Genomic DNA, 72089 nt, shown 5'->3' with positions numbered 1-72089 from the left:
GGACAGGTCCACCAGTTGGTCGGAAGTGAGGGTGGTGTCTCTGCAGGCCAGCTCCCGACGGAAGTCCCCGCACAGAATGCGTGGTAGAGGCGCTCGCCTGCTGCTCTGCCCTCGGGCGGGTGGTCGAAAACTGCCATTTCTCCTCAAATGGTCCAATGCCGCTTCTTCCTCGCTCCACATAGCGTTTGCCCACTCCAGGAGTTTCCCGGTGAGGCACGAGACGAGGGTGGACACCCTTTTACGGTCCGATGGAGCTGGTTGGACCGTGGCCAGATAGAGGTTTAGTTGGAGGAGGAAACCCTGGCAGTTGGCAGCACTCCCGTCGTACTCCTGTGGCATGGAGAGACGGATCCCACTGGGTTCAGGGGGGAAAGGGGCGCTCAGGATAGACTCCGGTTGTGCTGGTGGTGGCACTGGAAGAACTCCCTGTCTCTCCAAGCGGTCCATTGTCTGGACAACGCGATCCATGGTGGCACCCAGATGGTAAATCATTACCGCAGGCTCCTGGACGCGTTCCTCCACCTCCGTGGCCGGGGTACCTTCTCCCGATGACTCCATGGGTGGTCGGAGATTCTGTAAGGGGTGCGTGTTGGTGGCAGGGAAGTCAGGCGCAGGAGAACGAACTTGGTATAAATGGAGTTGTTTAATAAATGCTGACCAATCTCCAAAACAACCAAAATGTACAAAATAACAAAGTGGGTACAAAACCCGTCGCACACCAACACTAAATAGCACATCACATACAAACAAAACATTTCCGACAAGGACATGAGGGGAAACACACAAGATGTAATTGATGGGATTGGAACCAGGTGTGAAGGAAGACAAGACAAAACCAATGGAAAATGAAAAATGGATCAGTGATGGCTAGAAGGTCGGTGACGTCGACCGCTGAACACCGCCTGAACAAGGAGAGGGACCGACTTCGGTAGAAGTCGTGACAATGGGAGGTCTTTGTTTACCGATGATGGGGCACTGTGGAAGAGAGGGAGTAATATTCCAGATATAGCCGGAAGAGTTCAAGAAGCGATATGACAAGTTGATCAGTGGTGCCTCAGGTGGGTCTTCAAGTTCACCATTGAGAAAGCACAATGAAGACTTTATAGAAGGAAGTTTGGGGAGGAAATATACCTGAAGCTGTATAGGGCATTTAGGTTCCTGGGGGTCTGGTTTGACACTTCAATGACGTGGATGGAGCATATTAACAGAGTAGTTGTCAAAGGAAATAAAATATTGAATGTGATGCATTGTCTGTCAGGAATGGAGTTGGGGCTGGATAGAATGGCGTTGAAAATGCGATATATAGCACTGAATACAATTTGGGGTGGAAAGGTAGGTGTTGTTATGGTGAGAGAGATGGGATTGTTTGAGAAGAAGTTCAGCCCCTCTGAGGTGCTTCCTGCTATCCCACCTTGGTTGATCCCTCAGCCAATGCTAGACCTAGGGTTGCTTGAGAGGGTAAAGGTTGGTGAGTAAGGAGTAGATCCAGTAAATATTGTAAGTGAACACTTTAGAACACAGTACTATGCTTTCTTGAATATACTGTATTCGCTGATGGCTCTAAGGACCCTAAAACAGGGAGGATAGGTGCTTCTTTTAGTGTTCCCGGGTTTAAGGTTGCAGTGACAAAAAGGATAATTTATCTCAAATCAATCAAAATCAAATCAAATTCTATTTGTCACAGGCGCCGAATACAACAGGTGTAGACCTGACAGTGAAATGCTTACTTACAAGCCCTTATTAACTAACAATGCAGTTTTAAGAAGAAAAAGATATAGAGAAATATAACCATTTGCCGTGCGGTAGCAGAGAGAACAGTCTATGACTAGGGTGGCTGGAGTCCTTGACAATTTTTTGGGCCTTCCTCTGACACCGCCTGGTATAGAGGTCCTAGATGGCAGGAAGCTTGGACCCAGTGATGTACTGGGCCATACGCACTACCCTCTGTAGTACCTTGATGGTGCCGCTGTAGTATTTTTGAGGATCTGGGAACCCATGCCAAATATTTTCAGACTCCTGTGGGGGAATAAGCGGTGTCGTGCCCTCTTCACAACTGTCTTTGGACCATGATAGTTTGTTGGGGATATGAACACCAACATGAAGCTCTCAACCTGCTACACTACAGCCCAGTCGATGAGAATGGGGGCGTGCTCGGTCCTCCTTTTTTCTGTAGTCCACAATCATCTCCTTTGTCTTGACCACGTTGAGGGAGGGGCTGTTATCCTGGCACCACACTACTAGGTCTTTGACCTCCACCACATAGGCCGTCTCATCGTTGTCAGTGATCAGGCCTACCACTGTTGTGTCGTTTGCAAACTTAATGATGGTGTTGGAGTCGTGCTTGGCCATGCAGTCATGGGTGAACAGAGAGAACAGGAGGGACTGAGCTTGGACCCCTGTGTTGAATATCAGTGTGGCAGGTGTGATGTTACATACCCTTACCACCTTGGGGCGGCATGTCAGGAAGTTCAGGATCCAGTTGCAGAGGGAGGAATTTAGTCCCAGGGTCCTTAGGTTAGTGATGAGCGTTGATGGCAATATGGTGTTGAATGCTGAGCTGTTGTCAATGAATAGCATTCTCACGTAGGTGTTCCTTTTGTCCAGGTGGGAAAGGGCAGTGTGGAGTGCAATAGAGATTGCATCATCTGTGGATCTGTTGGGGCGGTATGCAAATTGGTGTGGGTCTAGGATTTCTGGGATTATGGTGTTGATGTGAGCCATGACCAGCCTTTCAAAGCACTTCATGGCTACAGACTTGAGTGCTACGAGTCGGTAGTAATTTAGGCAGGTTACCTTGGTGTTCTTGGGCACAGAGACTATGGTGGGCTGCTTGAAACATGTTGGCATTACGGATTTGGTCAGGAACAGGTTGAAAATGTCAGTGAAGACACTTGCCAGTTGGTCAGCGCATGCTCGGAGTACACGTCCTGGTAATCCGTCTGGCCCTGCAACCTGTTTAAAGGTCTTAATTACATTGGCTACGGAGAGTGTGATCACACAGTCGTCCAGAACAGCTGGTGCTCTCATGTATGCTTTAGTGTTGCTTGCCTCGAAGTGAGCATAGAAGATATTTAGCTCGTCTGGTAAGCTCGTGTCACTGGGCAGCAGGCGGCTGTGCTTCCCTTTGTAGTCCGTAATAGTTTGCAACCCTGCCACATCCTACGAGCAGTACAATTCAATCTTAGTCCTGTTTTGATGCTTTGCCTGTTTAATGGTTTGTCAGAGGGGATAGCAGGATTTCTTATAAGCGTCCAGGTTAGAGCTGCCGCTCCTTGAAAGCGGCAGCTCTACCCTTTAGTTCAGTGTGGATGTTACCTGTAATCCATGGCTTCTGGTTTTGGTATGTACGTACAGTCACTGTGGGGACGACGTCATTGATGCACTTATTGATGAAACCAGTGACTGATGTGATGTACTCTTCAATGCCATCGGAAGAATCCCAGAACTTATTCAAGGCTGTGCTGGCAAAACAGTCCTGTAGCTTAGCACCTGCGTCCTCTGACCACTTCCTTATTGAGTGAATCACTGGTACTTCCTGCTTTAGTTTTTGGTTGTAAGCAGGAAAAGAGGATAGAGTTATGGTCAGATTTTCCAAATGGAGGGCAAGGGAGAGCTTTGTACGTGTCTCTGTGTGTGGAGTAAAGGTGGTCTAGATTTTTTTCCCTCTGGTTGCACATTGAACATGCTGGTAGAAATGATGTAAAATGGATTTAAGTTTCCCTGCGTCCAAGTCCCCAGCCACTAGGAGTGCCGCCTCTGGATGAGCATTTTCCTGTTTGCTTATGGCCCTATACAGCTCGTTGAGTGCCGTCTTAGTGCCAGCATCGGTTTGTGGTGGTAAATAGACAGCCACGGAAAATATAGATAAAAACTCTCTTGGTAAATAGTGTATACACAATGGAGTTGCTGGCCATACTCTTGGCTGCAGAGTGGGTGGAGGATGTGAGGACACAGCAATATGCTACTGTTATTTTTCACTGTCTATTTACTGTTGTTTTTTATTTCTTTACTTATCTTTTGTTCACCTAATACCTATTTTTTTAAACTTAAATTGCACTGTTGGTTAGGGCCTGTAAGTAAGCATTTCACAGTAAGGTCTACACCTGTTGTATTCAGTGCACGTGACAAATACACTTTGATTTGATTTGACAGACAGGCGGGGGAAGAAGTGAGGCCAGACAGGGTAGTCATCTTTTCTGACTTCTGTGCAGCACTGATGAGCTTAAATTAATTTATGTCACAGAGCAGACAAGATGTCTTGTATGAGATTTTGCAGTGCCTGTTTAGATTGAAACACATGGGGGGTATTTGTGAGGTTCCTCTGGGTGTCAGCTCATGTGGGAGTAGAAGGGAATGAGGAGGTGGATGTTCTCAAACATCCTAATGTTGACATGGAAATGCCAATAAGAAAAGCAGAAGCCAAGGGACTAATAAGAACAGTAGTCAAAAACAAATGGAACAGGGAGGGAAAGGGAAGACACCTGTGTAAGATCCAGGAGAATGTGGGGGCAGGGAGGTCCTCAGGTCGAGAGATAACTTTTTAAAAGATTTGTTCCATGTTTATTTCACTTTTGTATATTATCAACTTCACTTGCTTTGGCAATGTTAACGTATGTTTCCCATGCCAAAAAAGCCCCTTGAATTGAATTAATGACAAATAAAACTCAAATATACCTTGGTTAGATAAGTATTCACCCACCTCAATACATGTCAATACATGGCAGAAACACCTTTGGCAGTGATTGCAGCTGTGTGTCTTCCTGGGTAAGTCTCATAAGAGCAGATTTATGTCAAAACTGTAATTTGGCCACTCAGGAACATTCACTGTTTCCTGGTAAGTAACTCCAGTTTAGATTTGGCTTCGTGTTACAGGTTATAGTCCTGCTGAAAGGTGAATTCCTCTCCCAGAGTCTGGTGTGAAGCATTACTTAAGCAAGTTTTTGTCAAGAGAATTATGTTCTCAGTGTTCATAAACCCAATTGAATTGATTACTCAGTCTGATACCCAGAATTTGTAGGAAACTGGTTGGAATGAATCAGATGGAGGCCCAGCTACAATTGTCAGGAATGTTTATTTAGAGAGCCCTGCCTATCATTTCCGGTTTATTGGTCTATATACCTCACATTTCGTCATAAATGTCCCTCCTCCTCTCAGATACAATGGCAACATAGTTCACAAGTCTTCTCCTACTCATAAGGTGTGCCACCTGTTAAACAATCTACTACAAGCCCAAGGTCTCTCCCCTCCCTGGGTGGGGACAGAATGTCCTGTAAGGAACACAGTGTTCCATCCTGTCTGACAATAGCTCCATTTTGTTTCTCACTTACACCCTGCTTACATACTAAAAAGGAACAGAAAGTCCTTGTTCTAATTTTTGACGAAAACTACACACATTAGATTGAGTTTTATGATTATAATACGTTTCATACAATCATACAGTGACAGGGTAGTATTCTGTTAGTTTTAGTTCTACATGAAATGTATACTGAATGTAATAATTATTCATAAAATCATTAACTGTTTTCTTCTAGGATTTTGCCTGTGCTAGCATCATCACATTTTTTTTTCATCCTGAAAAACTACCCAGTCTTTGCTGATGTAAAGCATACCCATACCATGCTTTTACATATCTACACTGCTTGCCGTTTGGGGTTTTAGGCTGGGTTTCTGTATAGAACTTGGTGACATCTGCTGATGTAAAAAGGGCTTTATAAATGTGATTGATGATGCAGCCACCACCATGCTTGAAAATAAGGAGGCAGTTACTCAGTAATGTGTTGTGTTTGCCTCAAACATAAAGCTTTGCATTTAGGCCAAAAAGTGTATTCCCTTGCCGTGCTTTTTCTCTCTCCCAATATTAGTTTAGTGCCTTGTTGCAAAGATATGCATGTTTTTGAAGACCTTTATTCTGTATATTTGTATTCTTCTTTTCACTGACATCTGTCGTGGAAATTCTAACCTAGTGGGAGAGACAGTAATTTCAAGCAATTCATCATTATTTAATTATTGCAATAATGAAGCTGGTCAGCAGCACACTCTGAGGTGGGTAGGTGAGAGCTCGACAATACAGAGAACGCAAGGGGATTATATAGAAACCTCAAAACTGCTTAGTCATGGTTGATTCCGGCCTTCCCTGGTGCATCTGAGCTCCGCAATCCCTTTGTGTCAACCTTGTGGTAGAATGCACCGGGTGTTGATCACCCCACCTTGGATTAGTGTCACAGGAAGAGGATGCTTTAGAACAATAACGATTCTGTTTCTGCTCCTTGAGCTATCTTTGGTTGCCAGATGTGTCCTTGGCTGTACGCTCAGAATGGCTGTGGGGAGTGAAAGTGGGAGAGAGGAACCAACCCTGAGGCAGGGGAAGTGGTGAAACTCTTGTAGTTACACCCCTCCATATGTGCACAGCAATATGCCTTATTTATTCCTTTAAACCTCTTACAGCTACCCCCCTACTTTTTTCAATGTCCACCTGAAGACATACCCAAATTTAACTGCCTGTAGCTCAGGCCCAGAACCAAGGATATGCATATTCTTGGTTTCATTTGAAAGAAAACACTCTGAAGTTTGTGTAAATGTAGGAGAATAGAACACAATAGATCTGGTTTAGATAATACAATGAAAAAAACATACATTTTTTTATTTTTTATTGTTGTATCATCTTTAAAATGAACAAGACAAAACAAACATTCAGATAGGATGATGGGGACAATTTCAGTGAAAAACATAAGAGGGCAACAGTACTTGTGCAAAGTTTCAGAATGATAACTTCCAAAATGAGTGTGCTACATGACATTTATCATGAAGTCACCCAGGTGTCCCACACAAGTAGCCCAAATTGAAGTTATACATTTTGAATGGAATAACTATATACAAAATACCAAAATGGTATTCTAACACCCCCACCCCCCCAAACTTGTGAACATTTACAAAATAACACTTTCAATATTTGGAAGAACCTCAGTCCTCTACACAATATTGTGCTGCTGATGACAGGTGTCATAGCAGTCTCTTTCTGCTGTAAAAACAGAGGGTCACCAAGCATGTGGTGCAGGTGATGGGGGACTTCATTTTGCAAAGAACACAGCGACGCCTCCATGCTGTGCCCTTTTGGCCCTGAGGCACATCCATGCCTGCAGAAATACATTTGGGCAGATGAACACCACTTGTGGCAGGAGCAGAAGGGACAGAGGTAGAGGGGACAGAACGTGGTGGAGTGGTGCTGTAGCCAGCAAGCTCCTTGATGAGCAGCTCTCTGAAGGCTAGCTGTAAGATGGGGGGGGGGGGGGGCTTTCCACAGCTCTTAGCCATTTCCTTGTGTAGGATGAATGCATTCACCACAGCAATGTCGATGAAATGATAGGTCTTGTACCATTCATCGTCTTGGAGAACATTGTAATAGCCTATCAGCGCATCTGACAGATCCACACCTCCCATGCTCTTGTTGTAGTCCTTTATTGCAGTTGGAATGGGGACATGTTTTGCGGTCCATGCCCCAGTAGAGCTGAGACAACGGGTGTCCGGCTGGATGGACACCTTGGCACTGGGGGCTCCCATTCGGAGTCAGTGTCACTGTGAAAGAAAATGTTCAGTTAGAATAGTTTCATATATGAGCCCTGTATCAACAGGTATAATAAACAGATATATAGAGTACAGGGAACATAAGGTTGAATATATTATTATAGACCTGCTAGATCTGTCTCATTTACATTATGACAGACCAGCTAGATCTACTGACTATTTGATATTATGACATTTCAGCTAGATCTACTGTCTCTATTCCGAAAAAGTATTTAGTCAGCCACCAATTGTGCAAGTTCTCCCACTTAAATGAGAGGCCTATGATGAAAATAGGTACTTGACAGACAAAATGAGAAACAAAATCCTGAAAATCACATTGTAGGATTTAATGAATGTATTTGCAAATTATGGTGGAAAATAAGTATTTGGTCACCTACAAACAAGCAAGATTTCTGGCTCTCACAGACCTGTAACTTCTTCTTTAAGAGGCTCCTCTGTCCTCCACTCGTTACCTGTATTAATGGCACCTGTTTGAACTTGTTATCAGTATAAAAGACACCTGTCCACAACCTCAAACAGTCACACTCCAAACTCCACTATGGCCAAGACCAAAGAGCTGTCAAAGGACACCAGAAACAAAATTGTAGACCTGCACCAGGCTGGGAAGACTGAATCTGCAATAGGTAAGCAGCTTGGTTTGAAGAAATCAACTGTGGGAGCAATTATTAGGAAATGGAAGACATACAAGACCACTGATAATCTCCCTCGATCTGTGGCTCCACGCAAGATCTCACCACGTGGGGTCAAAATGATCACAAGAACGGTGAGCAAAAATCCCAGAACCACACGGGGGGACCTAGTGAATGACCTGCAGAGAGCTGGGACCAAAGTAACAAAGCCTACCATCAGTAACACACTACGCCGCCAGGGACTCAAATCCTGCAGTGCCAGACGTTACCCCCTGCTTAAGCCAGTACATGTCCAGGCAAGTCTGAAGTTTGCTAGAGAGCATTTGGATGATCCAGAAGAAGATTGGGAGAATGTCATATGGTCAGATGAAACCAAAATATAACTTTTTGGTAAAAACTCAACTCTTTGTGTTTGGAGGACAAGGAATGCTGAGTTGCATCCAAAGAACACTGTACCTACTGTGAAGCATGGGGGTGGAAACATCATGCTTTGGGACTGTTTTTCTTCAAAGGGACCAGAATGACCGATCCATGTAAAGGAAAGAATGGGGCCATGTATCGTGAGATTTTGAGTGAAAACCTCCTTCCATCAGCAAGGGCATTGAAGATGAAATGTGGCTGGGTCTTTCAGCATGACAATGATCCCAAACACACCACCCGGGCAACGAAGGAGTGGCTTCGTAAGAAGCATTTCAAGGTCCTGGAGTGGCCTAGCCAGTCTCCAGATCTCAACCCCATAGAAAATCTTTGGAGGGAGTTGAAAGTCCGTGTTGCACATCAACAGCCCCAAAACATCACTGCTCTAGAGGAGATCTGCATGGAGGAATGGGCCAAAATACCAGCAACAGTGTGTGAAAACCTTGTGAAGACTTACAGAAAACATTTGACCTCTGTCATTGCCAACAAAGGGTATATAACAAAGTATTGAGATAAACTTTTGTTATTGACCAAATACTTATTTTCCACCATAATTTGCAAATAAATTCATTAAAAATCCTACTATGTGATTTTTCTGGATTTTTTTCTCATTTTGTCTGTCATAGTTGAAGTGTACCTATGATGAAAATTACAGGCCTCTCTCATCTTTTTAAGTGGGAGAACTTGCACAATTGGTGGCTGACTAAATACTTTTTTGCCCCTCTGTATATGTTATAATAACACTTTCAACAATACTGAATGAACAATTACATTTTTATTTTAACTTAATATAATACATCAATAAAATCTATTTAGTCAAAAATAAATAATGAAACATGCTCAATTTGGTTTAAATAATGCAAAAACACAGTGTTGGAGAAGAAAGTAAAAGTGCAATATGTGCCATGTAAAAAATAAAGTGTGAATGAATGCTTACGAGGCTGCTGCTGCCTACCACCGCTCAGTCAGACTGCTCTATCAAATATCAAATCATATACTTAATTATAATAAACACAGAAATACGAGCCTTTGGTCATTAATATGGTAAAATACGGAAACTATCATTTAGAAAACAAAACTTTTATTCTTTCTGTGAAATCCGGGACCGTTCCATATTTTATCGAAAGGGTGGCAACCCGAAGTCTAAATATTGCTGTTACATTAAACAACCTTCAATGTTATGTCATAATTACGTAAAATTCTGGCAAATTAGTTCGCAACGAGCCAGGTGGCCCAAACTGTTGCATATACCCTGACTCTGCTTGCACTGAATGCAAGAGAAATTACACAATTTCCCGTGTTAATATTGCCTGCTAACATTAATTTATTTGAACTAAATATACAGGTTTAAAAATATATACTTCTGTGTATTGATTTTAAGAAAGGCATTGATGTTTTTTGTTAGGTACATTTTGTGCAAAGATTGTGCTTTTTTTCGGCAATGCGCTTTTGTTAAATCGTCACCTGTTTGACGAAGTTGAAGTAGGCTGTGATTCGATGGTAATTTAACAGGCACCACATTGATTATATGCAACGCAGGACAAGCAAGATAAACTAGTAATATCATCAACCATGTGTAGTAACTAGTGATTATGTGAAAATGGATTGTTTTTTATAAGATAAGTTTAATGCTTACCTTGGCTCCTTGCTGCACTCGCGTAACAGGTGGTCAGCTTGCCACGCAGTTTCCTTGTGGATTGCAATGTAATCGGCCATAATCAATTGTTATGAAAACTTTAAATCTGTCCTAATTAATTGGGCCGTGTCGATTAATCGGTCGACCTCTAATCATGACTCTTGGTCCATCTGACTGAGACAGGTATAACCATGCATGGTGTAACTCAAGCCATATATTATTTTCAATATATGGATGTGATCCCCATTGTTTTTCCACATATAACCTTTCTTTTTACAGGTCCACTCAAAAGCATGTGGAATGAAAAGACATTGTCATCTCACAGCTTCTTCCGATTTCATTGCTTTTCTCAGGTAGCTAGTTATCATATTCCATCTTCTTATCATGTGTTCATTTGTATACGAACATTTAGTAAAGCATCATTTAGAATGCTGGTTTTACAACAACCGTCACTATGAAGCACAAAAGTATCACAGTATCTTTGGTGATCAAATACAAGATAATTTAAGTTTCTCCCTAATCTATGGCTGTATTGTCTGTCTCCTTCCTTAGTCATTATTGAGGTTCAGTTTCCTATTCCACCTATGGGAGTGGCAGCTCCGGGCAGTGACATCACCCTTAGATGCTCTTTCTCTTCTCTTTCTCTTCGTCTAAAAACCTGAACCTCAACCACCTGATTGTCAACTGGCAGCGTGGAGAAATCAATGGTGGTCCACAGCTATTACCATGGAAGAGATCAGCTGGACAGAGTGTTGTTTACAAAGGACGCACTCATCTGTTTGAAGACCAGCTCGCTGTGGGAAATGTCTCACTTAGACTGAGTGGTGTGCAGCCGAGTGACCAGGGCAAAAACACTTGTGATGTGACAGATGAACAGGCTAGCACCCTGGAAAAGCTACTACTTTTAGTGAGATGTTAGAGAGTGTATTTTTGTCTGTTCAGGTTTTTTCAGGAATCTTTTGTCATTGGGGGATTAAGGGACATAAAAGTATTAAGCAATCTGCACAAAAGTATTAAGCTATCAGCCTAAAGGCCTTTGCACACCTGGCCCCCTTCAAGAATCCACAGCTCAGCTGTCTGTACAGTCATCCTGTGACAGCTTCATCATCACCCTCACCTCCTCCCAGGGTTTCCCCCAGCCTGATGTGTGGTGGACGGACTCCATTGGAGGAGACATCTCCAATTAGAGCCACGGCCGTATCGGTCTGGACAGCAGGGGGCGCTATGAGGTCCACAGCTCCATGGAGGTCAGGCCAAACAGTACACTCACCATCATTGCTGAAATGAGACTGGAGGATCTCAATCAAAGCTTCACCCGCTCGATCACCCTCCACCCATTCCCAGGTAAAGGTGCGACCTACCAACAGGTTTAAGGGTAGAGCAATGTGACCAAGCATGGATCACTGATTTAGTGATGAAATATTAAACCATTTCATAATCACTAATGGCTAAACCCTGACAAGAGGTTACTCTTACAAAAATTCTGCAATGTATGAATTCTAGACAAAATTTGTAGTCAAACACCCATCCTAAATATGGATTTGACATTTCACTTTGAGGGCAAATGAGTCATATGAGCATTGTATATAGATGTACTGCATGCAAGAATAACACCATTGCAGAGTGCAACTTTCCATGACAGTAACTGTTTACAATGCCCTCAATGAAAGGTTCAGTGACCAGGCAGCACTACTAGAGGAACAGGTCTTTGGGATGTGAAGCTGAAAGCCTGTCTCTTTCTCTCTTCTCCTCCTCTTCAACAGAATGCTGTGAGCTGCCTCTTGCAACTGGCGGCAGACCGGTTTTTGGTATTATTAGGGATAGTTAGCAGCATTAGCAATGCCACTATTATTAGGGATAGTTAGCAGCATTAGCAATGCCACTCATATTGTACTTCAGATGCCTGAAACACACCAACACCAGCTGGTCCCATATGATTATACAACAGGACAAGATGAGACTCATGAAACAGAGACTTGATACATCATGAACAAAAATGAGTTATAAAAGTCTAAGCTTACAGGACTGTTTCAATGTCACAAATATAGGTGTGTGTGTTGCTGCCTTCTGAAATATTTCCACTCCCTATTGGTAATGTATTATAGAGTACTGCTAGCAGTAGACTTTGCTACACTCTGCAGCCCTATGTAATCCAGACTACTTTGTTTTTTGGGGGATGCGAAGGGTGGCTACTTTGAAGAATCTCAAATAAAAATATATTTTGATTTAATTAACTTTTTTTGGTTACGGCATGATTTCATAAACTGTTATTTCATAGTTTTGATGTCTTCACTATTATGCTACAATGTAGAAAATAGTACAAATAAAGAAAAACCTTTGAATGAGTCGGTGTCCAAACTTTTGACTGGTACTGTACATTTTGTCCAATGTCATTGTCAAAGGTGGCCTGGTAACAACAACTGGGAAAAGTACTATCCACCTTACAGTTGGGCTGGTTGTAAAGTTGATGCTACATGACATTGTGGATGTAACTGCAACTTCTGGGGCATATTACAGAAATATTTCACTTTATTACATGGTACTTGGTGTCACTCTGTGAGACAGTTCATTACATTACCAATTTACTGTTGCTGCAACGCAGGCATTTTGAAAAGCAACTGTTCAACCAGCATATCAGCCAATAGTTGTTACAAGCTGTTGCAACAAGACATGTTTGAGTAACCTTTAGCCACCCACAGAAGGTACATATACAAATACAACATACTTACTCCTTCATCACCACCTTAAGTATATTTGTTTTATAAAGCCGTATGTTGACCCAACAGGAAAAGGTTACCAATAGGAACTTTTAATTTTATGGGAGGAATTTGCATTGTAACTTAGATAAAGAATGCAACCCTGGTGATAGCAGTTCAAAAGGATACCCTCTGACACATCACCCTCAGAGCTAGACTGTGAACCCAGACACCAGCCTCCACACCACCACTACCTGCCTTCGTTCCATCTAAGCCGGTTCGTGGAATACCCCTGTCCCTCCCAGAGCACTTTGACGGCACATTATCGACCTGTACCTCGCTCGCTACGCCGATGCTATCTCCGGGAGAGACAGGGTTGCCACGTCATCTCGGCACTGACCAGATGGGCCCTGAACCGTGCTGCCACAGTTTGGGAGATGGGCGGACCCGAAGTCGAGTACTATGAGCACTTCACCCTCCTCTTCCACTTGGAGTTCGATCATCCTGTGGAGGGCCGAGAAGGGGGTGAGCGCCTACTACGAGTACACCAGGGATCTAGGACTGTCCTGGAGTTCCGGACCATCACGGTCAGAGACGACAGTAGGGAGTGAACATTACCCCATAGTATATACAATAGGCCGGAGGGAGGAGGAAGTGTCTAAGGATGGAGTAGGCAGGTGGGTGAGCACCTGGAAGGGCAAAGTGGGATCAGTTTCAGGAGCTGAGTGAGCAGGTGATGGCTCAGGTGGATATGAGAGGAGATGTGGATAGTTTGAATAACTGGGTGAGAACAGCATTAGTGGGGGCAGCTACTGTTGCTAATCCTAAGAGTTCAGGGAGTAAGAAAGCAGTCCCATGCTGGACGGAGGAGTGTGGAGCGTTGGTGAGGAGTAGGAAGGAAGCAGTAGAGGTACCAATCCGGAATCCAGGGAAGAACCCAATGAGACCAACAAGCTATCGGCCAGCAGCTTTAACATATGTACAGATGAAGTCGGAAGTTTACACCTTAGCCTAATAGGTTTAAACTCAGTTTTCACAATTCCTGACATTTAATCCTAGTAAAATTCCCTGCTTTAGGTCAGTTAGGATCACCACTTTATTTTAAGAATGTTAAATGTCAGAATAATAGTAGAGAATTATTTATTTCAGCTTTTATTTCTTTCATCACATTCACAGTGGGTCAGAAGTTTACATACACTCAATAAGTATTTGGTAGTGTTGTCTTTAAATTGTTTAACTTGGGTCAAATGTTTTGAGTAACCTTCCACAAGCTTCCCACAATAAGTTGTGTGAATTTTGTCCCATTCCTCCTGACAGAGCTGGTGTAACTGAGTCAGGTTTGTAGGCCTCCTTGCTCACACACGCTTTTTCAGTTCTGCCCACAAATCTTCTATAGGATTGAGGTCAGGGCTTGTGATGGCCACTCCAATACCTTGACTTTGTTGTCCTTATGCCATTTTGCCACAACTTTGGAGGTATGCTTGGGGTCATTGTCCATTTGGAAGACCCATTTTGCGACCAAGAATTTAACTTCCTGACTGATGTCTTGATGTTGCTTCAATATCATTTTCCACCCTCGTGTTGCCATCTATTTTGTGAAGTGCACCAGTCCCTCCTGCAGCAAAGAACCCACACAACATGATGCTGCCATCCCCGTGCTTCACGGTTGGGATGGTGTTCTTCGGCTTGCAAGCCTCTCCCTTTTTCCATTATGGCCAAACAGTTCTATTTTTGTTTCATCAGACCAGAGGACATTTCTCCAAAAAGTATGATCTTTGTTTCGATGTGCAGTTGCAAACCACAGTCTGGGTTTTTTATGGCGGTTTTAGAGCAGTGGCTTCTTCCTTGCTGTGTTGCCATTCAGGCTATGTCGATATAAGACTTGTTTTACTGTGGATATAGATACTGTACTTTGATACTGTACTTTCACAAGGTACTTTGCTGTTGTTCTGCGATTGATTTGCACTTTTCGCACCAAAGCACGTTTCACTCTAGGAGACAGAATGCGTCTCCTTCCTGAGCGGTATGATGGCTGCGGGGTCCCATGGTGTTTATACCTGCATACTATTGTTTGTACAGATGAACGTGGTACCTTGAGGCATTTGGAAATTGCTCCAAAGGATGAACCAGACTTGTGGAGGTCTACAATTTATTTTCTGAGTTCTTGACGGATTTTTTTTCATTTTCACATGATGTCAAGCAAAGAGGCGCTGAGTTTGATGGTAGACCTTGAAATACATCCACAGGTACACCTCCAATTGACTCAAATGATGTCAATTAGCCTATCAGAAGCGTCTAAAGCCATGACATAATTTTCTGGAATTTTCCAAGATGTATAAAGGCACAATCAACTTAGTGTATGTAAACGTAAACAATTGTTGGAAAAATGACTTGTGTCATGCACAAAGTAGATGTCCTAACCGACTTGCCAAAACTATAGTTTGTTAATTAACAAGTGTCACGTTTGTCGTAATGATTAGACCAAGGCGCAGCGTGAATAGAGTTCCACATATTTTAATAAAACTGAAACTCACCAAAACAAAAACAATAAAGCACAAACAAAATGTGAAGCTACTGGTTTGCACTCAGGCAACTACATGTAGACAAGATCCCACAAACACAAATGAGGAAATGGCTACCTAAATATGATCCCCAATCAGAGACAACGATAAACAGCTGTCTCTGATTGGGAACCATATCAAGCCAAAATAGATATACAAAAAACCTAGATGACCCACCCTAGTCACTATCTCGCCCCAACCAACAGAGAATAAACAGCTTACTATGGTCAGGGAGTGACAACAAGAAATTTGTAAATTAGTTTTAATGACTCCAATCTAAGTGTATGTAAACTTCTGACTTCAACTGTACGTAAGATTATGGAACGTATTATTACAGAGAAGCTACATTTATTCCTGGAGAGCAGGATGCTAGTATCGGCACATCAGAGTGGGTTCAGGAAAGGTAGGGGAACTATGGACCAGTGCTCTGCTTAGAAGCAGAGGTCAGGAAGGCTCAGGTGAACAAGGAGACTGTTGTTGCTGTCTTTTTGATGTGGAGAAGGCGTATGATATAATGCGGAAGGAGAAGTTGTTAATCAAGATTGATATTATGGGGATAGGAGGAAAAACGTACAACTGGATAAAGGATTTCCTGTTTGGAAGGTCTATCCAGGTGAGGGTGGGGAAGTCTCATCAGGCAGCTACCTAGTGGATAACGGAACACCACAGGGGGCGTGATTAGTCCTCTGTTGTTCTCAATCATGATCAATGATGTTTGCTCTCCAGTACAGCCGGATATGCAGGAATTTGGGGTGGATGTCAGGAAACGTATTACAGATCATCTGGCTGTATATACGGCAGAGCTGATGGCCATACTGTTGGCCTTTAAGTGGGTGAAGGAAGTCAAGCCAGACACAGTAGTTATTTGCTCTGATTCATGTGCAGTGTTAATGAGTCTACAGTCATTTAGCTCACTTAGCAGACGACGCCTGCTGTTTGAAGTGTTACAAACCCATGGCAGGATTAGACAGATGGGTATACAGATAAGATTTACTTGGGTCCCCTTAGTAGTGGGGATGTTGATGTTGTTGTTTTTCTCAAAATTCAGCTAATCACAAGTCTTAAGACCCCCTTTGTGGGGTTTCTTGTAGTTAGTTAGCCAATCTCTTTGTAACATTATTAAATTTCACCCACAACGCAAACTAATACTTTATCAATGAAATTAAGTTATCATGAAATTGATGTCTGCCTGATACAAGTAGTCATGTTTAACTCAAAGCATATAAACTCAGCAAAAAAATAAACATCCTCTCACTGTCATATTAGTTTATTTTCAGCAAACTTAACATGTGTAAATATTTGTATGAACATAATAAGATTCAACAACTGAGACATAAACTGAACAAGATCCACAGACATGTGACTAACAGAAATTGAATAATGTGTCCCTGAACAAAGGGGGTGTCAAAAGTAACAGTCCGTATCTGGTGTTGCCACCAGCTGCATTAAGAACTGCAGTGCATCTCCTCCTCATGAACTGCACCAGATTTGCCAGTTCTTGCTGTGAGATGTTACCCCACTCTTCCACCAAGGCACCTGCAAGTTCCCCGACATTTCTGTGGGGAATTATTTATTTATTTAACCTTTATTTAACCAGGTAGGCAAGTTGAGAACAAGTTCTCATTTACAACTGTGACCTGGCCAAGATAAACAAAGCAGTTCGACACATACAATAACACAGTTACACATGGAGTAAAACAAACATACAATAAGTCAAGTCAATAATACAGTAGAAACAAGTCTGTAGACGATGTGAGCAAATGAGGTGAGATAAGGGAGGTAAAGGCAAAAAAAAGGTCATGGTGACAAAGTAAATATAATATAGCAAATAAAACCCTGGAATGGTAGATTTGCAGTGGAAGAATGTGCAAAGTAGAAATACAAATAATGGGGTGCAAAGGAGCAAAAGAAAGAAAGAAAGAAATTAAATTAAATACAGTAGGGAATGAGGTAGTTGTTTGGGATAAATTATAGATGGGCTATGTACAGGTGCAGTAATCTGTGAGCTGCTCTGACAGCTGGTGCTTAAAGCCAGTGAGGGAGATAAGTGTTTCCAGTTTCAGAGATTTTTGTAGTTCATTCCAGTCATTGGCAGCAGAGAACTGGAAGGAGAGGCGGCCAAAGAAAGAATTGGTTTTGGGGGTGACCAGAGAGATATACCTGCTGGAGCGCGTGCTACAGGTGGGTGATGCTATGGTGACCAGCCAAGATAAAGCATAGCAGTGTGAACAGACAACACAGAGTTACACAGGGAGTAAACAATTAACAAGTCAATAACACAGTAGAAAAAAGAGAGTCTATATATACATTGTGTGCAAAAGGCATGAGGAGGTAGGCGAATAATTACAATTTTGCAGATTAACACTGGAGTGATAAATGATCAGATGGTCATGTACAGGTAGAGATATTGGTGTGCAAAATAGCAGAAAAGTAAATAAATATAAACAGTATGGGGATGAGGTAGGTAAAATTGGGTGGGCTATTTACCGATAGACTATGTACAGCTGCAGCGATCGGTTAGCTGCTCAGATAGCAGATGTTTGAAGTTGGTGAGGGAGATAAAAGTCTCCAACTTCAGCGATTTTTGCAATTCGTTCCAGTCACAGGCAGCAGAGAACTGGAACGAAAGGCGGCCAAATGAGGTGTTGGCTTTAGGGATGATCAGTGACCAGTGAACTGAGATAAGGCGGAGCTTTACCTAGCATGGACTTGTAGATGACCTGGAGCCAGTGGGTCTGGCGACGAATATGTAGCGAGGGCCAGCCGACTAGAGCGTACAGGTTGCAGTGGTGGGTGGTATAAGGTGCTTTAGTAACAAAACGGATGGCACTGTGATAAACTGCATCCAGTTTGCTGAGTAGAGTATTGGAAGCTATTTTGTAGATGACATCGCCGAAGTCGAGGATCGGTAGGATAGTCAGTTTTACTAGGGTAAGTTTGGCGGCGTGAGTGAAGGAGGCTTTGTTGCGGAATAGAAAGCCGACTCTAGATTTGATTTTAAGATTGGAGATGTTTGATATGAGTCTGGAAGGAGAGTTTACAGTCTAGCCAGACACCTAGGTACTTATAGATGTCCACATATTCTAGGTCGGAATCATCCAGGGTGGTGATGCTAGCGAACGGTTGAAAAGCATGCATTTGGTTTTACTAGCGTTTAAGAGCAGTTGGAGGCCACGGAAGGAGTGTTGTATGGCATTGAAGCTTGTTTGGATGTTAGATAGCACAGTGTCCAAGGAAGGGCCAGAAGTATACAGAATGGTGTGGTCTGCGTAGAGGTGGATCAGGGAATCGTCCGCAGCAAGAGCAACATCATTGATATATACAGAGAAAAGAGTCGGCCCGAGAATTGAACCCTGTGGCACCCCCATAGAGACTGACAGAGGACCGGACAGCATGCCCTCCGATTTGACACACTGAACTCTGTCTGCAAAGTAGTTGGTGAACCAGGCAAGGCAGTCATCAGAAAAACCGAGGCTACTGAGTCTGCAGATAAGAATATGACAGAGTCGAAAGCCTTGGCAAGGTCGATGAAGACGGCTGCACAGTACTGTCTTTTATCGATGGCGGTTATGATACCGTTTAGTACCTTGAGCGTGGCTGAGGTGCACCCGTGACCGGCTCGGAAACCAGATTGGACAGCGGAGAAGGTAAGGTGGGATTCGAGATGGTCAGTGACCTGTTTGTTGACTTGGCTTTCGAAGACCTTAGATAGACAGGGCAGGATGGATATAGGTCTGTAACAGTTTGGGTCCAGGGTGTCTCCCCCTTTGAAGAGGGGGATGACTGCGGCAGCTTTCCAATCCTTGGGGATCTCAGACGATATGAAAGATAGGTTGAACAGGCTGGTAATAGGGGTTGCGACAATGGCGGCGGATAGTTTCAGAAATAGAGGGACCAGATTGTCAAGCCCAGCTGATTTGTACGGGTCCAGGTTTTGCAGCTCTTTCAGAACGTCTGCTATCTGGATTTGGGTAAAGGAGAACCTGGAGAGGCTTGGGCGAGTAGCTGCGGGGGGGGGGGGCGGAGCTGTTGGCCGAGGTTGGGGTAGCCAGGAGGAAGGCATGGCCAGCCGTTGAGAAATGCTTGTTGAAGTTTTCGATAATCATGGATTTATCGGTGGTGACCGTGTTACCTAGCCTCAGTGCAGTGGGCAGCTGGGAGGAGGTGCCAGGATACCCGGGCCAGGTCGATTAGAAAGGCCTGCTCACAGAAGTGTTTTAGGGACTGTTTGACAGAGATGAGGGGTGGTCATTTGACTGCGGATCCGTAGCGGATACAGGCAATGAGGCAGTGATCGCTGAGATCCTGGTTGAAGACAGCGGAGGTGTATTTGGAGGGCTAGTTGGTCAGGATGACGTCTATGAGGGTGCCTTTGTTTACAGATTTAGGGTTGTACCTGGTGGGTTCCTTGATGATTTGTGTGAGATTGAGGGCATCTAGCTTAGATTGTAGGACTGCCGCGGTGTTAAGCATATCCCAGTTTAGGTCACCTAACAGAACAAACTCTGAAGCTAGATGGGGGGCGATCAATTCACAAATGGTGTCCAGGGCACAGCTGGGAGCTGGGGGGGGGTCGGTAGCAGGCGGCAACAGTGAGAGACTCATTTCTGGGGAGAGTAATTTTTAAAATTAGTAGTTCGAACTGTTTGGGTATGGACCTGGAAAGTATGACATTACTTTGCAGGCTATCTCTGCAGTAGACTGCAACTCCTCCCCCTTTGGCAGTTCTATCTTGACGGAAAATGTTATAGTTGGGTATGGAAATCTCTGAATTTTTGGTGGCCTTCCTGAGCCAGGATTCAGACACAGCAAGGACATCCGGGTTAGCAGAGTGTGATAAAGCAGTGAGTAAAACAAAATTAGGGAGGAGGCTTCTGATGTTGACATGCATGAAACCAAGGCTTTTTCGATCACAGAAGTCAACAAATGAGGGTGCCTGGGGACATGCAGGGCCTGGGTTTACCTCCACATCACCCGCGGAACAGAGGAGGAGTAGTATGAGGGTGCGGCTAAAGCCTATCAAAACTGGTCGCCTAGAGCGTTGGAGACAAAGAATAAAAGGAGCAGATTTCTGGGCATGGTAGAATATATTCGGGGCATAATGCGCAGACAGGGGTATGGTGGGGTGCGGGTACAGCGGAGGTAAGCCCAGGCACTGGGTGATGATAAGAGAGGTTGTATCTCTGGACATGCTGGTTGTAATGGGTGAGGTCACCGCATGTGTGGGAGGTGGGACAAAGGAGGTATCAGGGGTATGAAGAGTGGAACTTGGGGCTCCATTGTAAACTAAAACAATGATAACCAACCTGAACAACAGTATACAAGGCATATTGACATTTGAGAGAGACATACAGCAAGGCATACAGTAATCACAGGTGTTGATTGGGAGAGCTAGCTAAAACAGTAGGTGAGACAACAACAGCTAATCAGCTAGCACAACAACAGGAGGTAAAATGGCGTTGACTAGGCAGAGAGGGTCGGATTAACTACACACAGATTCTGAGTGAGGCTGGAGCCGACAGATAAAACATAAGCAAACAGAATGGAGTACCGTGATTAATGGACAGTCCAGCAGGCATCAGCTATGTAGCCAAGTGATCACAGTGTCCAGGGGGCAGCGGTGGATGGGACAGCGAAGCTAGACTGGCGAGTATTATCCAGGCTAAAATTTAAAAATAAAAATAAAAACTGGCTGGCTGGCTGTGCAGAAGGTAAAAGCCGCTAGCAGTGGCTAACAATGACTAAATAGCTTGTAGCTAGTTAGCTGGTTAGCTTCTGGAGGTTCTTGAATGTGTTCTAAAAATGTAAAATAATTGCGATTCCGTATCACATTGGGTGAGGCAGGTTACCAGAAGGTATAATCGAATTAAAAATTGAAAAGAGATTGACAGTAAATATGGGTCCATTGAGTGGTTGGGCTGGCTGGGGATGCGGCGATTCAGACAGTTAGCAGGCCTGTGCTAACAAGCTAACAGTTAGTAGGCCAGGGCTAAACAGGCTATCAGTTAGCAGACCGGGGCTAAACAAGCTAGCAGTTAGCAGGCCGAATTAGCAAGCAAGCAGATAGCAAGGGCTAGAAAGTTAGCTTTTGGGGGACGTCGTGATGGGGGTTAAGTCTGTTTATGCCTCTTCATGCGGTGACATTGATAGACCGGTCGTGGGTCCAGATATTGTAGCCCAGGAGTATGCTTCGGTGGTAGCACAGGAGCTCTGGCCGGGCTAGCTTCAAGCTAAGTGGATAGAAACGCTAGCCAGGAGTAGTCATCCGGGGTTGCGGTTAGCTAGTTAGCTAGTTGTGAAGATCCAGATGAAAATGTTCAGTTTGCGGTGGGAATAAAAAAATAATAGGTCCGTTATGCTCTGGTTAGAGTCGCGTTGTTCGAACTGGCGAGAGCTTTCCGAGCTAAAGGTTAGCTGATGACTGCTAGCAATGGTTTGCTGACTGATAGCTGGTAGTTAGCTGGCTAGCTTCAGTTGAGGGGTTCCAGATCCGAAGTAAATATAAATACTTTAGGGAAAAAAAGCAGATCCACGCTACATTGGGTGAGGCACGTTGCAGGAGAGTATTTAGATGTTGAGGTTTAGCAAAATGTTTTAAAAGATATGCGAAGAAAAATATGTAAAAAAAAACGATTTATACAAGGGACGACACGACGTCTGACGGCTACGCCGTCTTGGATCCAAAAAGAGTGAAGGATGCTTTGTTGTGAATAGGAAGCCAATTCTAGACTTAACTTTGGATTGGAGATGTTTGATGTGGGTCTGGAAGGAGAGTTTACAGTCTAACCAGACACCTAGGTATTTGTAGTTGTCCACATATTCTAAGTCAGAGCCGTCCAGAGTAGTGATGTTGGACATGCGTGCAGGTCCAGGCAGCGATCGGTTGAAGAGCATGCATTTAGTTTTACTTGTATTTAAGAGCAATTGGAGGCCACAGAAGGAGAGTTGTATGCTATTGAAGCTTGCCTGGAGGGTTGTTAAAACCTCTTATGGCTGCATCCCTTGTTCTCAATTTCCACCTGAAGACATACCCTAATCTAACTGCCTGTAGCTCAGCCCCAGAGGCAAGGTTATGCATATTCTTGGTATCATTTGAATGGAAACATTCTGAAGTTTGTGGAAATGTTCATTGAATGTAGGAAAATATAACACAGTACATCTGGTGGAAGAAAAGAGAAACAAAGCATAAGTTTTCAGTTTTTTATTGTTGTAGCATCATCTTTCACATGTACTAGAATAGCCACACAGTCAGATAGGATGCTGGAGATAATTTTGATGGATGACACAAGGGGGCACCTGTAGGTGTGCAAAGTTTCAGACTGATAACTTCAAGAATGGGTGAGCTGCATTACATTTAGCATGAAGTCACCCAGGTGTCCCACACAAGTTGCCCAAATGTACCCGCGTGGCCGAATTGGTGAAATGACCTATAACAATATAGAATTAGAATATTTTTCGGCGTTTTCGTGACTGTAATTTCCGGGCAATTTCTCAGCCAAACGTGAAGAACAAACGGAGCTATTTCGCCTACAAAAATAATATTTTGGGAAAAAAGGAACATTGGCTATCTAACTGGGAGTCTCGTGGGTGAAAATATCCGAAGCTCATCAAAGGTAAACGATTTAATTTGATTGCTTTTCTGATTTCCTTGACCAAGTTAACCTGCTGCCAGCTGGACAAAATGCTATGCTAGGCTATCGATAAACTTACACAAATGCTTGCCTAGCTTTGGCTGTAAAGCATATTTAGAAAATCTGAGATGACAGGGTGATTAACAAAAGGCTAAGCTGTGTCTCAATATATTTCACTTGTGATTTTCATGAATAGGAATATTTTCTAGGAATATTTATGTCCGTTGCGTTATGCTAATTAGTGTCAGTCGATGATTATGCTCCGGGATGGGGAGTCACTAGAGGTTAACTCAGCGTCCAAAGAAGGGCCAGAAGTATACAGAATGGTGTTCTGCGTAGAGATGGATCATAGACTCACCAGCAGCAAGAGCAACATCATTGATGTATACAGAGAAGAGAGTCGGTCCAATAATTGAATCCTGTGGCACCCCCATAGAGACTGCCAGAGGTCCGGACAACAGACCCTCCAATTTGACACACTGAACTCTAGCAGAGAAGTAGTTGGTGAACCAGGCGAGGAAATCATTTGAGAAACCAAGGCTGTCGAGTCTGCCGATGAGGATGTGGTGATTGACAGAGTCGAAAGCCTTGGCCAGATCAATGAATACGGCTGCACAGTAATGTTTCTTATCGATGGCGGTTAAGATATCGTTTAGGACCTTGAGCGTGGCTGAAGTGCACCCATGACCAGCTCTGAAACCAGATTGCATAGCGGAGAGGGTATGGTGAGATTCAAAATGGTCGGTAATCTGTTTGTTGACTTGGCTTTCGAAGACCTTAGAAAGGCAGGGTAAGATAGATATAGGTCTGTAGCAGTTTGGGTCAAGAGTCTCCCCCCCCTTTGACGAGGGGGATGACCGCAGCTGCTTTCCAATCTTTGGGAATCTCAGACGACACAAAAGAGAGGTTGAACAGGCTAGTAATAGGGGTGGCAACAATTTTGGCAGATCATTTTAGAAAGAAAGGGTCCAGATTTTCTAGCCCGGCAGATTTGTAGGGGTCAAAATTTTGCAGCTCTTTCAAAACATCAGCTGATTGGATTTGGGAGAAGGAGAAATGGGGAAGGCTTGGGCGAGTTGCTGTGGGGGGTGCAGTGCTGTTGACCGGGGTAGGGGTAGCCAGGTGGAAAGCATGGCCAGCCGTAGAAAAATGCTTATTGAAATCCTCAATTATAGTGGATTTATCAGTGTTTCCTATCTTCAGTGCAGTGGGCAGCTGGGAGGAGGTGTTCTTATTCTCCATGGACTTTACAGTGTCCCAGAACTTTTTTGAGTTAGTGTTGCAGGAAGCAAATTTCTGCTTGAAAAAGCTAGCCTTGGTTTTTCTAACTGCCTGTGTATATTGGTTTCTAGCTTCCCTGAAAAGCTGCATATCACGGGGCCTGTTCGATGCTAATGCAGAACGCCATAGGATGTTTTTGTGTTGGTTTAGGACAGTCAGGTCTGGGGAGAACCAAGGGCTATATCTGTTCCTGGTTCTAAATTTCTTGAATGGGGCATGATTATTTAAGATTGTTAGGAAGGCAATAAAAAAAAAGGCATCCTCTACTGACAGGATATCAATATCCTTCCAGGATACCCTGGCCAGGTCGATTAGAAAGGCCTGCTTAGAAATGTTTCAGGGAACGTTTGACAGTGATGAGTGGAGGTCGTTTGACCGCTGACTCATTACGGATGCAGGCAATGAGGCAGTGATTACTGAGATCTTGGTTGAAGACAGCAGAGGTGTATTAAGTTGGTTAGGATGATATCTATGAGGGTGCCCGTGTTTACGGCTTTGGGGAGGTACCTGGTAGGTTCATTGATAATTTGTGTGAGATTGAGGGCATCAAGCTTAGATTGTAGGATGGTTGGGGTGTTAAGCATGTTTCAGTTTAGGTCGCCTAGCAGCACGAGCTCTGAAGATAGATGGGGGGGCAATCAGTTCAAATATGGTGTCCAGAGCACAGCTGGGGGCAGAGGGTGGTCTATAGCAGGCGGCAACAGTGAGAGACTTGTTTTTAGAGAGGTGGAGGTGGAGAGGAAGTTCAAATTGTTTGGGTACAGACCAGGATAGTAGGACAGAACTCTACAGGCTGTCTTTGCAGTAGATTGCAACACCGCCCCCTTTGGCAGTTCTATCTTGTCTGAAAATGTTGTAGTTAGGGATGAACATTTCAGAATTTTTGGTGGTCTTCCTAAGCCAGGATTCAGACACAGCTAGAACATCCGGGTTGGCAGAGTGTGCTAAAGCAGTGAATAAAACAAACTTGGGGAGTAGGCTTCTAATGTTAACATGCATGAAACCAAGGCTATTACGGTTACAGAAGTCATCAAAAGAGAGCACCTGGGGAATAGGAGTGGAGCTAGGCACTGCAGGTTCTGGATTCACCTCTACATCACCAGAGGAAAAGAGGAGTGGTAGGATAAGGGTATGGCTAAATGCAATGAGAATTGGTCGTCTAGAACGTCTGGAACAGAGAGTGAAAGTAGGTTTCTGGGGGCGATGAAATAGCTTCGAGGTATAATGTACAGACAAAGATGTGGTAGGATGTGAATGCAGTGGAGTTAAACCTAGATATTGATTGATGATAAGAGAGATAATGTCTCTAGAAACATCATTGAAACCAGGAGATGTCATTGCATGTGTGGGTGGTGGAACTAATAGGTTGGATAAGGTATAGTGAGCAGGACTAGAGGCTCTACAGTGAAATAAGCCAATAAACACTAACCAGAACAGCAATGGACAAGGCATATTGACATTAAGGAGAGGCATGCTTAGTCGAGTGATCAAAAGGGTCCAGTGAGTAGTGAGGTTGGTTGTGGTCACGGCGATTCAGACAGCTAGCCGGGCCATCGGTAGCAAGCTAGCATAGGATGGAGGTCTGTTTTTAGCCACCTCGTGCGTTTCCATCGGTAGGATTAGTGGGGTTCCGTGTGGTAGAGGGGATCAATCCAATCCGCAAAAAAATATATATAGTTATAGAGGCCCAAGAAAAAAAATTGTCTGAAAGATCTATTCAGATAGCAGCCGATAAGTCAGCTAACGATTAGCGGGTCGCAGATGGGCGTTCAGGTAACGTCGAGACGGAGGAGCCAGCTGGATAACTCCCTCGGGCAGATAACGTCGGTAGTCCAGTTGTGAAGGCCCGGTGGGGCTCTGCGTTGGCAGTAAAACGGGTCCGGATAGGTGATTGTAGCCCAGGAGTGGCTGATGGAACTCTTAAGCTGGCTAGCTCCGGAATATTTGATGTTTGTTCCGGGATCGACGTAAGCCGATAGTCACACGGATAGTAGCTAGCTAGCTGCGAGATCCAGGTATAAATGTCCAGAGCTTGAGGTTGAAATCCGGGGACATGGAGAGAAAAATAGGTCCGTTTTTTTTCCCGGTCCGAGCCGCGCCGTACAAAACTGCGATAGATTTTCGAGCTAAAGGATACCTGATGACCACAAACCATGGTTAGCTGAATACTAACGATTAGCCAGTAAAGAAGCTAACTAGCTTCTGGCTAACTTCTGACTAGCTTCTGATTAGCTTCTGGTTAGCTTCAGGCTAGCTTCTGGCTAGCTTCTGGCTAGCTTCTGATTAGCTTCAGGCTAGCTTCTGGCTAGCTTCTGGTTAGCTTCTGGCTAGCTTCTGGTTAGCTTCTTGAGGTGGCCCTAGCCCTAGCCCTCACCCTAACCCAAAGGTCCCAGGCGTGCTCAATGGGATTGAGATCCGGGGTCTTTTCTGGCCATGGCAGAACACTGACAATCCTGTCTTGCAGTATTGAGCAGTATGGCTGGTGGCATTGTCATGCTGGAGGGTCATGTCAGGATGAGCCTGCAGGAAGGGTACCACATGAGGGAGGGGATGTCTTTCCTGTTAACGCACAGCGCTGAGGTTGCCTGCAATTACAACAAGCTCAGTTCGATGATGCAGTGACACACCGCCCCAGACCATGACGGACCCTCCACCTCCAAATTGATCCCGCTCCAGAGTACAGGCATCGGTGTAACGATCGTTCCTTCGACGATAAACGCAAATCTGACCATCACCCCTAGTGAGACAAAACTGCGGATCTTCAGTGAAGAGCACTTTTTGACAGTGCTGTCTGGTCCAGCGACGGTGGGTTTGTGCCCATAGGCGACGTTGTTTGCAATGATGTCTGGTGAGGACCTGCTTACAGAAGGCCTACAAGCCCTCAGTTCAGCCTCTCTCAGCCTATTGTGGACAGTCTAAGCACTGATGGAGGGATTGTGCGTTCCTGGTGTAACTCGTGCAGTTGTTTTTGCCATCCAGTATTTGTCCCGCTGGTGTGATGTTCGGATGTACCGATCCTGTGCAGGTGTTATTACACGTGGTCTGCCACAGCGAGGACGATTAGCTGTCTGTCCTGTCTCCCTGTAGCGCTGTCTTAGGCATCTCACAGTATGGACATTGCAATTTATTGCCCTGGCCACATCTGCAGTCCTCGTGCCTCCTTGCAGCATGCCTAAGGCACGTTCACGCAGATGACCCTGGGCATCTTTCTTTTGGTGTTTTTCAGAGTCAGTAGAAAGGCCTCTTTGGTGTCCTAAGTTTTCATAACTGTGACCTTAATTGCCTACCATCTGTAAGCTGTTAGTGTCTTAACGACCGTTCCACAGGTGCATGTTCATAAATTGGGAAAACAGTAAGCATGGGAAAACAGTGTTTTAAATCCTTTACAATGTAGATCTGTGAAGTTATTTGGATTTTTTCGAATTATCTTTGAAAGACAGGGTCCTGAAAAAGGGATGTTTCTTTTTTTAGTATTTAGTTGAAAATATGGATGTGATCCCTCCCATTGTTTTTCACGTTGAAGCTTTCTTTTTACAGGTCTACTCAAAAGCATGTACGATGAAGACAAGTCATCTCAAAGCTTTGTTTGGCTTCACCGAATTTCTCAGGTAGCTATAGCTATCATATTCCATAATTGTATCAAGTGTAAACATGCAGGATGTGTCAGATATTGTGCTGCAGTTTAGGTAAACTCATCTGACATCATTATAACGGGATGATGCCCACACTAGTATATATCCATCTTTAAATTATATGTTTAATCTCTTTAAGTAAGCCATGCTATTCAATTTTAATTCAGCTCACATGGGCTCTGATTGCACTCAATGATGATATTTCTAAGATAAAGTTAAGTTACAAAGCCCAAAGTTTGGATACAGGTAACTGCCGAAATAATGGAAACACCATTACAAAGTGTCTTAATATGGTGTTGGGCTACCATGCAGCCTGGTGTCATAGACTAGACGTAACATAGTAAAAGTAATCTGGGATACAAATTATACTGAACAAAAATATAAATGCCACAATTTCAAAGATTGTACTGAGTTACAGTTCATATAAGGAAATCAGTTAATTGAAATAAATGCATTAGGACCTAATCTATGGATTTCACATGACTGGGAATACTGATATGCATCTGTTGGTCAGACAACTAAAAAAAAAGGTAGGGGCGTTGATCAGAAAACCAGTCATATCTGGTGTGACCACCATTTGCCTAATGCAGCGCGACACATCTCCTTCACATAGAGCTGATCAGGTTGTTTATTGTGGCCTGTGGAATGTTGTCCCACTCCTCTTCAATGGCTGTGTGAAGTTGCTGGATATTGGCGTCGTCTGGGTTCGGGGAGGGTTTGGCCGGGGGGGCTTTACTTGGCTCATCGCGATCTAGTGACTCCTTGTGACGGGCCGGGCACCTGCAGGTTGACTTCGGTCGTCAGTTGAACACTGTTTCCTCCGACACATTGGTACGGCTGGCTTCTGGATTAAGGGGGCGGGTGTTAAGAAGCGCGGTTTGGCTGGTCATGTTTTCGGGGGACACATTACTCGACCATTGCCTCCCCGAGCCCGTTGGGGAGTTGCAGCGATGAGACAAGATCATAATTGGATTGCAATTGGATATCATGAAATTGGGGAGAAAAAGGGGATTAAATAAAAAAGAAGATGTAGGTAGGCTAGAAGCTATCACAATGTTGTATTTAGAGTCGAATGGTCAGGAATCAGATTTGTATCTGACTTCAAACAATCTACGATGCTGGTTTGAAATGTGGCTTGACATATCTGATTGCATGTGCTTAAAGGCAGTTCAGACTGCATAAAAAAGTGCAGGTTCTAATCGGATATGCAAAAAATTTGGATTTGAGTCACTTCAAACTGCCAATGTGAAAAAGGCTATAGTTAACCAACCTCTTGACACGTTTCACCCACATATAACTGATAAAGTTGAACTACAGTGCCTTGCGAAAGTATTCGGCCCCCTTGAACTTTGCGACCTTTTGCCACATTTCAGGCTTCAAACATAAAGATATAAAACTGAATTTTTTTGTGAAGAATCAACAACAAGTGGGACACAATCATGAAGTGGAACTACATTTATTGGATATTTCAAACTTTTTTAACAAATCAATTATTCAGCCCCCTTAAGTTAATACTTTGTAGCGCCACCTTTTGCTACGATTACAGCTGTAAGTCGCTTGGGGTATGTCTCTATCAGTTTTGCACATCGAGAGACTGACATTTTTTCCCATTCCTCCTTGTAAAACAGCTCGAGCTCAGTGAGGTTGGATGGAGAGCATTTGTGAACAGCAGTTTTCAGTTCTTTCCACAGATTCTCGATTGGATTCAGGTCTGGACTTTGACTTGGCCATTCTAACACCTGGATATGTTTATTTTTGAACCATTCCATTGTAGATTTTGCTTTATGTTTTGGATCATTGTCTTGTTGGAAGAGAAATCTCCGTCCCAGTCTCAGGTCTTTTGCAGACTCCATCAGGTTTTCTTCCAGAATGGTCCTGTATTTGGCTCCATCCATCTTCCCATCAATTTGAACCATCTTCCCTGTCCTTGCTGAAGAAAAGCAGGCCCAAACCATGATTCTGCCACCACCATGTTTGACAGTGGGGATGGTGTGTTCAGGGTGATAAGCTGTGTTGCTTTTACGCCGAACATAACGTTTTGCATTGTTGCCAAAAAGTTAAATTTTGGTTTCATCTGACCAGAGCACCTTCTTCCACATGTTTGGTGTGTCTCCCAGGTGGCTTGTGGCAAACTTTAAACAACACTTTTTATGGATATCTTTAAGAAATGGCTTTCTTCTTGCCACTCTTCCATAAAGGCCAGATTTGTGCAATATACGACTGATTGTTGTCCTATGGACAGAGTCTCCCACCTCAGCTGTAGATCTCTGCAGTTCATCCAGAGTGATCATGGGCCTCTTGGCTGCATCTCTGATCAGTCTTCTCCTTGTATGAGCTGAAAGTTTAGAGGGACAGCCAGGTCTTGGTAGATTTGCAGTGGTCTGATACTCCTTCCATTTCAATATTATCGCTTGCACAGTGCTCCTTGGGATGTTTAAAGCTTGGGAAATCTTTTTGTATCCAAATCCGGCTTTAAACATCTTCACAACAGTATCTCGGACCTGCCTGGTGTGTTCCTTGTTCTTCATGATGCTCTCTGCGCTTTTAACGGACCTCTGAGACTATCACAGTGCAGGTGCATTTATACGGAGTCTTGATTACACACAGGTGGATTGTATTTATCATCATTAGTCATTTAGTTCAACATATAAGCTTTCTTTTTACAGGTCCACTCAAAAGCATGTGGGATGAAAAGACAATTGTCATCTCACAGCTTCTTCCGACTTCATTGCTTGTATCAGGTAGCTAGTTATCATATTCCATCTTCTTATCATGTGTACATTTGTATACGGACATTTAGTAAAGCATCATTTAGAATGCTGGTTTTACAACAACCGTAACTATGAAGCACAAAAGTATCACAGTATCTTTGGTGATCAAATACAAGATAATTTAAGTTTCTCCCTAATCTATGGCTGTATTGTCTGTCTCCTTCCTTAGTCATTATTGAGGTTCAGTTGCCTATTTCACCTATGGGAGTGGCAGCTCCGGGCAGTGACATCACCCTTAGATGCTCTTTCTCTTCGTCTAAAAACCTGAACCTCAACCAACTGGTCATCAACTGGCAGCGTGGAGAATCAATGGTGGTCCACAGCTATTACCATGGGAGAGATCAGCTGGAAAGACAGAGTGGTGTTTACAAGGGACGCACTCATCTGTTTGAAGACTAGCTCGCTGTGGGAAATGCCTCACTTAGACTGAGTGGTGTGCAGCCGAGTGACCAGGGCCCATACACTTGTGATGTGACAGATGAACAGGCTAGCACCCTGGAAAAGCTACTACTTTTAGTGAGATGTTAGAAAGTATGTATTTTTGTCCGTTCAGATTTTTTAGGAATCTTGCATGTATGGGGGATAAATAGACATAAAAGTATTAAGCTTTCTGCACAAAATCAACTTAGTTATCTACTTGCCTAAAGCCCTTTGCAGTCAGAATTCTCCTTTGTTAAGAGTTGAATATGAGTATTGTTGTTTCTGTTTACCCCTGGCCCCCTTCAAGAATCCACAGCTCAGCTGTCTGTACAGTCATCCTGTGACAGCTTCATCATCACCCTCACCTCCTCCCAGGGTTTCCCCCAGCCTGATGTGTGGTGGACGGACTCCATTGGAGGAGACATCTCCAATTAGAGCCACTGCCGAATCGGTCTGGACAGCAGGGGGCGCTATGAGGTCCACAGCTCCATGGAGGTCAGGCCAAACAGTACACTCACCACCATTGCTGAAATGAGACTGGAGGATCTCAATCAAAGCTTCACCCGCTCGCTCACCCTCCACCCACTCCCAGGTAAAGGTGCGACCTACCAACAGGTTTAGGGGTAGAGCAATGTGACCAAGCATGGATCACTGATTTAGTGATGAAATATTAAACCATTTCATAATCACTAATGGCTAAACCCTGACAAGAGATTACTCTTACAAAAATTCTGCAATGTATGAATTCTAGACAAAATGTGTAGTCAAACACCCATCCTAAATATGGATTTGACATTTCACTTTGAGGGCAAATGAGTCATATGAGCATTGTGTATAGATGTACTTCATGCAAGAATAACACCATTGCAGAGTGCAACTTTCCATGACAGGAACTGTTTACAATGCCCTCAATGAAAGGTTCAGTGACCAGGCAGCACTACTAGAGGAACAGGTCTTTGGGATGTGAAGCTGAAAGCCTGTCTCTTTCTCTCTTCTCCTCCTCTTCAACAGAATGCTGTGAGCTGCCTCTTGCAACCGGGGGCAGACCGGCTTTGGTATTATTAGGGATAGTTCTCTTAGCAGCATTAGCAATGCCACTCATATTGTACATCAGACGCCTGAAACACACCAACACCAGCTGGTCCCACATGATTATACAACAGGACAAGATGAGGCTCATGAAACAGAGACTTGATACATCATGAACAAAAATGAGTTATAAAAGTCTAAGCTTACAGGACTGTTTCAATATCACAAATATAGGTGTGTGTGTTGCTGCCTTCTGAAATATTTCCACTCCCTATTGGTAATGTATTATAGAGTACTGCTAGCAGTAGACTTTGCTACTCTCTGCAGCCCTATGCAATCCAGACTACTTTGTTTTCTTTGGGGATGCAGAGCTGTCATGAAGGCGAAGAGTGGCTGCTTTGAAGAGTCTCAAATATACATTTAGATTTGTTTAACACTTTTTTGGTTACGGCATGATTTCATAAACTGTTATTTCATAGTTTTGATGTCTTCACTATTATGCTACAATGTAGAAAATAGTACAAATAAAGAAAAACCTTTGAATGAGTTGGTGTGTCCAAACTTTTGACTGGTACTGTACATTTTGTCCAATGTTACTGTCAAAGGTGGCCTGGTAACAACAACTGGGAAAAGTACTATCCACCTTACAGTTGGGCTGGTTGTAAAGTTGATGCTACATGACGTTGTGGATGTAACTGCAACTTCTGGGGCATATTACAGAAATATTTGACGTTATTACATGGTACTTGGTGTCACTCTGTGAGACAGTTCATTACATTAATGATATACCGTAGCTGCAACACAGGCATTTTGAAAAGCAACTGTTCAACCAGCATATCAACCAATAGTTGTTGGTTACAAAAGGAGAAATTTTAAAGTTGAATAAATATGTTAGCAGCTCTGTAATGCATTTCAGATACTCACCTCCCCCTTAAACTATACAAACACTCCAATCACATGTAAACTGTGACTTATATTTAAGTCAAATAAATCCTCACACCTCTCGTCACACACCCAAAATCCTCATGAGGATCTATAGTCAATTCTTGTTCAGACTTCTGTCACCCTATTGTTTATTGAGCTAACAGTAAATAAGATCTGGCTCTCATATCCTGTTTCAATAACAATGTTTCCGTAATGGTATCCATGATTTGTGTAAGCTCTCCTCGCCCGTCTCCTATTGACATACACTTAAGCCATGTTCTGTTGACATACACTTAAAACATCCATGTGTAAGTAACGAGCACTTCTTCCAATCCATGTTTAAATAATTCCATAAAACAATTCATTAAACACCCATGATATTTTTAATAATTTGAAAATACTTTATTTTATATGGTCCCAATTTTTATTAATTTTTTTCTATCCTTTATTTAACCGGCCAAGTTACTTAAGAACAAATGATTATTTACATCACTTCATAGTGATGCTAAAAAGCATATAATAATGACATGGTTTACATACATTGTAAGAGGTATAATAGTTTACAGTACCATGTAACAACTACCCACACTAGTTACATTATGCTGCTATATCAACATGATGTAATACGTAATAATAAAGTGGGACCTTTTTTAAAGTTATATTCTATTGCAAAAAAAAAATATGTTTCTGGTCAGTAGGCCATATTCAATGAGTCTAGGAAAAATGTTTGGCAATATTATTTACCAGGTCTCTCTTACAAAATCTAAACGGGATAAACCTGCTTAAATATATTTTTTATTTGATGTATTTTGAGGTAGATTGAGGTAACATTTTATGAAACAGATGTTTGTTTCCAATTTCTTTTAAAAGTATTGTTTATAAGTAAAAAATAAATGGTTTTGTCACGGCTTTCTTCTGTTGAAGGAGAGGCGGACCAAAACGCAGCGTGGTTATTTTGATACATCTTTAATAAAGATGAAAATAGAACAATATACAAAAACAAGAAACGTGAAACGTGAAAAACCAAAAACAGCCCTATCTGGTGTAACAAACACAAAGACAGGAACAATCACCCACAAAACCCAACACCAAAAAGGCTACCTAAATATGGTTCCCAATCAGAGACAATGACTAACACCTGCCCCCTTGAGAACCATATCAGGCCAAACACAGAAACAGACAAACTAGACACACAACATAGAATGCCCACTCAGATCACACCCTGACCAAACAAAACATAGAAACATACAAAGCAAACTATGGTCAGGGTGTGACAGATTTGGTTAGATGGAAACTTTAACACACAGTTGTCAATATTTAATTTTACCTTTATTTAACCAGGCAAGTCAGTTAAGAACACTTCCTTATTTTCAATGACGGCCTAGGAACAGTGGGTTAACTGCCTGTTCAGGGGCAGAACGACAGATTTGTACCTTGTCAGCTCGGGGGTTTGAACTCGCAACCTTCCGGTTACTAGTCCAACGCTCTAACCACTAGGCTACGCTGCCGCCCCTATATACATTACAGTCATGCATACGATATGTTGACTTAATAAGCACGGTAATTCAATATTTTGTCAAGGATGTGTTTTTTTAAATCCATCCTCTTCACAATATAAAACACCCTCTCATCCCTCCCTGTCTGTTATATCCTTCATGGTCCCACCAACAGGTAATGTATGGACATCAGATCAGTCTTTTGGATTAGAAATATTGGTGAATAGAATCAGTTGAAGACCAAATTATTACGGAGATGAAAGTGAATTGAAATAAACTATTTCCTGTCTTTGTAGATACATGTACAATGTATTAATGCAAACTCATTTATATTTACAAAATATTAATGTAATTTATTGATGGATATAAAAATAATTATATATGTTTTCTCTCCTGTCAGTAGCTACTCTATAATCTAACCTAAAACAAAACTGATTTAGTTTTTACATCCATTTTCCATTTTTTCCATATCATTTGTTGACTGTGCATTTTAGTTTCCAGCCATGGGGCCAACTTTCCTGCTTTGTGTGGCTGTCACCCTATTCAGAGGTAAGAATCACAGTTTACCTTTCAATATTACATGTCATGTAAACTGTGATTCAGAATTGAACAAGTTGATCATTTATTATTATCTAACATGATGGGGAAACATAAACATACAGTAGCTTGGCAAATGAAATCTTTTTCATTATCTAATTAGATAATACATTTATGTTGTTTGTTCTGCAAGGCACACTATATAGACATGTAATACTGGTTATAAAGCTATGCAGGGGGAAGCGACAGCATGTGTATTGTTATGTACACAAAAATGAATTCTAGACCATTATGTAATTCAAGCAAAAACTAATTATTTTGTGCCTTACTAAATTAACACTTGACAGTCAGTGAATTCAGCAAGAGCAGTCGGAGCGAGACAATTGTACTGTATTTAAGCTATAGTATATGTTTCATTAGTAAATGTATATTGCAGTACCCAAATGGTTGCAAAAAGAATGCAGGTGCTCATCTGTAAAATTGTCTTTCTTCCTTTATGTTTAGTGGTCAGTGGATCATGCCCAGTGGGGCGGGAGTTCATTACTGCCTTTATGCCTAACTATTTGCTGCGCTACCAACGTGATCAGAGTCTTCAACTGGCCATAACCACACAGGATTATCCAGCCATTGTTCAAATTCAGGTCAATGCAATCGGCTTCTCGACCTCAGTGAAAATAGAGAAACAGAACACCAAATGGATCGGCATACCTGGTACCGCTGAAATTGGGGGTCCAGGAGCTTCCACCAAAACAGTGCAGGTCACCTCCAACTCTGACATCTCGGTGGTGGCCTTCAACTACAAGTTCTCGACCGGAGACAGCAGTGTGGTCTTCCCGACTGACCAGCTGGGTACTGACTATGTGGTCTTCTCCCCCGGTGAGGGTCCAAGAAACATGCACAAGCTTATGTCTATTATCAACGGCAAAGAGCCCAACAAGATCACGATCATCCCTGTCTCCAACATTAATCTCAGTGGCGTGGATTCCTGGAAGCAAAGACAGGCGGTGATTGTTACCATGGACCCATACCAGGTCTACCTCTACCAAAGCTACACCACTTTCACTGGGACCAGGGTAAAAGCTAAGCACCCTGTGGCAGTCCTGGGGGGACACGAGTGCATTGCAGATGGAGGCCGCTGCAATCACGTCTACGAACAACTGCTACCAGTACAGAGCCTCTCCACCAACTACTTGGTTCCTTCCATGCACATGACCCAATCAACAGACTTTGTGAACATTGTGGCCTCAGAGGACAACACTCTAGTGAAGATCTTTGAGGGAAAGGTATCCACTGCTAAAGAGCTGAATGAGGGGCAGGTGTATGTGATTTCTGTCCAACCCAAATATCCGCTGATCATAAAAAGTGATAAGAAGGTCATGGTGATGTACTTCAGCAACAACAAGCCCTACGATCCGTTCCTCACCAACATCCTCCCAACGTCTGATCTAGCAAAAGAGTGGTCGGTGGACACACAGAACAAATTCGAGAGCACATTGGTCATTGTCTCCGAGGGGGAAGGGATCAACACTGTTAAAGTCTGTGAGAAAAATAATTGTGTGAAATCTCTCCGATGGACATCATTCAACTCAGACCCTAAGTACATGTGGGTAAATGTTCCATTGGGAGATCAGCAACAGCATTTCTCTATCAAAGGTGACTCCCTCATGGCTGTTTACGTTTATGGTGGCATGCCAAGAGACGGCTACGCTACAACAGGAGTATGTTCCAAAGGTAAGCTGTTTATTTGACACATGCACTTAACTGGCCTATCAACTGCCCCTCGACACCTCCCCTGTTAAAGAGGACAACTCTTAAACAATACAATGCAACGCAACACATCGCAATGCAACGCAACACAAAAAAATATATCGCAACACAACACAACAAATGCACTGCATGAAAACTAGAGTTAGTCTTGAATGTTGCTTCTGTTCTCACTCAGGCACTGCACCACCCACTACACCAAAAGACCCATGTGAGAAAGTCAAATGCAGAGAAAAGGAAGAATGTACAAAGGGAGTTTGTGTCCACATCTCCAAAGCAACCTGCAGGGCCGTGGGCGACCCCCACTACCTCACCTTTGATGGGGAGCGATTTGACTTCCAGGGCACCTGCTCTTATGTCATGGCCACGGTTGTTAAACCTGATCCTGGCCTCATCCCGTTCACTGTCCTGACCAAGAACAACCACAGAGGGAACAAGAGGGTGTCTTTCGTAAGGAAAGTCTCAGTCACGGTCTATGGGCTGACTGTTGTGATCAGCACGCATAAAGGGAAGGTTGAGGTAAGTAACAAGAGACCAGAGGGAAATGTTCAGAGTTGGGGTCGGTTCCATGGTAAATTTGGTCAACCCAGGAGGTGAACTGAGTGGTTTTTCCATATGCTTATTGATCTTTTCTTAGGTGAATGGTGAGAATGTTTACCTGCCTGTGACCCTGGCCGGAGGAAACCTAACGGTGGTGTATAGTGGCAGCTATGCTATTCTGAAGACAAATTTTGGCCTGAAGGTTATGTACGACTGGAACATGAAGTTCTACATCACTGTCCCCAGCAGCTACTTCCGCACCCTGGGTGGGCTCTGTGGGAGCTACAACGGGGATCGCAATGACGAGTTCACTAACCCCAAAGGTAACAAGGAACCCACAGTGGTGAAGTTTGCCCAGAGCTGGAGAACTGAAGACGGCGACTTGTTCTGTCATGATGACTGCCAAGGGGAATGTCCTAGCTGCACTCCGGCTCTCCAACAGAAATACAAGGGAGAGAAGTTATGTGGTCTCTTGGCCAAAAAAGACGGCCCATTCGCCAGCTGCCACAAGGTCCTGGACCCAGGCATGTTCATGGACAACTGTGTATATGACGTCTGCATCAATAAAGGCATCTATCAGTTCCTCTGTGAGAACATGAAAAGCTACAATGATGCCTGTTTGGCCGAGGGGGTCAAAATTAGCCCTGAGTGGAGGACAATCACTGGATGCTGTGAGTTGTCCTCTTTCCAGACATTTCATGCAGATTTTTAGATTGCAATTTTCACTATTATTTAAATCTATTTCTCATTTCACATTTGCAGCACTGGAATGTCCATCAAACAGCTACTACGAGGCGTGTGGCACAGCTTGCCCTGCCTCTTGTTCAGATCTAGATGCCGAAGCAATGTGCAAGGAACCCTGTGTGGAGACTTGTCAATGCAACAAGGGCTTTGTCCTCAGTGGAGACAAATGCGTCTCCAAGGAGAGCTGTGGCTGCTCTTATGAAGGACGATACTACCCGTCTGGAATGAAGTTCTGGGAAGATGACAAATGCACAAAGCAGTGTGAATGCAATCCAGGAACAGCCAAGGTTGAATGCAAAGCAACAGCATGCAAGAAATCAGAGGTGTGTGGCCTGCAGAGTGGTAAGAGAGAGTGCTACCCAACATCTTATGCCTCTTGCCAAGGTTCAGGCGACCCCCACTACCGCACGTTTGATGGCAAGAGGTTCGACTTCCAGGGAACGTGTACTTACGTTCTCTCCAAATTGGTCAGCAAAGATGACAAGTCTCTGGTGCCTTTTGAGGTGCTTGTAAAGAATCAGAATAGGGGGAGGAACACTGCAGTGTCTTACACAAAGACAGTCACCGTCATTGTCTTCAAAAACATCATCACCATGAGTAGGGACAATCCTGGCAAAGTATTGGTAAGCTACCTTAAAATGTTATCCATTCCAAATGAATGACATAATTGCATTCCGGGTTTACTTGGTCAATGAGCTTTTATGATTATACTATTTAATGTAAGAGGAAATATCAGGACAGTATCATCCTTCATGTTTCATCAACGTTTCTTTCTCTCTTCCCAGGTCAACAACCAGTATGTGAACTTGCCATTTGATGTAGAAGATGGCCAACTGTCCATCTTCCGCAGTGGGTATTTCGGTGTGGTGAAGACAAAATTTGGCCTGACACTGAAGTTCAACTGGAACAGCCACGTCTCCCTAACCCTCCCCAGCACCTACTCAAACCTCATCGGAGGGCTCTGCGGAAACTGGAACGGCCAACGGAACGACGACCTCCTCAAACCAGACAAGAGCCCTGCCAACACCCCAACAGTATTTGGGGACAGCTGGAAAGTGGGGAACGACCCTGGCTGCTCCAGCGACTGCAACGGCAAGAAGTGCCCCACCTGTGACCACAGCCTGATGCTTGATTACCAAACAGGGAAGTACTGCGGCAGGATCACAGACAAAAACGGTCCGTTCAAGCACTGCCACGCCAAGGTGGACCCCACAGAGTACTATGAGGACTGTGTGTTTGATATGTGTTTGTACCGTGGCCATGCCTCTGCCCTCTGTAACGCCCTCAGCACCTACACCACTGCCTGTCAGGATGCCCCTGCCAAGGTGGAACAGTGGAGGTCAGACAGCTTCTGTCGTAAGTAGTGCATAGACACACCTCATCAGATGTGTATTTCAAAACAACTACTGTAACAATTATGGTCATTACAATAAGTCAGAAGTGACTTGTCTAGCTAACAGCTCCTGGTTCCCGACATTATTCAGTTGTATCATGTTTGACCTAATGTGTTGTAGCATCTTCCTGCAAGGTCAACAGCCACTATGAGGTGTGTGCTTCCGGCTGCCCCCAGACCTGCAGCGGCCTCAATGAGCCTGAGAGCTGTTGGAACTCCCTGTGCACCGAGGGCTGTGTCTGTGACGACGGCTTCATACAGAGCGACAGCGAGTGTGTGCCGCTGGCTGAATGTGGCTGCATTCACCAAGGCCAATACTACCAGATGGGCCAGGTGTTCTTCCCCAGTGGCCAGTGCAAAGAGCGCTGTGTGTGTAACAAGGATGGACACGTGGATTGTAATGTGAAGTTTGCCTGCGGTCCCAATGAGAAGTGCCAGGTCCAAGACGGGGTGCAGGCTTGTATACCCATGAGCACGGGCACCTGCCATGTGAGCGGGGCCAGGAGATTCCACTCGTTCGATGGCAGCTGCTTCAGCTTACACGGGGACTGTGTGTACAAAATGTTGGAGGTTGTGGAGAAAGACGGATCGATGGCTCCATTTGCTGTATCAGTGCAGCAGTTGACCAAGATTGATGATGCAATGGTCACCAGGAGGGTTGAAATACAGGCCTACAAATACAAGATATCTATGTCTCCCAGAGTTATATGGGAAATAACGGTAGTTTTCTGTCTTGATCTACTCATTTCAGTATTAAAAAGCCACTTGATTCGAAAAAAACAGAAGTTTTCAATCTTTTCTCCTTTCACAGGTGGATGATGTTGCAACAAATCTCCCGCTGTCACTCGGAGATGGAAAGGTCAGGGCCTACCAGAACGGCATTAACATCATCGTGGTAACAGACTTTGGCTTGATGGTGACCTACGACACCGTTGCTGGCGCCATCATACAGCTTCCATCCACTTACAAAGGTGTTACCGGTGGTCTCTGTGGCAACTATAATGACAAGAAGGAGGATGACTTCCTGCTGCCCAGTGGGCTGCAGGAGCCGTCTGTGGAGAAGTTTGCAGCGGGGTGGTTAGTGGTTCAGGAAGGGGTCAAATGTCAGACAGGATGTGACGGTGGCTTGAAGTGTCCTCCCACCAGTGGACCCCCGCCGGCTTGTAGCATCTTAAAGTCACCCAAGGGTCCATTTGCCCAATGCCATGCTGTTGTGCCACCACAAGAGCACTTTGAGGAGTGCACGAAGGAGGGAGAGGGTGGGGATGCCCTGTGCCGCCACTTACAGACGTATGTGACTTTCTGTCAGGCATCCGGTGGCCTTGTCAGCAGCTGGAGATCTGACCAGTTTTGTCGTGAGTAAATTTTGATATTGAAAGTTGATTTACCTTAACCTGGTTTATCTTATTGTGTAATATTTCTCTGACTTAATGCTCTGTTGAAAAACAATTGAAGCTGAAGCTGATTTAAGTTTTTTGATAACATGCATCTCCTCCCATTTTCATCTGTCCTCTAGCTCTGACGTGTCCAGCTAACAGTCACTATGAGTTGTGTGCCGACACCTGTTCTTCCACCTGTGACTCTCTGAGTGAGTCTCCCAAATGCCCACTATGCCAGGAGGGCTGCCAGTGTGATGACGGCTTTGTGTTTGATGGTGGCAAGTGTGTCCTACTGGGGAACTGTGGCTGTGTGGTTGATGGACACTATTACAAGGTGATTACTAATTTATTGACAAAAATTGCCATTTCATATCCCACAAATACAATAATATACTAAAGTCATTATTACAATAAGAGGCCTATATCTGTTCTGTTCTAAATGCAAAAAATATATAATCAATCTCTATTCTTGGTCAATATTTATTGTTTTACAATCATCCTATGGTTTCCACCATAGTATAAACACTCAATGATATCACTGACATGTTTTGCTGGTTTTCAGTCTGGCCAGTCTGTGAGGCTTGGCAACTGTTCTGAGACCTGCAGCTGTGCAGCAGGACTATTCACTTGCAAGAACTCACAGTGCAAAGAGGGTCAGAAATGTGCGTTGAAGAATGGAGTCATGGACTGCTACAGCACAGGTAAAAAAACATGAATAATAATGCTACCAAACAGATATGGCTTTGTGTTAGTACATTTGGATGTGGAATTATTGACTTTGTTGATGTTTCTATTTTGATATTGCAATGAGCAAGATATGTTAACATCTCTAATACCCATTTTGTCAGACCCCTGTGAGGATACTGAATGCCGTGAGAAGGAAAACTGTGTGGTGAAGAACAGTAAGGTGGTATGTGTGGCCCAGTCCAAGGCCACCTGCAGGGCTGTGGGCGACCCCCACTACCTCACCTTTGATGGGGAGCGATTTGACTTCCAGGGCACCTGCTCTTATGTCATGGCCACGGTTGTTAAATCTGATCCTGGCCTCATCCCGTTCACTGTCCTGACCAAGAACAACCACAGAGGGAACAAGAGGGTGTCTTTCGTAAGGAGAGTCTCAGTCACGGTCTATGGGCTGACTGTTGTGATCAGCAAGCATAAAGGGAAGGTTGAGGTAAGTAACAAGAGACCAGAGGGAAATGTTCAGAGTTGGGGTCGGTTCCATGGTAAATTTTGTCAACCCAGGAGGTGAACTGAGTCGTTTTTCCATATGCTTATTGATCTTTTCTTAGGTGAATGGTGAGAATGTCTACCTGCCTGTGACCCTGGCCAGAGGAAACCTAACGGTGGTGTATAGTGGCAGCTATGCTGTTCTGAAGACAAACTTTGGCCTGAAGGTTATGTACGACTGGAACATGAAGTTCTACATCACTGTCCCCAGCAGCTACTTCCGCACCCTGGGTGGGCTCTGTGGGAGCTACAACGGGGATCGCAATGACGAGTTCACTAACCCCAAAGGTAACAAGGAACCCACAGTGGTGAAGTTTGCCCAGAGCTGGAGAACTGAAGACGGCGACTTGTTCTGTCATGATGACTGCCAAGGGGAATGTCCTAGCTGCACTCCGGCTCTCCAACAGAAATACAAGGGAGAGAAGTTATGTGGTCTCTTGGCCAAAAAAGACGGCCCATTCGCCAGCTGCCACAAGGTCCTGGACCCAGGCATGTTCATGGACAACTGTGTATATGACGTCTGCATCAATAAAGGCATCTATCAGTTCCTCTGTGAGAACATGAAAAGCTACAATGATGCCTGTTTGGCCGAGGGGGTCAAAATTAGCCCTGAGTGGAGGACAATCACCGGATGCTGTGAGTTGTCCGCTTTCCAGACATTTCATGCAGATTTTTAGATTGCAATTTTCACTATTATTTAAATCTATTTCTCATTTCACATTTGCAGCACTGGAATGTCCATCAAACAGCTACTACGAGGCGTGTGGCACAGCTTGCCCTGCCTCTTGTTCAGATCTAGATGCCGAAGCAAAGTGCAAGGAACCCTGTGTGGAGACTTGTCAATGCAACAAGGGCTTTGTCCTCAGTGGAGACAAATGCGTCTCCAAGGAGAGCTGTGGCTGCTCTTATGAAGGACGATACTACCTGTCTGGAATGAAGTTCTGGGAAGATGACAAATGCACAAAGCAGTGTGAATGCAATCCAGGAACAGCCAAGGTTGAATGCAAAGCAACAGCATGCAAGAAATCAGAGGTGTGTGGCCTGCAGAGCGGTAAGAGAGATTGCTACCCAACATCTTATGCCACTTGCCAAGGTTCAGGCGACCCCCACTACCGCACGTTTGATGGCAAGAGGTTCGACTTCCAGGGAACGTGTACTTACGTTCTCTCCAAATTGGTCAGCAAAGATGACAAGTCTCTGGCGCCTTTTGAGGTGCTTGTAAAGAATCAGAATAGGGGGAGGAACACTGCAGTGTCTTACACAAAGACAGTCACCGTCATTGTCTTCAAAAACATCATCACCATGAGTAGGGACAACCCTGGCAAAGTATTGGTAAGCTACCTTAAAATGTTATCCATTCCAAATGAATGACATAATTGCATTCCGGGTTTACTTGGTCAATGAGCTTTTATGATTATACTATTTAATGTAAGAGGAAATATCAGGACAGTATCATCCTTCGTGTTTCATCAACGTTTCTTTCTCTCTTCTCAGGTCAACAACCAGTATGTGAACTTGCCATTTGATGTAGAAGATGGCCAACTGTCCATCTTCCGCAGTGGGTATTTCGGGGTGGTGAAGACCAAATTTGGCCTGACACTGAAGTTCAACTGGAACAGCCACGTCTCCCTAACCCTCCCCAGCACCTACTCAAACCTCATCGGAGGGCTCTGCGGAAACTGGAATGGCCAACGGAATGACGACCTCCTCAAACCAGACAAGAGCCCTGCCAACACCCCAACAGTATTTGGGGACAGCTGGAAAGTGGGGAACGACCCTGGCTGCTCCAGCGACTGCAACGGCAAGAAGTGCCCCACCTGTGACCACAGCCTGATGCTTGATTACCAAACAGGGAAGTACTGCGGCAGGATCACAGACAAAAACGGTCCGTTCAAGCACTGCCACGCCAAGGTGGACCCCACAGAGTACTATGAGGACTGTGTGTTTGATATGTGTCTGTACCGTGGCCATGCCTCTGCCCTCTGTAACGCCCTCAGCACCTACACCACTGCCTGCCAGGATGCCCCTGCCAAGGTGGAACAGTGGAGGTCAGACAGCTTCTGTCGTAAGTAGTGCATAGACACACCTCATCAGATGTGTATTTCAAAACAACGACTGTAACAATTATGGTCATTACAATAAGTCAGAAGTGACTTGTCTAGCTAACAGCTCCTGGTTCCCGACATTATTCAATTGTATCATGTTTGACCTAATGTGTTGTAGCATCTTCCTGCAAGGTCAACAGCCACTATGAGGTGTGTGCCTCAGGCTGCCCCCAGACCTGCAGTGGCCTCGATGAGCCTGAGAGCTGTTGGAACTCCCTGTGCACCGAGGGCTGTGTCTGTGACGACGGCTTCATACAGAGCGACAGCGAGTGTGTGCCGCTGGCTGAATGTGGCTGCATTCACCAAGGCCAATACTACCAGATGGGCCAGGTGTTCTTCCCCAGCAGCCAGTGCAAAGAGCGCTGTGTGTGTAAAAAGGATGGACACATGGAGTGTAATGTGAAGTTTGCCTGCGGTCCCAATGAGAAGTGCCAGGTCCAAGACGGGGTGCAGGCTTGTATACCCATGAGCACGGGCACCTGCCATGTGAGCGGGGCCAGGAGATTCCACTCGTTCGATGGCAGCTGCTTCAGCTTACACGGGGACTGTGTGTACAAAATGTTGGAGGTTGTGGAGAAAGACGGATCGATGGCTCCGTTTGTTGTGTCAGTGCAGCAGTTGACCAAGATTGATGATGCAATGGTCACCAGGAGGGTTGAAATACAGGCCTACAAATACAAGATATCTATGTCTCCCAGAGTTATATGGGAAATAACGGTAGTTTTCTGTCTTGATCTACTCATTTCAGTATTAAAAAGCAACACTTGATTCGAAAAAAACAGAAGTTTTCAATCTTTCCTCCTTTCACAGGTGGATGACGTTGCAACAAATCTCCCGCTGTCACTCGGAGATGGAAAGGTCAGGGCCTACCAGAACGGCATTAACATCATCGTGGTAACAGACTTTGGCTTGATGGTGACCTACGACACCGTTGCTGGCGCCATCATACAGCTTCCATCCACTTACAAAGGTGTTACCGGTGGTCTCTGTGGCAACTATAATGACAAGAAGGAGGATGACTTCCTGCTGCCCAGTGGGCTGCAGGAGCCGTCTGTGGAGAAGTTTGCAGCGGGGTGGTTAGTGGTTCAGGAAGGGGTCAAATGTCAGACAGGATGTGACGGTGGCTTGAAGTGTCCTCCCACCAGTGGACCCCCGCCGGCTTGTAGCATCTTAAAGTCACCCAAGGGTCCATTTGCCCAATGCCATGCTGTTGTGCCACCACAAGAGCACTTTGAGGAGTGCACGAAGGAGGGAGAGGGTGGGGATGCCCTGTGCCGCCACTTACAGACGTATGTGACTTTCTGTCAGGCATCCGGTGGCCTTGTCAGCAGCTGGAGATCTGACCAGTTTTGTCGTGAGTAAATTTTGATATTGAAAGTTGATTTACCTTAACCTGGTTTATCTTATTGTGTAATATTTCTCTGACTTAATGCTCTGTTGAAAAACAATTGAAGCTGAAGCTGATTTAAGTTTTTTGATAACATGCATCTCCTCCCATTTTCATCTGTCCTCTAGCTCTGACGTGTCCAGCTAACAGTCACTATGAGTTGTGTGCCGACACCTGTTCTTCCACCTGTGACTCTCTGAGTGAGTCTCCCAAATGCCCACTATGCCAGGAGGGCTGCCAGTGTGATGACGGCTTTGTGTTTGATGGTGGCAAGTGTGTCCTACTGGGGAACTGTGGCTGTGTGGTTGATGGACACTATTACAAGGTGATTACTAATTTATTGACAAAAATTGCCATTTCATATCCCACAAATACAATAATATACTAAAGTCATTATTACAATAAGAGGCCTATATCTGTTCTGTTCTAAATGCAAAAAATATATAATCAATCTCTATTCTTGGTCAATATTTATTGTTTTACAATCATCCTATGGTTTCCACCATAGTATAAACACTCAATGATATCACTGACATGTTTTGCTGGTTTTCAGTCTGGCCAGTCTGTGAGGCTTGGCAACTGTTCTGAGACCTGCAGCTGTGCAGCAGGACTATTCACTTGCAAGAACTCACAGTGCAAAGAGGGTCAGAAATGTGCGTTGAAGAATGGAGTCATGGACTGCTACAGCACAGGTAAAAAAACATGAATAATAATGCTACCAAACAGATATGGCTTTGTGTTAGTACATTTGGATGTGGAATTATTGACTTTGTTGATGTTTCTATTTTGATATTGCAATGAGCAAGATATGTTAACATCTCTAATACCCATTTTGTCAGACCCCTGTGAGGATACTGAATGCCGTGAGAAGGAAAACTGTGTGGTGAAGAACAGTAAGGTGGTATGTGTGGCCCAGTCCAAGGCCACCTGCAGGGCTGTGGGCGACCCCCACTACCTCACCTTTGATGGGGAGCGATTTGACTTCCAGGGCACCTGCTCTTATGTCATGGCCACGGTTGTTAAATCTGATCCTGGCCTCATCCCGTTCACTGTCCTGACCAAGAACAACCACAGAGGGAACAAGAGGGTGTCTTTCGTAAGGAGAGTCTCAGTCACGGTCTATGGGCTGACTGTTGTGATCAGCAAGCATAAAGGGAAGGTTGAGGTAAGTAACAAGAGACCAGAGGGAAATGTTCAGAGTTGGGGTCGGTTCCATGGTAAATTTTGTCAACCCAGGAGGTGAACTGAGTCGTTTTTCCATATGCTTATTGATCTTTTCTTAGGTGAATGGTGAGAATGTCTACCTGCCTGTGACCCTGGCCAGAGGAAACCTAACGGTGGTGTATAGTGGCAGCTATGCTGTTCTGAAGACAAACTTTGGCCTGAAGGTTATGTACGACTGGAACATGAAGTTCTACATCACTGTCCCCAGCAGCTACTTCCGCACCCTGGGTGGGCTCTGTGGGAGCTACAACGGGGATCGCAATGACGAGTTCACTAACCCCAAAGGTAACAAGGAACCCACAGTGGTGAAGTTTGCCCAGAGCTGGAGAACTGAAGACGGCGACTTGTTCTGTCATGATGACTGCCAAGGGGAATGTCCTAGCTGCACTCCGGCTCTCCAACAGAAATACAAGGGAGAGAAGTTATGTGGTCTCTTGGCCAAAAAAGACGGCCCATTCGCCAGCTGCCACAAGGTCCTGGACCCAGGCATGTTCATGGACAACTGTGTATATGACGTCTGCATCAATAAAGGCATCTATCAGTTCCTCTGTGAGAACATGAAAAGCTACAATGATGCCTGTTTGGCCGAGGGGGTCAAAATTAGCCCTGAGTGGAGGACAATCACCGGATGCTGTGAGTTGTCCGCTTTCCAGACATTTCATGCAGATTTTTAGATTGCAATTTTCACTATTATTTAAATCTATTTCTCATTTCACATTTGCAGCACTGGAATGTCCATCAAACAGCTACTACGAGGCGTGTGGCACAGCTTGCCCTGCCTCTTGTTCAGATCTAGATGCCGAAGCAAAGTGCAAGGAACCCTGTGTGGAGACTTGTCAATGCAACAAGGGCTTTGTCCTCAGTGGAGACAAATGCGTCTCCAAGGAGAGCTGTGGCTGCTCTTATGAAGGACGATACTACCTGTCTGGAATGAAGTTCTGGGAAGATGACAAATGCACAAAGCAGTGTGAATGCAATCCAGGAACAGCCAAGGTTGAATGCAAAGCAACAGCATGCAAGAAATCAGAGGTGTGTGGCCTGCAGAGCGGTAAGAGAGATTGCTACCCAACATCTTATGCCACTTGCCAAGGTTCAGGCGACCCCCACTACCGCACGTTTGATGGCAAGAGGTTCGACTTCCAGGGAACGTGTACTTACGTTCTCTCCAAATTGGTCAGCAAAGATGACAAGTCTCTGGCGCCTTTTGAGGTGCTTGTAAAGAATCAGAATAGGGGGAGGAACACTGCAGTGTCTTACACAAAGACAGTCACCGTCATTGTCTTCAAAAACATCATCAGCATGAGTAGGGACAACCCTGGCAAAGTATTGGTAAGCTACCTTAAAATGTTATCCATTCCAAATGAATGACATAATTGCATTCCGGGTTTACTTGGTCAATGAGCTTTTATGATTATACTATTTAATGTAAGAGGAAATATCAGGACAGTATCATCCTTCGTGTTTCATCAACGTTTCTTTCTCTCTTCTCAGGTCAACAACCAGTATGTGAACTTGCCATTTGATGTAGAAGATGGCCAACTGTCCATCTTCCGCAGTGGGTATTTCGGGGTGGTGAAGACCAAATTTGGCCTGACACTGAAGTTCAACTGGAACAGCCACGTCTCCCTAACCCTCCCCAGCACCTACTCAAACCTCATCGGAGGGCTCTGCGGAAACTGGAATGGCCAACGGAATGACGACCTCCTCAAACCAGACAAGAGCCCTGCCAACACCCCAACAGTATTTGGGGACAGCTGGAAAGTGGGGAACGACCCTGGCTGCTCCAGCGACTGCAACGGCAAGAAGTGCCCCACCTGTGACCACAGCCTGATGCTTGATTACCAAACAGGGAAGTACTGCGGCAGGATCACAGACAAAAACGGTCCGTTCAAGCACTGCCACGCCAAGGTGGACCCCACAGAGTACTATGAGGACTGTGTGTTTGATATGTGTCTGTACCGTGGCCATGCCTCTGCCCTCTGTAACGCCCTCAGCACCTACACCACTGCCTGCCAGGATGCCCCTGCCAAGGTGGAACAGTGGAGGTCAGACAGCTTCTGTCGTAAGTAGTGCATAGACACACCTCATCAGATGTGTATTTCAAAACAACGACTGTAACAATTATGGTCATTACAATAAGTCAGAAGTGACTTGTCTAGCTAACAGCTCCTGGTTCCCGACATTATTCAATTGTATCATGTTTGACCTAATGTGTTGTAGCATCTTCCTGCAAGGTCAACAGCCACTATGAGGTGTGTGCCTCAGGCTGCCCCCAGACCTGCAGTGGCCTCGATGAGCCTGAGAGCTGTTGGAACTCCCTGTGCACCGAGGGCTGTGTCTGTGACGACGGCTTCATACAGAGCGACAGCGAGTGTGTGCCGCTGGCTGAATGTGGCTGCATTCACCAAGGCCAATACTACCAGATGGGCCAGGTGTTCTTCCCCAGCAGCCAGTGCAAAGAGCGCTGTGTGTGTAAAAAGGATGGACACATGGAGTGTAATGTGAAGTTTGCCTGCGGTCCCAATGAGAAGTGCCAGGTCCAAGACGGGGTGCAGGCTTGTATACCCATGAGCACGGGCACCTGCCATGTGAGCGGGGCCAGGAGATTCCACTCGTTCGATGGCAGCTGCTTCAGCTTACACGGGGACTGTGTGTACAAAATGTTGGAGGTTGTGGAGAAAGACGGATCGATGGCTCCGTTTGTTGTGTCAGTGCAGCAGTTGACCAAGATTGATGATGCAATGGTCACCAGGAGGGTTGAAATACAGGCCTACAAATACAAGATATCTATGTCTCCCAGAGTTATATGGGAAATAACGGTAGTTTTCTGTCTTGATCTACTCATTTCAGTATTAAAAAGCAACACTTGATTAGAAAAACGGATGTTTTCAATCTTTCCTCCTTTCACAGGTGGATGACGTTGCAACAAATCTCCCGCTGTCACTCGGAGATGGAAAGGTCAGGGCCTACCAGAACGGCATTAACATCATCGTGGTAACAGACTTTGGCTTGATGGTGACCTACGACACCGTTGCTGGCGCCATCATACAGCTTCCATCCACTTACAAAGGTGTTACCGGTGGTCTCTGTGGCAACTATAATGACAAGAAGGAGGATGACTTCCTGCTGCCCAGTGGGCTGCAGGAGCCGTCTGTGGAGAAGTTTGCAGCGGGGTGGTTAGTGGTTCAGGAAGGGGTCAAATGTCAGACAGGATGTGACAGTGGCTTGAAGTGTCCTCCCACCAGTGGACCCCCGCCAGCTTGTAGCATCATAAAGTCAACCAAGGGTCCATTTGCCCAATGCCATGCTGTTGTGCCACCACAAGAGCACTTTGAGGAGTGCACGAAGGAGGGAGAGGGTGGGGATGCCCTGTGCCGTCACTTACAGACGTATGTGACTTTCTGTCAGGCATCCGGTGGCCTTGTCAGCAGCTGGAGATCTGACCAGTTTTGTCGTGAGTAAATTTTGATATTGAAAGTTGATTTACCTTAACCTGGTTTATCTTATTGTGTAATATTTCTCTGACTTAATGCTCTGCTGAAAAACAATTGAAGCTGAAGCTGATTTAAGTTTTTTGATAACATGCATCTCCTCCCATTTTCATCTGCCCTCTAGCTCTGACGTGTCCAGCTAACAGTCACTATGAGTTGTGTGCCGACACCTGTTCTTCCACCTGTGACTCTCTGAGTGAGTCTCCCAAATGCCCACTATGCCAGGAGGGCTGCCAGTGTGATGACGGCTTTGTGTTTGATGGTGGCAAGTGTGTCCTACTGGGGAACTGTGGCTGTGTGGTTGATGGACACTATTACAAGGTGATTACTGATTTATTGACAAAAATTGCCATTTCATATCCCACAAATACAATAATATACTAAAGTAATTATTACAATAAGAGGCCTATATCTGTTCTGTTCTAAATGCAAAAAATATATAATCAATCTCTATTCTTGGTCAATATTTATTGTTTTACAATCATCCTATGGTTTCCACCATAGTATAAACACTCAATGATATCACTGACATGTTTTGCTGGTTTTCAGTCTGGCCAGTCTGTGAGGCTTGGCAACTGTTCTGAGACCTGCAGCTGTGCAGCAGGACTATTCACTTGCAAGAACTCACAGTGCAAAGAGGGTCAGAAATGTGGGTTGAAGAATGGAGTCATGGACTGCTACAGCACAGGTAAAAAAACATGAATAATAATGCTACCAAACAGATATGGCTTTGTGTTAGTGAATTTGGATGTGGAATTATGGACTTTGTTGATGTTTCTATTTTGATATTGCAATGAGCAAGATATGTTAACATCTCTAATACCCATTTTGTTAGACCCCTGTGAGGATATTGAGTGCCGTGAGAAGGAAAACTGTGTTGTGAAGAACAATAAGGCGGTATGTGTGGCCCAGTCCAATGCCTACTGCTGGGCGTTCGGTGACCCTCATTACAGCACATTCGACGGCCAGCCATTCTCCTTCATGGGCACCTGCTCCTATATTCTGGTGAATACGACCGGCAAAGATCCCACCCTGCCTCAGTTCAGCATCCTGACCAAGAACGAGCTGCGCGGCAACTCCGAGGGCTCCTTCGTCAAGTCAGCCAACATAGACCTGAGTGGTCACAGGATCACCATTCTCAGTGGCCAAAGAGGGACAGTGGAGGTGGGTGGCTTCCAGTTATACTTGATACAGATTTTCCATGTTGAAGTTGAATGTAAGAATCCTCTATGCTCCCCATCTGCTTTAAGTCCTCTTTAAATCCTCATCTCTCTATCGTCTCAGATTGATGGCATTAGGTCTGCCCTCCCTTTGAGTTTGGAGTCTGACAGCATCAGAATCACAGAGTCTGGTATTCGAGGGACCATCCAGTCAGCTGTTGGCCTGGAGATAACTTTTGACTGGACCAGCCTCTTCATGGTGACCATCAGCAGCAGTTACTACAACAACCTCGGTGGCATCTGTGGCAACTACAATGGTAACAAAGCAGATGACTTCACCACTCCCACAGGTGTGCTTTCATCAAATACCACGGCGTGGGTGGCATCCTGGAGTGTTGCCGACGGTGACCCATTCTGCTGGCACGTCTGTAACAGCAACTGCCCCACATGCTCAGATTCAGACCGGGCACTTTACACTGGACCAAAGTACTGTGGTTTGATGACAGACAGAGGGGGCCCATTTGAACAGTGTCATAAGAAAGTGCCGGTGAAGGAGTTTGCCTCAAACTGCCTCTATGATGTGTGTCTGAATGAGGGTCGACAGGAGGTGTTGTGTGAGGCCTTGGCTAACTACGTGGCCGAATGTCAGCAGGCTGGGGCTGTTGTCTCACCACTGTGGAGAAAGGCTTCCAACTGCCGTAAGTTCTCAGCTATAACAAAACATCACATTTAGGAACTCAAACATCCTCAAATGTGTATAATGACACGATAGACCAACTTGTGCATTTGCAGAATGTATTTGGACTACATTTGTGATGTTTGTTTATTCTTAACTCGAACAGCCCTGGACTGCCCATACCACAGCCACTATGAGCTATGTGGCACTGCCTGCCCTGCTACCTGTGCCGATCTCAATGTCCCAGAGATCTGTTCCAAAGTCTGTGTGGAGGGCTGCCAGTGCGACAAGGGTTACGTGCTCAGCGGTGAACACTGTGTCGTCAAGGAGACAGGGTGTGGCTGTACACACAATGACCACTACTACCTGCCCGAAGAAACCTTCTGGGAAGGCAACACATGTCAGAGTAAGTGTGTGTGCGACGGAGCCACACAGAAGGTGGTGTGTATGCCTAGGAAGTGCAAGGTTAGTGAGCACTGTGCAGTGGTCAATGGGGTTCAGGACTGCTACCCCCTCAGCTTCAAGACCTGCTCAGCACAGGGGGACCCCCACTTCCGCACCTTTGATGGGAAGCGCTTCGACTTCCAGGGAAACTGTATCTACAAGCTGGCGGGGGTCTGCTCCAAAGATACCGATCTGGAGAGCTTTGAGGTGACTCTGGAGAACAACAACAGGGGCAGCACCAGAGTCTCCTACGCCAAGGTGGTGACTGTCATTGTTTTGGGAAGTAGTTACACCGTCACAGGTGATTATCACGGCAAAGTCCTGGTGAGTAATACAGGTCCTTTACTAGTTGTTGTTATTAACTATGTTGTATAATATATTGTTTTGAAGAAAAAAATCGCTCTTATGGAAATCCACTGTCTTTTTTCACTGGACTGTATTTTAGGTGGACGATGTCCTGACACCTCTGCCATACTACTCCAACAACACTGAGGTTCAGATCTACAGAAACAGACGTTTTGCTGTTCTGGAGACTCATTTCGGTCTCAAGGTCTCCTTCGACTGGTCCAGCAATGTGAGGGTGAAGGTCCCGAGCACCTACCACAACGCCATCTGTGGTCTCTGTGGCAACTTCAATGACAACCCTGATGACGACCTGCTTCTGCCCAACGGGAAAAAGCCCATGAGTCCCAAGGAGTTTGGAAACAGTTACTGGGTAGCTGACGTACCGGGCTGCTCCCACGAGTGCAAAGATTGTGCCGTTGTAGACATCCCCCTTATAAAGCCCAAATATGTCAGCGCCTGCGATGTCATTGTGGATAAGAGTGGTCCCCTCAGAGACTGCATTGGTAGAGTGGACTCTGATGAGTACAAAGAAGACTGCATCTATGACATGATCCTCAACAACGGCCTACTGACGGCAGCCTGTGACATCATCACCAGCTATGTGGAAGAGTGTCAGGAGAAGGGAGGTAAAATTGGTGCCTGGAGGAGTAAAGACTTCTGCCGTAAGTTCTCTGGTTTTGTATCACTAATCTTCAGGTTTATGATGAGTCGCAATTCATAAATTCTTTAAAACAGGAATCTGACAGTAAAATAAGACTGCAAATTCTAAACCTTACATTTTAAATGAAATCCTGAAACTTTAAAATTGTAACTGATTCCACAGACCTCTCTTTCTCCCTGTGTGTTTTCAGACCTCCCCTGTCCAGAGAACAGTGTCTACAGCCTCTCGGCCTCCGGGTGCCCGGCCACATGCTATTCCATGACCTCCGCCCCAGGATGCACCACTCCTCCAGGGGAGGGCTGTCAATGCAAACCTGGTTTCCTGCTGAGTGATGACAAGTGTGTCCACATGAAGAACTGTGGCTGTCACCACAAGGGTCGCTACTTTGTGTCCGGCGAGGTCTTCTACAAGGAGAACTGCCACCACCGCTGCAGCTGTAACTCCGGCGAGATGGCCTGTGAGGTGGCGCCCTGCGGTCCGAAGACCACGTGTGCGGTGGTGAAGGGGGTCAGGGGCTGTTACATTATCAGTAGCACAGAATCAAACAACCAGTCATGGATCAAAAAACTTCTTAACAAATATGTTAAACCTGTACATATCAAGTTTGGAGGCTAGAACATTTACATTTTCAAATAAGATCTCATGGCTCTAAACTATCCTTTAAAAACGTTCCTTTCATGTCCAGGTTGTAGGCTAAAGCATTTCAACATAAAATCGCAAAATTACCTTAATATTACCTTCTGTATGTGATAACATATTCCGAACCATATAATGTTGTGAGGGATTGAGTATTCATGCATGGAATTGTTATTGAACTGTATTCATTATAATCCAAATATAATACCATACTTGTGTATTACTAAAACTGAGATTATCTCTGTACGCTTGTATCTGTGTCTATCCATTACAACTTTCAAAAGCCTAATAATAAACATATTGCAGCTAAATGAGTCTGTGTCATCTGTTTATCCAGCATTTAGGTGGAATTACTACAGTTCTGATTTAGTCAGATAACTCAAAACCTCTCAAGTAATTCATTCAAACAAAACGGTTGAGTATATGAATCTTGTATATGCCATGCCATATTATATACTCAATCACTTTTTATAGCTACTGTTTACAGGCCTCCTGGGCCATATACAGCGTTTCTCACTGAGTTCCCTGAATTCCTATCGGACCTTGTAGTCATAGCAGATAATATTCTAATCTTTGGTGACTTTAATATTCACATGGAAAAGTCCACAGACCCACTCCAAAAGGCTTTCGGAGCCATCATCGACTCAGTGGGTTTTGTCCAACATGTCTCTGGACCCACTCACTGTCACAGTCATACGCTGGACCTAGTTTTGTCCCATGGAATAAATGTGGTGGATCTTAATGTTTTTCCTCATAATCCTGGACTATCGTACCACCATTTTATTACGTTTGCAATTGCAACAAATAATCTGCTTAGACCCCAACCAAGGAACATCAAAAGTCGTGCTATAAATTCACAGACAACACAAAGATTCCTTGATGCCCTTCCAGACTCCCTCTGCCTACCCAAGGACGCCAGAGGACAAAAATCAGTTAACCACCTAACTGAGGATCTCAATTTAACCTTGCGCAATACCCTAGATGCAGTTGCACCCCTAAAAACTAAAAAAATGTCTCATAAGAAACTAGCTCCCTGGTACACAGAAAATACCCGAGCTCTGAAGCAAGCTTCCAGAAAATTGGAACGGAAATGGCGCCACACCAAACTGGAAGTCTTCCGACTAGCTTGGAAGGACGGTACCGTGCAGTACCGTAGAGCCCTTACTGCTGCTCGAAAAGATTATGATTATTAGAAAGCAAATTACGGACTCCTCTTTAAACCTGCGTATTCCTCCAAACCTCAGTTGTCCTGAGTCTGCACAACTCTGCCAGGACCTAGGATCAAGAGAGACGCTCAAGTGTTTTAGTACTATATCTCTTGACACAATGATGAAAATAATCATGGCCTCTAAACCTTCAAGCTGCATACTGGACCCTATTCCAACTAAACTACTGAAAGAGCTGCTTCCTGTGCTTGGCCCTCCTATGTTGAACATAATAAACGGCTCTCTATCCACTGGATGTGTACCAAACTCACTAAAAGTGGCAGTAATAAAGCCTCTCTTGAAAAAGCCAAACCTTGACCCAGAAAATATAAAAAACTATCGGCCTATATCGAATCTTCCATTCCTCTCAAAAATTTTAGAGAAGGCTGTTGCGCAGCAACTCACTGCCTTCCTGAAGACAAACAATGTATATGAAATGCTTCAGTCTGGTTTTAGACCCCATCATAGCACTGAGACGGCACTTGTGAAGGTGGTAAATGACATTTTAATGGCATCGGACCGAGGCTCTGCATCTGTCCTCGTGCTCCTAGACCTTAGTGCTGCTTTTGATACCATCGATCACCACATTCTTTTGGAGAGATTGGAAACCCAAATTGGTCTACACGGACATGTTCTGGCCTGGTTTAGATCTTATCTGTCGGAAAGATATCAGTTTGTCTCTGTGAATGGTTTGTCCTCTGACAAATCAACTGTAAATTTCGGTGTTCCTCAAGGTTCCGTTTTAGGACCACTATTGTTTTCACTATATATTTTACCTCTTGGGGATGTTATTCGAAAACATAATGTAAACTTTCACTGCTATGCGGATGACACACAGCTGTACATTTCAATGAAACATGGTGAAGCCCCAAAATTGCCCTCGCTAGAAGCATGTGTTTCAGACATAAGGAAGTGGATGGCTGCAAACTTTCTACTATTAAACTCGGACAAAACAGAGATGCTTGTTCTAGGTCCCAAGAAACAAAGAGATCTTCTGTTGAATCTGACAATTAATCTTAATGGTTGTACAGTCGTCTCAAATAAAACTGTGAAGGACCTCGGCGTTACTCTGGACCCTGATCTCTCTTTTGAAGAACATATCAAGACCATTTCAAGGACAGCTTTTTTCCATCTACGTAACATTGCAAAAATCAGAAACGTTCTGTCCAAAAACGATGCAGAAAAATGTATCCATGCTTTTGTCACTTCTAGGTTAGACTACTGCAATGCTCTATTTTCCGGCTACCCGGATAAAGCACTAAATAAACTTCAGTTAGTGCTAAATACGGCTGCTAGAATCCTGACTAGAACCCAAAAATTTGATCATATTACTCCAGTGCTAGCCTCTCTACACTGGCTTCCTGTCAAAGCAAGGGCTGATTTCAAGGTTTTACTGCTAACCTACAAAGCATTACATGGGCTTGCTCCTACCTATCTTTCTGATTTGGTCCTGCCGTACATACCTACACGTACGCTACGGTCACAAGACGCAGGCCTCCTAATTGCCCCTAGAATTTCTAAGCAAACAGCTGGAGGCAGGGCTTTCTCCTATAGAGCTCCATTTTTATGGAACGGTCTGCCTACCCATGTCAGAGACGCAAACTCGGTCTCAACCTTTAAGTCTTTACTGAAGACTCATCTCTTCAGTGGGTCATATGATTGAGTGTAGTCTGGCCCAGGAGTGGGAAGGTGAACGGAAAGGCTCTGGAGCAACGAACCGCCCTTGCTGTCTCTGCCTGGCCGGTTCCCCTCTTTCCACTGGGATTCTCTGCCTCTAACCCTATTACAGGGGCTGAGTCACTGGCTTGCTGGGGCTCTCTCATGCCGTCCCTGGAGGGGGTGCGTCACCTGAGTGGGTTGATTCACTGTTGTGGTCATCCTGTCTGGGTTGGCGCCCCCCCCTTGGGTTGTGCCGTGGTGGAGATCTTTGTGGGCTATACTCAGCCTTGTCTCAGGATGGTAAGTTGGTGGTTGAAGATATCCCTCTAGTGGTGTGGGGGCTGTGCTTTGGCAAAGTGGGTGGGGTTATATCCTTCCTGTTTGGCCCTGTCCGGGGGTGTCCTCGGATGGGGCCACAGTGTCTCCTGACCCCTCCTGTCTCAGCCTCCAGTATTTATGCTGCAGTAGTTTATGTGTCGGGGGGCTGGGGTCAGTTTGTTATATCTGGAGTACTTCTCCTGTCCTATTCGGTGTCCTGTGTGAATCTAAGTGTGCGTTCTCTAATTCTATCCTTCTCTCTTTCTTTCTCTCTCTCGGAGGACCTGAGCCCTAGGACCATGCCCCAGGACTACCTGACATGATGACTCCTTGCTGTCCCCAGTCCACCTGGCCATGCTGCTGTTCCAGTTTCAACTGACCTGAGCCCTAGGACCATGCCCCAGGACTACCTGACATGATGACTCCTTGCTGTCCCCAGTCCACCTGGCCATGCTGCTGCTCCAGTTTCAACTTCCACCTGACTGTGCTGCTGCTCCAGTTTCAACTGTTCTGCCTTATTATTATTCGACCATGCTGGTCATTTATGAACATTTGAACATCTTGGCCATGTTCTGTTATAATCTCCACCCGGCACAGCCAGAAGAGGACTGGCCACCCCACATAGCCTGGTTCCTCTCTAGGTTTCTTCCTAGGTATTGGCCTTTCTAGGGAGTTTTTCCTAGCCACCGTGCTTCTACACCTGCATTGCTTGCTGTTTGGGGTTTTAGGCTGGGTTTCTGTACAGCACTTTGAGATATCAGCTGATGTACGAAGGGCTATATAAATAAATTTGATTGGATTTGATTTGATTTACTGCCCCTGCCCACTGGGCACAGATGTCAGTTCAACATCTAGTTTTGAATTATTACTTGTGAGTTGTCAACTGATGTGAATTCAACATGAAATTAACAACACGTCACCATGTCGTTGGATTTAGGTTAAAAGTTTGGTGAAAAAAAACAATCCCCTTACATTGATGCCTTTTTGCAAATCCAATTAGTTTTTCACGTTGATTCAATGTCATAATATAGATTTTGGGGGGTTGAAATGACATGGAAACAACGTTGATTCAACCAGGTTTTGCCCAGTGGGTGTTAATGAAAATTAACACAAATCAGTTTGTATGTACAGTCAAATATATGTATGTACAGTCAAATTCCACTGATGAGCTTTTTGATGCACAGATAACGGTAGTCCTGTCCCTGTCATGGTACCAAACAGACCAGTTCTGGGCCAGTGTGCCTGAAAACCGCGATTGAAAACATCATTGCCCTTGTGATGAGAAAAAACACTGATGGATATTATTAACTGAAACAAAGATAAAACGTACCTGGCAGGGAGAGTAGAGTTAACATAGATAACTAGACTGTACTGACAGTGCATAGCAACTTTAGCCCTGTAGGAAGGAGAGTTGTATTCCAGAAAATATATCATCAATACAATATTTGATCCAAGAACGTAGTACCAACATCTCTGCTGTGTTATCTGACGAACAGTGACTGGGCGAATTCTTCTTGTTGAGTACTGGGGACTGGTGTAGGAGTACTGATGTCAACATAAAACATTGATTTAGCTGAAATGACTGTCAAACTTCTGCTTTTTGGAGAGAGAAAAAATTGCAACAGCCACAACAATTCCACAGCCAACCAACCAAAGCTACCCAGCTACCCGATAGTTAGAAGAAGGATATGGTTCACTCTGAGAGGCAATACAAAACTAGATGGCTCCCAGCAAGGAGATGGAGTGTATAACACATGTGGACTGATTAAGACAAGATACAATGGAAGAACAGTTTTATGATCAAGACAATAACTGCACACTGAAACTCAACAATGTGACTGAAGATGACAGTGGACGATTTTTCTTCAGATTTAAGTCAAATACAAGTAATCACACCACTCAGGGATTTACAGGATCATTGGGTGTGCACCTGAAAATATCAGGTAAATCTAGATTTATGTACAGTTGAAGTCGGAAGTTTACATACACTAGGTTGGAGTCATTAAAACTCGTTTTTCAACCACTCCACAAATTATTTCACTTACAATTCACTGTATCACAATTCCAATGTGTCAGAAGTTTACATACACAAAGTTGGCTGTGCCTTTAAACAGCTTGGAAAATTCCAGAAAATGATGTCATGGCTTTAGAAGCTTCTGATAGGTTAATTAACATAATTTGAGTCAATTTGAGGTGTACCTGTGGATGTATTTCAAGGCCTACCTTCAAACTCAGTGCCTCTTTGGTTGACATCATGGGAAATCAAAAGAAATCAGCCAAGAACTCAGAAAAAAATGGTAGACCTCCACAAGTCTGGTTCATCCTTGGGAGCAATTTCCAAACGCCTGAAGGTACCACGTTCATCTGTACAAACAATAGTACGCAAGTATAAACACCATGGGACCACATAGTCGTCATACCGCTCAAGAAGGAGACTCGTTCTGTCTCCTAGAGATTAACGTAATTTGGTGCGAAAAGTGCAAATCAATCCCAGAACAACAGCAAAGGACCTTGTGAAGACACTGGATTATCTGTGTGCTTTCCCCATGCTTGCAAGTAGTTCACAGCCATAGTGAAGAATGATTGGAATATTTTGAGAAAGCTCTCTTTAGACATGGCTCCATTTTCCTCTAGCTGTCTCAGAAGTCCTCTGACCAAAACTGAAATTAAGTTGTCATCACGTCTTGCAGTCAATTTTGCCTCAACGTTTCTCAGAATTGAGTCCACAGCACAGTGGTCCTAGCCTCCAAGCATCTTGATCGTGTCACTGAATACAGTCAGGTTTCCATGGACAAAGTCCAGCCAAAGGTCAATCAGAGGATCTTCGAACATTGTTTAAAAAGTATAGAGCAGGGAGCGAGGACATCCAGCGAACATTGCTGTGTCCTAAAATGTTATGGTAATCCTGGCCAACAAACTCACAAAAGCCTTTCAGTCTTTCTACTCTGAAGGTGAAAATATGAACATATTCAAATATCTTTGTGAGCAGGTACTCAACATCATATCCAAAGCTGTTCTGGCCGTGTTATGAATGATGTGTGTAGGAAAACCTAAGCCAATCACCTCCCGCTGCAGAGCATTTTTAACTTTGGTATGGACATTGACCCTCCCCAGCCTATTCACTCCTCCAAAGTTGGTATTTGTTGTCGACAGAGAATGTTTTCCAGATTACATTTTTGGATGACCACCAGGACCTCAGCTGCAATTTCTTCTGCTGTTTCTCCATTCAATTCAACAAAATCAAGCAGTTTTGTTTCCACAGGTGTGCTGCCATCATCTATCTTACAATATCTACTATTGGCAGCAGCTTTACATGTCCATGATTGGACGCATCAATGGACAGGGACACAAATTCAACCTGGTCTAGGTCCTGTGTTACCAAAGTAGTTGCCCATGTTACTCACTATGGCGTCACATTCTGTCCTAGCACATGTAAACTTTGGCTCATAAAGCTTCCGTGTCAGTTGTGCGGTGCAGTCCATAGAGCTGTAACTATGATTGTGTCTCATAGTGTGGTATTCAAAGACACCCTCCTGCACAGCTAAACCATATTCTTCTTGGGAAGGCTCTACCTTCTTGAAGAATGTGGTGACAGAGAACATACCAACACGGGCAATCAGAGAGGCTTTATGCTTTTCGTCTGAGATTGGCATCGGTCCAATACCACAGTACACAGCTGAAGCACGAGCAGGAAACGGTAGACATAAAGGGACAGGTGGAGAGAACCGGGAAACTAAAATTCTGCTAGCTATGGAACTGCATTTGAAAACTGAAAAATTAAATGTAATTGCAAAATCTTATGACGACGAACGAGCACAAACTCTTCAACAATATTGTCTTCTACAGGAACAAAATCATCTTCTACAGGAACAACTCGATTTAGCCAAAACTAAACATGATGAACATTGAACTAGTAACATTGGACTAGTAACCGGAAGATTGTAAGTTCAAATCCCCGAGCTGACAAGGTACAAATCTGTCATTCTGCCCCTGAACAGGCAGTTAACCCACTGTCCCTAGGCCATCATTGAAAATAAGAATTTGTTCTTAACTGACTTGCCTAGTTAAATAAAGGTTAAATGAAAAATAAATCTGAAGAGTTATCTACAAACAAGAGCATGCAACTTGATAACATGCATGTAGTTTTGTTGAACGTTACTCAAAGTAACAATGTTCTAGTCCAAATGCTGCAGACCAAAGATGATCAGTTAACGAACACAATGACCAATTCAGCAGAACTCATTGAAGTCACTGACCACTTGAATGATGAGAGTACTCAGGTGATGATGATGGAAGTATTGATTTCCAAGCAAGCGGAGGATATCTCATCACTGAATCTCTCGCTCTGTACTCAAAACCCCTACCTGCAAATCATGTCAGATAAGTACGTGCCATGTGCTCCCTCTGCGGCCTCCAGGTCACCAGGCTGCATGTTATGGAGCACACCTGTCACCATCGTTACTCCCTTTGGTCCCTTCCCCAGGCGTTATTGTTTCTGTTTTTGTGTCACGTCTGTGCAATGTTCGTGCTTCTTGTTTTGTATTATGTTGCGTTTGTTTATTAAAACACTCACTCCCTGAATTTGCTTCCCGACTTTCAGGGCACATCGTTACAGTATGAAGCCGGGTCAAGTGCGACACTCGGCCATTCGGCCCAGGGTAATATGGCGACTCCTCGCCACTTGGCAGGGAACCCTTGGCAAACTTGTCAAAAACTTTAGCACCTTTGACCCCATTCCAGGCCAGCCAAACAACACTGAGACGTTCCTAGCAGACATAGAGGACGCCTTAAATGGCAATCCGAATGCTACGGATGCTGACAGGCTTTACCTGTTAAAGCGAATGTTGAATAATCAGGTGATAAGGTTCATTCCTATCCAACAGCAACACGTGCAAAAACAACTACTCTAAACTTGCCACATCTTTGAAAATAGAATTCAGTGGTTCTGCAACTTGCAAACACGACAGCTCGCTGGCTAACACTGTGTTGAAGGATTTTATATCAATAATGACTAAATAATGTATACATTTAACGTAGAATTATAGCTAATAGAATTCTATCCTGCCTGATAAAGAATGGTTCTACATAGGCAAAGAGGAAGTGTTAACAGACAAATTGTGACCACTGTGAAACCGATAACAGGTAGAAAACGTTAGGCTTGCAGTAGATTGTGTAACGTGATAGCATATGATAAGCGATATGTGTGTTGGAATGGAATTGAAAAACAGCTTTGTCATGATCCAGGAGGAGGAGGGACATTTTCGTAAGACATGACGTTATGTGTGGTATATAAACTAATGTACATGTGATTATGTTCAGAGCTCTCGGAAATAAACGCTACTGATTAATTTTGAGACTGGTCTCTGTCCATTTTATGCAAATAAGGATCTTACAAATTCTTAGAAACGGACGGAGTGTTTTAATTGAATTGAACATATAGGAATTAAATTCCTCTAACAATTGGTCCTTCGAGCCGGATCTAGATATCTGTCCGTGTCATCTAAAGGTAACAAGCCGAGAACCGTGCACGGGCGGGCCGTAAAGCAAAGTCCTGTCCCCTGACATTGGGGCTCTCTATAACAGGCCGGTATACACCCCAGGTTGACAGGAACGATGACTAGATCCAACCAACATTGCTTTTCCCAGTCTGCGACAAGGTCAGTAGCCTCTATTTTTGAATTTGTGGGTAATGTTTTAAGATATCGTTGATTTGATGTTCTAAGTTATAGAATGTATCAATGATGGGAACTGACGGAATTCCAAACAGATTCATTCAGGGTTTTGTATGACCAATATACATATATCGATAACTGGGCAGGTCCGAAATGACCTGAGGTAAGGTGCACTACCATAAATAAAATTAGCTTAACCTCTTGCGATGAGCAACTCCATATCCGGGAGCGTAATCATAGCCTCAAACGCATTAGCATAACGCAGCGGACATAAATACCCCTAGAAACTCTTCCTATTCATGAAAATTGCAAATGAAATTAAATAAATATATTCAAACACAAGCTTAGCCTTTTGTTAACAACACTGTCATCTCAGATTTTCAAAATATGCGTTACAGCCAACGCTAGACAAGCATTTGTGTAAGTTTATCATGGCATAATGCTATGCTAGGCTCTGCTGGCAGCAGGCAACATTTTCACGAAAATAAGAAAAGCAACCAAATTAAATCATTTACCTTTGAAGAACTTCAGATGCTTTCACTCAGGAGACTCCCAGTTAGATAGCAAATGTTCCTTCTTTCCAAAAATATTATTTTTGTAGGCGAAATAGCTCCCGTTTCTTCATCATGCATGGCTGAGAAATCGACCAGAAAATGCTACAACTATAACGGCAAACTTTTTTCAAAATTTGCTCCATAATATTGACAGAAACACGGCAAACGTTGTTTTGGATCCATCCTCAAGGTGTTTTAAACATATAAATTCAATAATATATCCGTCGAGGCAATTGGTTTCTCATAAGAAGCGATTGGAAAAATGGCTACCTCAGTATTTTACGCAAGATTTTCTGCGGGAGACACCATGTGACCACATGCTATATATGGTCCCTTACAGCCATTCTTCAATGGAAATGCCTAAAAAGACGTCACAATGCTGTAGACTCCTTGGGGAATACGTGGAAAATGTAAGCTCATTCGTAGCTCATTCACAGCCATATAAGGAGTCATTGGCATGAGGCGGTTTTAAAAAATGCGGCACTTCCTGTTTGGATTTTTATCTGGGTTTCGCCTGTAACATCAGTTCTGTGGCACTCACAGACAATATCTTTGCAGTTTTGGAAACGTCAGTGTTTTCTTTCCAAAGCTGTCAATTATATGCATGGTCGAGCATCTTTTCGTGACAAAATATCTTGTTTAAAACGTGAACGTTTTTCTTCCAAAAATGTTAACAGCGCCACCTAGTCACAAGAAGTTAATAGATACGGGTGCCTTGCTGGCCAGAGGGGTTATTACGCCTTAATAGATCCGGGTGCCTTGGTGGCCAGAGGGGTTATTAAGTCAAAGGCTCTGATTCACAAGGGGTCACAATGTCCTTCTTCTTAGTTGTCCAAGGCCTTGTCCTATAGTCTGAAGAAGAACTTTGCACTTGTTCTGGAAGAGTGGTCTTCTGAAGACGGCTAATCAGCCATGTCGATGATCCCCCAGGGGGTGATGAGAGCAGTGTAGCTACTCAACCGTAACATTGATTGTTAGAGGCTACTTTGTCGTCTTCATCTCGTGTTGATTTTCAGGGTCGTAACCAATGTAGACCTAAACACTCAGGTAAAAAGAGGGGCTTTTTCGTCATAGTGAAACTCTCTCTGAGCTCTCTCGGGCATGGCTAGTTATGAGGCAAAGCATCAACAAAACTATGATCTCGTTAGAAAACTAAAATAATTTTCATATCTTAACAAAAATATTCTCTTCACCCTTGATATTTCCTACAAAATGTAAAGGATGTAAACCTGACACAAACAGTGTGAAAGCTCTTCAAGTTACAATAATATGCCACAGATGTCTCAAGTTTTGAGGGAGTGTGCAATTGGCATTCTGACTGCAGAAATGTCCAACAGATCTGTATAGACAGAGAATTTAATGTTAATTTCTCTACCATAAGCCACCTCTAACGTTGTTTAAGAGAATTTGACAGTACATACAGCCGGCCTCACAACTGCAGACCACATGTAGCCATACCAGCCCAGGACCTCCACATATGGCTTCTTCATCTGTGCAGATCAGCTGAGGGGGGACAGGGGGGGATCCTGAGGAGTATTGCTGTCTTTAAAAAATAATTTTGTGATTGGCTGGGCTTGGCTACGCAGTGAGTGGACCTGGCTCCCAAGTAGGTGGGCCTATACCCTCCCAGGCCCACCCATGGCTGCGCCCCTGCCCAGAATATCGATTTTACAACAATCGCTAATTAATTTCCTCTACAGCAGGTGTACTTAAACATTTTCAACCTGGGACCCAAATGAGAAATTCTGTGTTTTCCTGGGACCCAAGCTTAGGAAAATATGCAACTATACATAAATATCAGTACATGTCATTGCCCTTATGCCTAAAACAAATGCAAAATTGACAAAAACAAATGACAATGAAATTAAATATCCACATAAATATATTTTCATGTTTATTTTCCCCCCATTAAAAACACTCTTACATATCGGTCTTGGTCAGAACTGTTGCTGTTAAAATACAATAAATATTTGATTCTGAATTGGAATAAACTGATTGATCACATCACACAGATGAATAACAGAACACACCCACATGCTTTTTGATAGTGTAACCCTAAGTAACAGTACAGATGAAAAATTATCAGGCCTACTGTACATCTTACTGGATAAATTATTGTTATATTGTTGAAAGTTATGAACGAAATGATTATTGTATTTTAACAGCGACAGTTCCAACCTAGACCAGTTTTCAACAATAATTTCTACAGTAAGATGTAAAGTAGGCCTGATCACTTTTCATCTTCATCTGTACTGTTACTAGCTTGCTTTGGCGAATGTTAGCTATTAGCTGTGTACAAGGCCAGGGGATTCTTTGAAATAGAAACTCACATCTACTAACATTACTATGAGAGTTAGTTAGTACTCCCTTATTTCTGCTTATCATCACCTGTTATAAAATGACAGTAATGCCTTGCTAGCTGACTTACTTTCCCACTGTCATAGCACTGTCAACTGAAGCATTCTGCCCTGTTCTGAAAGAACTCCCTGGGTTTACCATCATGCAGTGGATGTTTGGTCAGGATGTGTCGTTTTATTAATTAGTTCGTTATGAGAGACTCATTACAAAGCACTTCCCAGCACAATACACATTGTGGGCGCTCCTCATTATAAGTTTGTATGAAAGAGAGAGAAACTCATTGCTGTACATGCGTTTCATGACAATTGAGCTCAGTCAGAACTTGTGGCTAGCATGAGTCCATTTCATGACAGCGGTGAGTAATGGCGAGTGGGAATATCAAGTCAGTGGCTTGAACGACAGCACTGCATCGTGTGTGTCGCGGAGTGATCTTCAAGAAAACTGCAGAAAAATATCAGGTAAACTGCGAAGCAAACGGGCATCTCCCTCTCACACTTGCGCAGCTGCCAAACTGAGCAGAAACCGCTGCTAAGCAGAGAGTGCACTGAACAGAGGGTGCAGATGCACTTGGACAAATCAATTCTAGTAATTCATGAAATAGTTATAAATTTACTGACACGTCGCGACCCACCATATTTTAAGAAATGCTGCTCTACAGTCTCATCCTGAACGTTGCATAATTCGTAAAACTGCACAAACCCGGGTCTCATTAATCATACCGTACCACACCAATTGAGTTGATTATTTATTTACTAACAATCTAAATGATAATATAAGATACACATACATGAACACACAGTCTAGGCTATTGATTAGAACATCATACAATGAAACAGGTCCCTAGCAGACCAACACAATGTGACAGGTGTTACACGAGATGGGGATTTAGAAAGAGAGAGTGCATGAGAGAAAAGCTGTTGAAGGAATTCTAAATTCCTCTGTTTTATTTCCCAATCAAAATTAAACACTCTGTCAATACATTCAAAGGGTTTGTAAGACGCTTAATTTATAAGAATGGACAGAGCCCCAGTCTTAAAAGTCAGGTAACAGCGTTTAATTCAAGAGAGTACTGGCTTCATACACATTTTACCATAAACTGAAAATGACGTCAGCGTTTTCTAAATGTTCTATCTCTTCTTGACACTGGTAGAGAGGCCCTAAAGTTCTCGAGCCTTCCCTCCTCGCCTAAAGCCAAGGTCAGTCAGTGTAGATAAGCATTCTAGACAGTCTGGAGATAGTCCGTCCCTGCCATCTGGAGATAGTTCATTCATTTGTACCAAGGCATTGTTCTAAACTCCTGACTATATTATATACAATTGGAAATGGGAGCAAGAGAGAAAATTCATACATGTACAGTACATGATAGCATTTGGACTAGTCAGTCCTGATTGAAATGTATACATAATTAGTCATCATTGATAAAAATTCCCTTAACAAAAGCACACTTGGATACATTTATAAACTACGCTTAGTTTAGCCCCAACATCTTGCCCCAAACTGCTGCTCTTATGGGTCAGAATTATAATTATGTAATTACTTGTTGAAGGTCTCCGTTAAGTATCTCTTGGACCGAGTTCCACTTAGTGGAAAAGATTTGGCTGACAAATTTTATTTTGATGACTGCGTCTCATTCGTTTACGGGTCTACGTCTCTGATTGTCCACACGATGTTACACTTTCCTTTCTCTGAGTTGTCTGTTCCTTGCAGATATTCTGAGAGTAGTCTTCTCAGGATGCTAATCAGCCATGTCGAAGCTCCCAGCTTCGGTAGAAGTGGCCGTGTAGACAACCGATGACAACCGTAGCCATAATTGTTAAGAGGTTACTTTGTCTTCTTCCTCGTGTTGCGTTTGTGGGGTTGTGACTATCTTAGATCACGCTGCAGCTGTGGTCCGTTTAAGTCTGTTATGTTTTTTATTGTTTTTTTCACCTTTATTTAACCAGGTAGGCCAGTTGAGAGCAAGTTCTCATTTACAACTGCAACCTGGTCAAGATAAAACAAAGCAGTGTGATACAAACAACAACACAGAGTTACACATACAATAAACAAATGTACAGTCATTAACACAATAGAAAGAAATCTATATACAGTGTGTGCAAATGAGGTAAGATTAGGGAGGTAAGGCAATAAATAGGCCGTAGTGGCGAAGTAATTACAATTTAGTAATTAAACACTGGAGTGATATTTCTATTTACCAATGGGCTGTGTAAAGGTGCAATGATCTGTGAGCTGCTCTGACAGCTGATGCTTAGAATTAGTGAGCTTCAGTGATTTTTTCAATTTCTTCCAGTCATTGGCAGCAGAGAACTGGAAGGAAAGGCGGCCAAAGGAGGAATTGGCTTTTGGGGTGAACAGTGAAATACACCTGCTGGAGCGTGTGCTACGGGTGGGTGCTGCTATGGGGACCCGTGAGCTGAGATAAGGCGGGGCTTTACCTAGCAAAGACTTATAGATGACCTGGAGCCAGTGGGTCTGGCGACGAATATGAAGCGAGGGACAGCCAACGAGAGCATACAGGTCGCAGTGGTAGGTAGTATGTGGGGCTTTGGTGACAAAATGGATGGCACTGTGATAGACTGCATCCAATTTGCTGAGTAGAGTGTTGGAGGCTATTTTGTAAATGACGAAGTCAAGGATCGGTAGGGTAGTCAGTTTTACAAGGGTATGTTGGCAGCATGAGTGAAGGATGCTTTGTTATGAAATAGGAAGCCAATTCTAGATTTAATTTTGGATTGGAGATGCTTATTGTGAGTCTGGAAGGAGAATTTACAGTCTAACCAGACATCTAGGTATTTGTAGTTGTCCACAAATTCTAAGTCAGAACCGTGTAGAGTAGTGATGCTGGACGGGCGGGCAGGTTCGGGCAGTGATCGTTTGAAGAGCATGCATTTAGTTTGACTTCTATTTAAGAGCAGTTGGAGGCCACGGAAGGAGAGTTGTAATGGCATTGAAGCTCGTCAGAATGGTGTCGTCTGCGTAGAGGTGGATCAAAGAATCACCAGCAGCGAGAGCGACATGACTGATGTATATAGAGAAAAGAGTTGGCCGGAGAATTGAATGAACCCTGTGGCACCCCCATAAAGACTGCCAGAGGTCTGGACAACATGCCCTCCGATTTGACACACTGAACTCTGTTTGAGAAGTAGTTGGTAAACCAGGCGAGGCAGTCATTTGAGAAACCAAGGCTGCCAATAAGAATGTGGTGATTAACAGAGTCAAAAGCCTTTGCCAGGTCGATGAATACAGCTGCACAGTATTGTATTTTATTGATGGCGGTTATGATATAATTTAGGACCTTGAGTGTGGCTGAGGTGCACCCATGACCAGCTCAGAAAACAAATTCCATAGCGGAGAAGGTACCGTGGGATTCGAAATGGTCGGTGATCTGTTTAACTTGGCTTTCGAAGACCTTATAAAGGCAAGGTAGGATAGATAAAGGTCTGTAACAGTTTGGGTGTAGAGTGTCTCCCCCTTTGAAGAGGGGGATGACCGTGGCAGCATTCCAATCTTTGGGGATCTCAGACGATACGAAAGAGAGGTTGAACAGGCTAGGAATAGGGGTTGCAACAATTGCAGCAGATCATTTTTAGAAAGAGAGGGTCCAGATTGTCTAGCCCAGCTGATTTGTAGGGGTCCAGATTTGCAACTCTTTCAGAACATCAGCAATCTGGATTTGGAAGAAGAAATGGGGAGGCTTGGGGAAGTTGCTGTGGGTTGTGCAGGGCTGTTGACCGGGGTAGGGGTAGCCAAGGTGGAAAGCATGGCCAGCCGTAGATAAATGCTTGTTGAAATTCTCAATTATCATGGATTTATCGGTGGTGACAGTGTTTACTAGCCTCATTGCAGTGGGTAGCTGGGAGGAGGTGCTCTTAATCTCCATGGACTTTACACTGTCCCAGAACTTTGTGGAGTTTGTGCTACAGGATGCAAATTTCTGTTTGAAAAAGCTAGCCTTTGCTTTCCTAACTGCCTGTGTCTATTGGTTCCTAACTTCCCTGAAAAGTTGCATATCGTGGGGGCTATTTGATGCTAATGCAGTACGCCACATTCTTAACTCACATGTTTTAGTTTAAACAACTAAATTCACAGTTCATCTTTACGTAAACATTCTCTATGATCTGGAGATTTTCTACACAACGCACAGGATGTAAACACCATGTATATCAGGTATCAAGGTACGACCCAGATTCAGACCGTGTCGAAGTAACTATGTTATTACAGCAATATTGGCAAAGGTACAGGATGGCAGGCAGGCTCAGGGTCAGGCAGAGGTCGGTAATCCAGAGGTGGGACAAATGTACAGGACGGCAGGCAGGCTCAGGGTAAGTGGCAGACAGAGTGGTCAGGCAGGCGGGCTCCGAGTCAGTACAGGCAAGGATCAAAACTAGGAGGGTGAGAAAAGAGAGACTTGGGAAAAGCAGGAGCTGACACAAAAATACTGGTTGGCTTGACAAACAAGACGAACTGGCAACAGACAAACAGAGAACACAAGTATAAATACACACCCCTAGGTGCACCACCTGGTGTCCTACCTGGGCGCATACCTGGTTGGCCGGGGTGCCGGCGGTGGAAGTCAACGATTAGGGCCGGGTCCAGGATGTGTCTAGCGGGGACCCAGCACCTCTCCTCCGGGCCATAACCCTCCAAGTCATCCAGGTACTGGCAACCCCTGCCCTGTGGTCAAACCCTCAGGAGGTATCACACTGTGTACGCCAGATGACCATCGATGGCATGGGGTGGAGGGGTGGGCCTGGAAATAGAAGATAAAGGGCTGTGAGACACAGGCTTAATTCTAGACACATGGAATATAGGATGAATATGAAGGGTATGGGGCAACAGAAGGTGGACAGCAGAGGGGCTAATAATCTTGCAGATGGGGAAAGGGCCGATAAACCAGGGGGACAGTTTGCGAGATTCCACCCGAAGGGGCAGATCCTGGGTGGACAGCCATACCTTCTGCCCGAGATGATACTGGAGAGCCGGGGTCTGATGGCGATCCGCTTGTTGTCGGGACCTGGAGGTGGTCTTGAAGAGAGCCGACCGGGCAATCCTACTGGTACGACGACAGCGGCTGACCAAACATCAGGGCAGAATGTATGCTGACCACCTCTTCCTGCTCAAATACCCCAGAGAACACTCAAAGGGAGATAAGCCCGTGGCAGAGCAGGGATGGGTGTTGCGGGCGTATTCGACCCACACCAACTGCTGGCTCCAGGTGGTGGGGTTGGCAGAGACCAGGCAGTGCAGCATAGTTTTGAGGTTCTGGGTGGCTTGCTTCAACTGGACATTGGACTGGGGGTGGAACCCGGACAGGCCGGCCAACACCCCAATGAGGTTGCAGAACGCCTTCCAGAACTGGGACGAGAACTGAGGATCCAGTCGGAGACCATGTTCATGGACAGTCCATGGATCCGGAAGATGTGCTGCACCATGAGCAGGGCCGTCTCTTTGGCAGAGGGTAGTTTGGGGAGAGGAATGAAGTGGGCGGCTTTGGAAAACCGATCCACCACGTTCAGGAAGACGGTGTTGCCATCAGATGGGGGAAGACTCGTGACAAAGTCCAGGGAGATGTGAGACCTGGGACAGTGGGGGACAGGTAGAGGTTGGAGGGTACCAGCCGGAGCTTGCCAAGGAGTCTTGTTCTGTAAACACACGTGCAAGCAGCAACAAATGCGGACACATCAGGAACACCAGGCCACCAAAAGCACTGTCGCACAAAGACCAGGGTCCCACGGGCGCCCGGGTGGCAGGCAAGCCTGGAGAAGTGGGACCGTGGAACGGACGGCTTCAGGAATGAACATCCGGCTATCAAGGCTCCCCCCGGGGTTCGGCTGGGGACGATGCATCTCACGGACCTGCTTCCCTACTTCCCAGCTGAGTGCCAGATGGATGGTCTCGGGTTC

General features: G+C 44.4%; 1 protein-coding gene across 1 annotated transcript; it reads left to right on the top strand.

Annotated features, from left to right (window-relative positions):
• The first annotated feature begins 35202 nt into the window (after window positions 1-35202).
• On the top strand, window positions 35203-54731 carry LOC109900971 (IgGFc-binding protein). The gene is made up of 31 exons (XM_031787068.1): window positions 35203-35253; window positions 35746-36972; window positions 37184-37524; window positions 37643-38216; window positions 38308-38912; window positions 39075-39645; window positions 39804-40402; window positions 40494-41037; window positions 41199-41395; window positions 41624-41762; window positions 41910-42235; window positions 42354-42927; window positions 43019-43623; window positions 43786-44356; window positions 44515-45113; window positions 45207-45750; window positions 45912-46108; window positions 46337-46475; window positions 46623-46948; window positions 47067-47640; window positions 47732-48336; window positions 48499-49069; window positions 49228-49826; window positions 49918-50461; window positions 50623-50819; window positions 51048-51186; window positions 51334-51662; window positions 51783-52356; window positions 52501-53102; window positions 53224-53785; window positions 53975-54731. Exons 1-31 carry the CDS (start codon window positions 35208-35210, stop codon window positions 54397-54399), a joined length of 14445 nt encoding a protein of 4814 aa, XP_031642928.1. The 5' UTR covers window positions 35203-35207; the 3' UTR covers window positions 54400-54731.
• Window positions 54732-72089: the final 17358 nt, after the last annotated feature.

Source organism: Oncorhynchus kisutch, linkage group LG2 (assembly GCF_002021735.2).
Source record: "Oncorhynchus kisutch isolate 150728-3 linkage group LG2, Okis_V2, whole genome shotgun sequence".
Lineage (NCBI taxonomy): Eukaryota > Metazoa > Chordata > Actinopteri > Salmoniformes > Salmonidae > Oncorhynchus > Oncorhynchus kisutch.
Note: the sequence above shows the minus strand (reverse complement) of the source record. Positions and strands in the feature narration are given on the sequence as shown.

Bases quoted from the DNA above. Each gene is read 5' to 3' on its own strand.
- LOC109900971 (XM_031787068.1), top strand. From the start codon at position 35,208: ATGGGGCCAACTTTCCTGCTTTGTGTGGCTGTCACCCTATTCAGAG. The intron at 41,763-41,909 runs GTAAAAAAACAT...CCATTTTGTCAG, and splicing joins CATGGACTGCTACAGCACAG to ACCCCTGTGAGGATACTGAA. The intron at 42,236-42,353 runs GTAAGTAACAAG...ATCTTTTCTTAG, and splicing joins AGCATAAAGGGAAGGTTGAG to GTGAATGGTGAGAATGTCTA.